The sequence below is a fragment of the Chiloscyllium plagiosum genome, unplaced genomic scaffold, assembly GCF_037043375.1.
Source record: "Chiloscyllium plagiosum isolate Xiang-an unplaced genomic scaffold, Cpla_swu_hap1 HiC_scaffold_22, whole genome shotgun sequence".
In the NCBI taxonomy this organism is placed as follows: Eukaryota; Metazoa; Chordata; class Chondrichthyes; order Orectolobiformes; family Hemiscylliidae; genus Chiloscyllium; species Chiloscyllium plagiosum.
The window spans coordinates 27,707,482-27,768,429 of NW_028270160.1; the positions used below are offsets into that span (position 1 = coordinate 27,707,482).

The 60,948-nt window shown below is 39.5% G+C and overlaps 1 protein-coding gene across 4 annotated transcripts; it reads right to left on the bottom strand.

The window, feature by feature from the left end:
* Positions 1–17,611: 17,611 nt before the first annotated feature.
* On the bottom strand, positions 17,612–60,439 carry tial1 (TIA1 cytotoxic granule-associated RNA binding protein-like 1). 4 transcript variants are annotated; one of them, XM_043712712.2, is made up of 12 exons: positions 60,323–60,439; positions 58,577–58,673; positions 48,777–48,875; positions 43,661–43,715; positions 40,511–40,598; positions 32,137–32,212; positions 26,782–26,890; positions 24,289–24,384; positions 24,096–24,180; positions 20,691–20,814; positions 20,432–20,574; positions 17,612–19,269 (listed from the first exon to the last, which is right to left on the bottom strand). In XM_043712712.2, the coding sequence occupies exons 1-12, from the start codon at positions 60,349–60,351 to the stop codon at positions 19,149–19,151; spliced, it is 1,122 nt and encodes a 373-aa protein (XP_043568647.2). In that variant the 5' UTR covers positions 60,352–60,439; the 3' UTR covers positions 17,612–19,148. The 4 variants fall into 4 exon arrangements, with proteins under 4 accessions (XP_043568647.2, XP_043568646.2, XP_087855023.1 ...); XM_043712711.2 differs by having other exon boundaries at positions 48,777–48,926; XM_087998897.1 differs by lacking the exon at positions 60,323–60,439 and adding an exon at positions 59,495–59,646 and having other exon boundaries at positions 48,777–48,926.
* Positions 60,440–60,948: the final 509 nt, after the last annotated feature.

The window sequence follows — 60,948 nt, forward strand, 5'->3', positions numbered from 1 at the left end:
AACTCTATTTGCCAAAGCTAGCTCATGTCCCCTTTTTGCCCTCCTGATTTCTCTCTTATGTATATTCCTAGTGCCTTTATACTCAATCTACTTTGTCTATACCTGACATATGCTTCCTTCTTTTTCTTAACCAAACCCTCAATTTCTTTGGTCATCCAGCATTCCTTACACCTACCAGCCTTTCCTTTCACCTTAACGGGAATATACTCTCTCTGGACTCTTGCTATCTCATTTCTAAAGGCTTCCATTGTCCAGCCATCCCTTTACCTGCAAACATCTGCCCCCAATCAGCTTTTGAAAGTTCTTGCCCAATACCGCCAAAATTAGCCTCCCTCCAATTTAGAACTTCAACTTTTAGATCTGGTCTACTCTTTTCCAACACTATTTTAAAACTAACAGAATTATGGTCGCTGGCCCCAAAGTACTTTCCCACTGACATCTCAATCGCCTGCCCTACCTTATTTTAAATTAAGATTTCTTTAGAAATGTTAGCATCATACGTGTCTCCTGTTCCTCTATACTGGTTTCAGTGTTTAATTTGGTCTTTTTCACAACTTAACTAGCTCTTGCAGCTGTGCACTTCACCAAACTTACCCCAAGCCAGTTAACCTTTAGCTAAAGGTCAAGCTGACTAGAAAACATTGTCTGAGGAAAACATCTTCATTTATTAATCCCACAGGATGCTACCAATGACTTGTGTTTCTCTCATTTGTGAAGAACTTACAATGGTTATAACAGGTGTTTAGACTTTTGCTATGACAAACATATTCTGTTATGATCCCCAGGGAAACTGTAAACCAAAGTAATGAAATTCACTGAATGAACTCCAATTGAAAAAATTAGCAACAAGATTTATTCTACTTTTTGTGATTTTAGTTTTGCATGAATCAGACCCCACAAGTGACTCAGCAACACAGGTGAGGCAAAAGAAGACTCGATGGGCAAAAGTTGTAAGCAATTTGATGGTTAGGAGAACAGATGGTCACAGATATGATGCCAGGATTGAGGGACAGTGAAGAGGCAGAGATTGTGGTCCACATTAGCACCAACAACATTGGTAGAATGAGGGATGAGGTTCTGAAAATAGAGTTGAGAGACCTTGGAAAGAGATTGAAAAGCAAGACCTTAAAGATAGTAATCTTAGCACATGCTACTGAAATAGTAAAAGAGTAAATGAACATGTGACTGGAAAAGGTTTGCAGGAAACTTTCTGAGGCATTAGGACTGTTTCTGCAGCAGAAGGGATGAGTACAAGAATAATAGGTTTCACCTTTATAGACCCAAGGCTGTTATCCTCATGGATCGTGTTCTTGAGGAGACGTAAAACTAGCATGTGAGGAGTTGGGAACCCGAGGTGGAATTCAGATAAAACAAAAAAACAGCTGATGATGGAAGAAGAGAGGCTGTAAATGAAAGTGGAAAGTAGCAGAAAATAGTGTGAGGACAAAACACATCAAATTAAATAATGTTAAAAAGACTGAATAAAAATTACACTATCTGAACGTTTGCAACATTTACAACAAGGTAAGTGAATTGATGATACTGGTAGAAATAAAAGGCTGCGATTTAATTACCATTAAAGAAATGCAGTTCCTAGGTGACCAAGATTGGGAACTGAATGTGGTTATTGTAATGAGGTCAGCAAGCTGGACCGCATAGAATATGAGTTCCCTGTTTGGGGCTGTTCACCTGGTCCAATCAGGGACCCCTGGCTAACAGGTAAAATGAAGAGTGTCAGAGATGCTGACAATCTGACAGCCAACTCTGAAGAGGCAGTACTAAAGGACTGTTCATGTGTAAATGAAGGGTGACTTGGTGATGGGATGCCAGCCTCTATGTAGGTACTTCACTGGCAATGAAAGTAAAGCACGATCCTGAAGAAACTCACTCACAACACATCTTTGAATTGGGGTAAGCATTTCTTACATCATACCTTTGTTCGTGAAACTTTTCTCGTTTAATCCTGCCTTCAAGGATTGGGCCCAGTATGTGGAAATAATACATTTTTTTTCTGGGCAAATGATGTTATGGCAAATGAAAAGCAATGAGTAATTCTCCTAACAGCCTGTGCAGCCACAGTGTTTTCTGTTATGAGGAGCTTAATTTCCCCTGAGACACCAGATACTAAAGCTTTTCAAGAATTAACAAACATAGTTTAGGAATATTATGACTTTAAGCCTCCTCTAATTCTGAGACGATATCGGTTTTAGTCAGCAATTCAAGAACCAGGGGAATTCATATCTGGATTTTTGACTAAGTTAAAATGACTGAAGCTTGTTAGTTTGGTTTAATCAGATGCTGAGAGACCGTTTGGTATGTGAGATTAATGATGTAACCATACTAGCTGAAACCTGACTAGACTTCAAACAGGAGAAAGTGAGGACTGCAGATGCTGGAGATCAGGTCAGGCAGCATCCAAGGAGCAGGAGAATCGACGTTTCGGACATAAGCCCTTCTTCAGGAATGAGGAAAGTGTGTCCAGCAGGCTAAGATGGACCTGCTGCGTTTTTCCAGCAACACATTTTCAGCTCGAGACTTCAAACAGGCACGACAACTGGCTTAATTAGAAATTGTGGCAAATGGAGCACATGAGTTGCAGGTTATTCTGATGAAAGTGGACACCCTCACAAATCTGACTGAGTTTGGGAAACATCACTTGAGTGAAGGCAATTGCATAGCCTCAATCAGGGCTTATCCTGAACAGAGGGACTCTAGGTTGCCCAACAGCAAACTTCCAAAACAAAGCTAATTCTTGGCCAAACAGTTAAAAATCTCTTCAGGATCCAGGCCGGCAATCCATTGTAGTTACTGCAGGTATGTGGACTCATACAGTTGAAGAGTCCCACTAGACCTAAATTGAATAAGAGAACTCATACCTTGGTATCCAGGAGAGTTCATGCCCTGGAATTTCTACCCACGTCTGGATTGGAACTGTTGAAAATTGCTTCACCACATCCAAATCATAATCAATCAAAATAAGGATCTGCTTAAATTGTCATCTAGTTCTAATGGAGGTTGACACAGGCCTGGTCATATCAATGATCGCAGAACCTGTTTTTAACAAATATCGCTCTGGATTCCAGGCCTTAAGTTTGCGCAAGGCCTCGGATTGGCTGAGAATCTATATTGGTGAACCTTGACAGATTAAGGGCACAACTTCAGTTCTGATCTCTTATGAGAAACAGCTGGTTCAGTTACCAATGATTGTAGTAAAAGGCTTGGGCCCAAGCTTGATGGGGTGAAATTAGTTGTCAGAGATTCACCTAGATTGGCTCAACATCTTCTGATCAGAAAATGGCTGTCCGAGTGAAATCCTAATTAAAAAGCTTGAAGTCTTCTTGGAACGTTCAGGACTATTGGAGGAGCCAAGGCCACCTTGCATGTTGAACAGAAAGCAATTCCCTGATTCTGCAAGGTCCACCCAGTGACATTTGCCTTATGGTCAAAAGTAGAGTCAGAAATCAGAAGGCTGGAAAACAAAGGAATCATCAAGCCCCTCCAATTTGCAAAATGGGCAGCTCAGGCCTTACGCATTTTGAAGCTCGACAGGTCAGTTTGCCTTTGTGAGGATGTTAAACAAATGATGAACTGTTTTTTGCAACAACATGAATACCCAATCGCTCACTTAGAAGATTTATATACAAAACTGGCAGATGGGCTGTCCTTCGTGAAGCTGGTCATGAGCCACGCTTACTTACAGTTGCTTCTAGATGAGGATTCATAGAAACAAGCCACAATTAATACTTGAAAGGGCTTGTACTGATATAGGAGACTGCTATCTGGGATATAGTTAGCCTGTGCAATTTTTCAGCGGATGATGGAGAACATTTTGCATGTTCTCCATTTCACTTATGTTGCGGCTGTACAGGACATCGGTTAGGCCACTGTTGGAATATCGCGTGCAATTCTGGTCTCCTTCCTATCAGAAAGATGTTGTGAAACTTGAAAGGGTTCAGAAAAGATTTACAAGGATGTTGCCAGGGTTGGAGGATTTGAGCTATAGAGAGAGGCTGAACAAGCTGGGGCTGTTTTACCTGGAGCGACAGAGGCTGAGGGGTGACCTTATAGAGGGTTACAAAATTATGAGGGGCATGGATAGGATAAATAGGCAAAGTCTTTTCCCTGGGATCGGGGAGTCCAGAACTAGAGGGCATAGGTTTAGGGTAAGAGGGGAAAGATATAAAAGAGACCTAAGGGGCAACTTTTTCACGCAGAGGGTGGTACATGTATGGAATGAGTTGTCGGAGGATGTGGTGGAGGCTGGTACAACTGCAACATTTAAGAGGTATTTGGATGGGTATATGAATAGGAAGGGTTTGGAGGGATATGGGCCGGGTGCTGGCAGGTGGGACTAGATTGGGTTGGGATATCTGGTAGGTGTGGATAGGTTGGACCGAAGAGTCTGTTTCCATGCTGTACATCTCTATGACTCTATGACTTAGATGATGTGCTAATAACAAGTAAAACTAAAAAGGAACATTTAGAGAACTTGGATATAGGCCTAAGGCATTTTTCCATGGTGGACATTTGCCTAAGAAGGGAAACATGTGTGCTCCAGGTACCCCAAGTGACCTACTGGGCTGCGGAGTCAACAATACTGGGTTACACCCATTGGAAGATAAAGTGGGGGCGATCAAAGGTAGCCTAGCTCCCACTTTTGTATTGGAGCTTCGGTCATCTCCTGAACTGGTAAATGATTACAGAAATACAAAACTTGGCCTCCATCCCGGCACTTTTGCATCGATTTCCAAAAATGTGTCAGCCTTGAAATGGTCTCATAGCCAAGCCATAGCATTCAGGGAAGTGAAGAAACAGCCATCATCCACTAAGGTGTGATCCAAGAAAGCCCTGTTTTTGATATGTGATGCCTCCCCATATGGATTCAGGGTTGCATTAGCTCATAGATGGCCCAATTGCGAGGAATACCCAATAGCATGTGCATCCAGGACTTTGGCCTGGATGTGTAAATATGCCAAGATAGAGAAATAAGGATTGGTGGTATTATTTGGAGTAGGGAACGTTCCACAAGTCCATTCGTCAAACTCAGGGACAACGATAGAAAAACTGATTGCATCTTTTTCAGCACAGAGTCCCAGAATTGTTAGTCACAGATAACAAGCCATTGTTTACCAGCAGGGAATTTGGGTGTTTCTAAAATGGGAATGGGATTCTACATCTCAGGACAGCACCACAGAACCCATCATCCAATGGTTTGGCAGAAAGAGCAATCTGAACTTCGAAGGCTGGCTTGAAGAAACAGTCTGCAGACTCGCTAGATACCAAGCTGTTATGGTTCTTATTTGATTATAGGACCAGCCCACATACAAGTACAGGGATAGCCAAACGTGACCAGCCCCTCGGAACAGTCGGAAAGGCTGCCAGAACCCATGGGTTCACCTCCTCCATCAAGCATTGACGCATTCTCCGAATCTGAGATGGACCAAGTGGATGTAGCTGCCTCAATGCATTTACCACTGGAAGAGGAGAGTGAAATTCTACTGAGGTGCTCCTGACACAAGAGATGAGCTCCCATACATTACACACTGCCCATATTGGACGCCGAGCTGGAGGAACCTAACCTGAGTACGGTGTAAAACAGGAAAATAGAAGTGATATTTGCAGTAATATTTATGCGTGACTTCAATATATATAGAGACTGAATAAAATCTAATGAGCTGAAAATGTGTTGCTGGAAAAGCGCAGCAGGTCAGGCAGCATCCAAGGAACAGGAGAATCGACGTTTCGGGCATAAGCCCTTCTTCAGGAAATTCCTGAAGAAGGGCTTATGCCCGAAACGTCGATTCTCCTGTTCCTTGGATGCTGCCTGACCTGCTGTGCTTTTCCAGCAACACATTTTCAGCTCTGATCTCCAGCATCTGCAGTCCTCACTTTCTCCTAAAATCTAATGAGCACCATTCCAAAGATTCTTGGCATGTTCACAAGCAAAATGTGGAGAAACCAAATCAGGTATGGGCTAGTTTAGATCTCATACTATACAAGAAGAAATGTAAAAGACCCTTAGGGAACAGTGAATTGAATTACATTTTATTCAAACTTAATGAAAAATACTCACTGAAACAAAATTCTTAAAACTTAAGCAAAGACAATTTTGAAGGCATGAGAAAGAAGTTGGCTGTGGTGAATTGGAAAAATGCATTCAAAGTTTTGACAGTAGATAGGCAATCACTAAGCTTTCAAAAGCAAAATAGGCTTGAATCTTCCCAGCCCCTAAATGATGTGGGCTGTGGTGAGGGGTGAGATATCCAGTGAGGTCCGACAAAATGTCAAGACTGAAAAGTCACATTTTGCAACCAGGTCCCAGATGTAAAGTTGAGATTTTCACTCGTGAGTAGTGAGAGACCTATTACTGGGGGTTATCACTCCTTAGCACCCTCAGTATTACATCATCTTGCCTCATTAATATGCAATTTCTCATTCTACCTACTATCAGATAGGAACTAGCCTCCAGGTAGGAAATGAGCTCACTCATTTTGAGCTTACTTGGACGCTAGCAGCATCTTTGCTTTGCTTTGCCTTGGTGTTTTATGGAACACCCCTTCATTCATAAGTAACAGCCTCACAATACTTCTGTCTTGCCTTGAGCTTTAGTTCAGACGCAAAGCCAGACAGCTTGTCAATGATCGGTCAAGGGGATGGACATTTTTCTATATGACATCGTGCTAAACCAATCTCGCACTGCACCATGGATCAGCAGCTCACACAGTAAACACATTTTATTCAAACATAATGAAAAATTCTTTCTGAAACGAGATTCTTAAAACTTTGCTTGAAGCATTGTATGTGCTTCAAGCAAATGGCCAAATCTCAAAGTCTGTGGTGTTAGTCCTCAGTCAAATGGAAGGAAACACCGTTCAAGCAGGTGGTCCTGGTATAGGAGGTTAAGAGCTGCCTCCAATGAGTCCAGGAATGGTAAGGATCCTCTCCTTGTTGGGGTGAGGACATGAATGTTGAGAACTTCACCACTGCCCTTCTTACCTCTTTCTGCCCTTTCGTAGACTGTTTTCTCCTGGACTAAGAGAAAGAAGGCTGCAATGAGGATAGAACCCCTCCCCAGTTTTCACCTTCCACCCCACCAATCCCTGGAATGGTGGCATTTACATTGTCGGAACACAAAAGATCATTGACCTTCCTAAACTGCTGGCTGTTTTTCCAGATGACTGAGATTTGACTCACCTGGGTGGCAATTGCTGACAAAGCCGACAGGGTATGGTGTTGTGGTGTCCTCTGCTGGTTCTTGGGGGAAGAGGAAGACCTTTCTCCACTATACGTCATCCACCAGGTCCTCCAAGATCCTGTCTGTTATCCATGGAATCAATTTCCCCTTATCTGCCAATTTTGATTAGGCACACAATGGTCTTTGAAAAAAGGCACTGGTGTCAGGGATTCCAGGATATCCTGGCAGCATGAGTACTTCTGTCTAGGAGGAGAAAGTGAGGACTGCAGATGCTGGAGATCAGAACTGAAAAAGCCCTGAAGAAGGGCTCATGCCCGAAACATCGATTCTCCTGCTCCTTGGATGCTGCCTGACCTGCTGTGCTTTTCCAGCAACACATTTTCAGCTCTTACTTCTGTCTAGGGAGTGGAAGGATTGGATTATCATTGAAGAATGGGGCACTATGGGGGTGTGGAATCTAGTTAATGAGTTGAATTTATAGCCTGAGAAAACTTCCTAGGCCTTTGCGAAATTTGACAAAAATGGCATTTTATCAGCCAATCTCTGGTAAGATTCAGAATCATAGAATCCTCATAATTTGGAAGCAAGTCATTTGGCCCACCATGTCCACACCACTCCCTTCGAGTAGCATCCTACCCAGACCCATCACCCCTACCTCAGCCCTGTAATCTTACATTTCCCATGCCCAAACCACCTAGCCTGCACATGCCTAGGCACTAAGGGCAATTCAGTATCGCCAATCCACCATTCTTTGGACAGTGGGAGGAAACTGAAACACCCAGAGGAAACCCACACAGACATGAGGAGAATGTATAAATTCCACACACTGTGGCATGAGACTGGAATGGAACCTGGGTCCCTGGTGCTGTGATGCAGCAATGCTAACCACTGAGCCACTGTGCCAGGCATTAGTTACATAGATCCGTGAAATGATGTCACCGATCCCAACAGCCTCAGATGCACCTGTACTAATGGTCATCACCCCAGATCTCAGATGGAGTCCCTAGCCATGGCACTCAGATCCTATGCGGATGAGCTGGTGGGAGTATTCGCAGACACCTTTGACCTCTTCTTGTTATGATCTGAAGACGACCATCATAGCAGTGCCAAAGAAAGGTCATGCAGCATGCCTAATGACCTCCATCATTATGAAGTGCTTCAAGAGGTTAGTCATGGCTTACAGCAATTCCAGCCTACTAAGTCACTTACCAACACAGCCGGTCCACAGCTGACGCCATTCCTCTGGCCCAACACTCATCCCTGGAACATTTGGATAACAAGGATATCTACGGCAGGCTCCAAATTATTAACCACAGTTCCACCTTCAGCATCATAATTCCAAACAAACTCATCTCCAAACTCCAAGGCCTAGATCTTGCCTCCCCCTGTCTGTAACTGGATCCTCAACTTCCTGACCCATAGACCACCATCAGTAAGAATAGGCGACAACACTGCCTCCACCATGATCCTTAACACCGATGCCCCACAAGGCTGTGTACTGAGTACCCTACTGTACTCTTTATACACTCACAACCATTTGGCTAAATTCCACCCAATCTCTATTTACTAGTTTGCTGACGACACCACTATTGTAGATCAGATATCAAATAATGAGACAGAATACATGAAAGACATTGAGTACTTAGCAGAATGGTGTAAAGACAACAATCTCTCTCTCAATGTCAGCAATATGAAGGAGCTTGTCATTGACTTTTGGAAGTGGAGTGGAGGGCACATTTGTCTGCATCAAAGGTGCTGAGCTGGAGATGGTTGAGACCATCAAGTTCCTGGGAGTGACGATCACCAGCAATCTACCTTGGTCCACCTATGTTGACGCGATGGTCAAGAAAGCACAATGTTGTCTCTACTTCCTCAGGAGGCTAAGGAAATTCAGCATGTCCATAAGGACTCTTCATTTTCACACAGGCACCATAGAAAGCACCCTACCTGGATGCATCATGGCTTGGTGACTACAAGAAACTGCAGAGAGTTGTGAACACAGCCCAGTCCATCACGCAAAGCAGCCTTCCATCCATTGACTCCATCTATACTTCCCACTGCCTGGGAAAACAACCAACATAATCAAAGACCCCTCCCAACTTGGCTATACTCTCTTCCATCCTCTTCTGTTGGGCAGAAGAAATAAAAATTTGAATACAAAGATGAATTAATTCAAGAACAGCTTCTTCCCCGCTTCCTTGAACGGACCTTTCAAATGGTAATCCTGTTTTCTCTGTCTGTGCACTTTCTCTGCTGCTGTAACACTATTCTGCAAACTGTTCTGCGACCCTGATGCACTTTATACGGTATGATCTGCCTGTATAGCATGGGACACAACACTTTTAACCATCTCAGTGAATATGAAAATAAGATCAACCAATCAATCAATCAATTCAGTCTGTACATTCCCATAAAGCAGAAATACCAAACAGGTAAAGCAAAAGAGCCACGTCTAACAAGAGAAATCAAATGTAGCATTGGATCAAAGGAGAAAGTTCCCACTCCAAAACTTGTTATAAAGTACTGAGTCCTCTGTGAGTCCTACAAGATTCTGTAATTTTGAGGCATTTGTGGTGGGATGGTGGTGCAAAGATTCGCTGGCAAAGTTTCTAGGTTTTATTTAGCTTCACTACAACTGCTCCACCTTACACATTGCCCGAAGTCAGAAATGCTGAACCTCATGTCAACACTATTCCACTTCACCTCTCTGCCTGTCCCCTCAACCAATCCCTTTTTCTCCCTACATGAGGAAGGAAAGAAGGAAAAGGAAGTAAAAATCTAAGCTGTAAACTGTTCATTGTATTTCATTGGAGTCAGGTATAACATTCCTGCCTTTCCTGATTCCACAGATGTTTATTTAATGAAGTCTTCTGAATCTTCAGCAGCCTCTGAGGATCTCTAAATACTACTGTCGAGGTCACTAAAGACCTGACACAGGACAGTTCTTACAAGTTGCAGATTTTACAAATTTTAATGGGGTTATAAAACCAGCATTTAAGTCCTAAGTTGCATATATCATGTCCCCATTCAAACTCCATTGAATCTGATGCTGCGTCTTCCAAGTCACCAGTTTCTATTTGCCAAAGATATATCAAGAATTAAAAATTGGAAACTAAAATTCAGCTTCATGTTTTAGATCTTGTGTAATAGAAAAAAACTAAAATTGAATTACTGTCCTTTCATCCAATTTCATTGGCAGCTTTTTATGGATCATATGAAACATGCAGGTTAGCAGTTTCAATATTGGTTTGTAATTATATTCAACATTTCAGAATTGTTATAATTAATTTCATTGTCACCATTATTTCTGTATCTTGTCCAACACATTGCAATTGCTAGGCTGCCTCAGAATTCATGGTCCTAAGTTTTGTGTCTGCAAAATTGATGTCAATTAAAAACCTCAGTTGTCGTGGAAGCAAAACGTGCTGACTGCCAAAGTGAACAGTCTGCAATAGCTATATGAGTGGAAGAAATGAATTTGCTTCAAAATGGTTAAACACTGTTGATTAACTTATGGAAAATGCTAAAGTTAATTCAGTGTCCCAGAATATCCAACTTTCTCCATTCTTAGTGAAGATATGCTTTTCTCTTCCCTCATGCAAGCACTGCTACATAACAATGACTTGGAGATATTATGTAAACAATAGTTCCCACATCAAAATCAATACATAGTGTGAATAGCTGGGGTCCAAGCACTGATTTTTCCTGTTACCAGTCACTGGTTACCACTTGGAAAAAGACCCCTTTTTTCCTACTGTTGCCTGGCTGAAAACTAGTTCTCTAATCATGACAGTAATCATACACTTTTGTTGTAGCGAGTTTTGAGAAGATTTGTAGCTCAGGTTGAGGTTGTGGATGTAGGTTTGCTCGCTGAGCTGGGAGGATCGTTTCCAGATGTTTCGTTACCTTACTAGGTAACATTTTAAGTGGGCCTCAGGCAAAGCAATGTACATGATTCCTGTTTTCTATTTATATGTTTGAGTTTCTTTGGGATGGTGATGTAATTTCCTGTGGTGATGCATTTCTGGTTCTTTTTCTCAGGGGTGGTAGATGGGGGTCTAACTCAATGTGTTTGTTGATAGAGTTCCGGTTGGAATTCTATGCTTCTAGAAATTCTCATGCATGTCTCGGTTTGACTTGTCCTAGGATGGATGTGTTGTCCCGGTCAAGTGGAGCCCTTCCTCATCCATATGTAATAGTGAGTGGGTCATGTCTTTGTGTGGCTTGTTGATGTTCATGTATCCTGGTGGCTAGTTTTCTGCCTGTTTGTCCAATGTAGTTTTTCTTTGGACAAACAGGCAGAAAACTAGCCACCAGGATACATGAACATCAACTAGCCACAAAGACATGGCCCTCTCTCACTAGTATCCTTACATACGGATAAAGGCAGGCACCACTTCAACTGGGACAAGACATCCATCCAAAGAAAAACCAAACAGAGACACGCACAAGAATTCCTAGAAGCACGGCATCCCAACTGGAACTCTATCAAAAAACACTTGATTTGGACCCCATTTACCCCTGAGAAAAATAACAGGAAATGACATCAACAACCTAAAGGAACCCAAACACATGAATAGAAAGCAGGAATCATCAGCAGGGCTTTGTCTGGAGGCTCACTAAAGATATTACTTAGTATGATGATAAAACATCTGAAAATGAACCTTCCAGCTCAGCGAGCAAACCCACATCCAGAACCTTTGTTGTACATGGTTGCCTTGTGCGAGCCTATCAAAAGCCTTCTAGAAGTTCAAGTAAATCACATCCACTAACTTCTCCTTATCAACCCTCCTAGTTACAGCTTCAAAACCATCCAGTAGATTTGTCAAAGATAACTTCCCTTTCACAAATCCATGCTGACTTTGATTGGGTCACTGTTTTCCCAAGTGCCCTGCTATTAAATCTTCCCCAATACTGATGTCAACCTAATTGTTTTATAGTTCAGTTTTGTCTCTACCTACTTTTTTAAATACTGGGGTTCCATTAATTATCCTTCAATGTATAGGAACTGTCCCAGTCTATATTGGATTCTGAAAGATGACCACAATTGCATCCACTATTTCTAGGGCCACTTCCTTAAGTGCTCTTGGGATGTAGGTGTTTGGGTCCTTGGGTTTAATCAGAGCTCCATCCCATCAATTCCATTTCCTTACTCTTGATAATTTCCTTTAGTTCCTCCCTTTCACTAAGCCAAGTCTTACCCCAACATTTTTAGGACATTATTTGCAATCTCTTTTGAAATGGTAGAACCATGTATTTAATTGATCTTCCAGCTCTTTGTTCCTCATTATAACTTTCCCTATTTCTTCTGGTTGAGGGCCTTTGGATATTAAAAGTGGCTATGTGTAGAGATTGCTGCTGATCAGCACTTAAATTTTGTTCTGCTGTGATGACGATATATCCACTGTACCTCATGATGGATGGAATCCAAATAACTCTGGTAGGAGCTTGTCAGCCATTGGGAGGTGTCGATAGAGGAAAACGTTTGCAATGAACCTCACTGCAATGGACAACAGAGCCCTCTATGGCGAATGCAATCAGTCTAATTTCTTTTTTTGAAGGTAGTTACAATATCTTGGAGATCATGGCACGCTTTCCTCCTTCCAGATAAGGTTGTGTACAGGAGCCAGGAGTGTTTCTCTGCCATATGCTAGTATGCCATCAAGGAATCTGTCTGTGCTAGTACCCTCATTGGTTGTCAGCTGTTAAATGGCATTAAATCTCATGTTAGGATGGGGTTGTGTTGGGACAGTGATGGATATCACACTGTGGTCAAGGACACTAACATGGAGTATGGAGTCTTGGTTGACAGGGTCCTTGAAGAGCTCCTTCCTTCGAGTGCTGCTGTGTCTCAGTAGTGTCTCTTTGAGCCACTAATAGTCCTGATTTCAAAAAATTCACACATCATAGCATTAGATTAGATTCCCCACAGAGCGGAAACAGGCCCTTCAGCCCCACAAGTCTACACGGACCCTCCGAAGAGTAACCCACCCAGACCCATTCACCACTAATGCACCTATCACTATGGGCAATTTAGTATGGCCAATTCACCTGAGCTGCACATCTTTGGATTGTGGGAGGAAACTGGAGCATCCGGAGGAAACTCACACGGACATTCAGTCACCCGAGGCTGGAATTGAACCCGGGTCCCTAGCACTGCGAGGCAGTAGTGCTAACCACTGAGCCATCATGCCACCCTATGTCAGCGAATTCCTGTATTTTCTGTAGGCTATCAACTATGTTCCTAAAGTTTTGAGGTTTTTGTTGGACCTTAGCTTTCATTTGTCAGTCAACCCACTTTATTTCCTTTAGGTTTTGGTGGTGTTTCCAGTTCAAGAACACCTTGGGCTTGAGAATTGGTGGCTCCTGGATCTCCAGATTGTCTCATCAAACCTGTCTTAACATTTCTTAGTTGAGAAACTCAAAATTTTCTCACTGGTGCTGTTTATGACACATTTAAGGGTGGTCCAAATACTCCGGACTTTGTGGCTGCTTATTGAGTACCGTTCAGATTGACTGAGGGTTCATAAGAGATTTATCAGGATGTTGCCAAGTTTGGAAGGTTTAAATTATAAAGAAAGGCTGGATAGGCTGGGATTTTTTTCACAGGAGCGTAAGAGGTTGGGAGGCAATCTGATGTAAAATACTTTATAAAATAATGAGAGGTATAGATAGAGTTAATGGTAGTCACCTTTTTGCTCGGATGGAGAATTGAGACAAGGGGGTATATTTTTAAAATCTCTCATTTCACTTAAAAAAATAAAGATACGGGACAAATTCTTTTACACAGGGTGGTTCATTTGTAGAACAAACTTCCTAAGAAAGTGGTGGATGCAGGTACAATTACAACATTTAAAAGATATTTGGATAAATACAGGAATAGGAAAGGTTTGGAGGAATATAAGCCAGGAGCAGGCAGGTGGGAGTAGTTTAGTTTGGCATAGACTGTTTGAACTGAAGGGTTAGTTTCCATGCCGCATGACTCTTAGTTCATAGTCCTGCTTGGTTATAAATTGGTCTGAAGCAGGTGCTTCATAATCGATCAGCCCCTGAAATATCAGAATTACTGTTGTCACAGTTTGGGCATCCCTTCCTCCGCTCACAGTCTATAATGGCTCCCTCTCATCTCACTGATTTTCAATACCAAAGGACCTATTTCCTCTGATGTCACACCTTAGTTACCTGATAGCAGTAATAGCACATGCTGATTCCTCACCGTCCCACCACTTGCCGCTAGTCTAATTCTTTAATACTGCTCTCCCACTGTGCTCACAATGTCCCTCTGCAGCCTTCATTGACAATGTGAGTCTCACTCTTTCCCACTGCCTTCATCCTCACTCTGATCTTCCTCTTTCCCACCGTGTTCTCACACCTGTCTTACCTTTAACCCTGTTCTTTCTTTCCCATAGTGTTCTATCGTCTTTACTGGTCACTTTCCCACTGCATGCTCTTGCTGCCTTTATTTACCCCCCTGGTCTTGCTGTACCCACTACCTCTATGCCACTCACTCCCCCCTCTCCCCTGCTGAATAGCATCCCAGTCAAAAGTAACCCCTATGCAACATGCCCCCAAACTCCATGGCACCCACACATTTGCCCACTTATGAACAAATTAGCAAACAGCAGCTAGCGCCATAAAGGCATGAATCATGCCGTGGTGTGTATTTTCTTGATTTTAGGTTGGTTTTAAAGTTTGTTTAAAATACGGGCTTTGACAGGAATAATAGGAACTATTTCTGAAAATGGAAGAACACAGAACAAGGAGTGCAATCTTCAAATTGGAAAGGGAGGCTATGCACAAGTGAAATAGTGAAGTACATTTTTCCATAAAGGATAATAGATAGCTGAACTTTAGCGCTGCCCCTCTTCCCTACTCACCCAAGGCTACGGTTGAGATAAAGTGAAATTTAAGATGAAAACAATTAGTCAAGGGTATCAAAGGATGCGAATTAAAAACATGAAAGGTGCAAAATCAACCATGATATAACTCAATGACAAAACAGGTTTAGGGGATTGAAGTGTACATTCATTGCCATGATCTTTGCATGCTTGATTTTACAATAACTACAGCATTTCCGTCTGCATGGAATCTAGGCAATACAGAAATGCACAATGCAATACTAAGTACTACTACATCCTGGAATAAATTCTGGAGTCCATATTAATACACATAATAGTACTTTTTAACTCCACAAGCAAAGTTAAAAATGAATTTCAGTGCACAAGATACTGGCTAAACTAAAAAGTGCACCTAATCAGGAACTCCATCAATAACAACAATTCATAATAGTATAAGGTTGCCCCTGTTCAGTTATGTGGCAACCCTAGAATACTCCATACTCCAACATGAATATTCATGTCCGACATAACTTCAAACATTTGCTATATCCACAAAGAATTTGGCGTTTCAGATTGTCTTTTTGCTCACGGAGCTGGTGGGTTTATCAGATGTTTCGTCACCATGCTAGGTAATTACAGATCCTCCAGTAAAGTGTTTGCGTTCTGTCCTGCTTGCTGTGTGTGTCTTGGTTTGTTGTGGCGGGTGATATCATTTCCGGTTGAGGTTGGTAAATGGGACCTGAATCTGTGTTTGTTAATGGTGTTCCAGTTTGAATGCCAGGTCTCTAGGAATTCACGTGCTTGTCTTTGTTTGGCCTGTCCCAGTCAAATCCTTTGTCACTCTTAATCTATGTATGGATACTAGTTACAGCTGGTCAGGAAGAACTGCAGACCAGCACATACAGGATAGCCACATACACAGACCAGATACTCAACTACAGAAGCAACCTTCCCAACATCCACAGAATTGCATATGACACTCTTCATAGAGATGTACTGCACAGAAACAGACCCTGTGGTCGAACTTGTTCATGCCAACCAGATATCCCAAACCAATCTAGTCCCACCTGCCAGCACCTGGCCCATATCCCTCCAAACCAATTTACATACCCATCCAGATGCCTTTTAAATGTTGCAATTGTACTAGCTTCCACCAGTTCCTCTGGCAGCTCCATCCACATATGCACCACCCTCTACATGAAAAGGTAGCCCCTCAGGTCTCTTTTATATCTTTCCCCTCTCACCCTAAACCTATGCCCTCTAGTTCTGGACTCCCCACCCCAGGGAAAAAATATTTGTCCATTTATCCTCTCCATGCTCCTCAAACTTTGTAAATCTCTATAAAGGGCACCCCCCATCTCCGACACTCCAGGGAAAACAGCCCCACCTATTCAACCTCTCCCTTTAGCTCAAGTCCTCCAATCTTGTCAACATCCTTGTAAATCTTTTCTGAACCCTTTCAAGTTTCACAACATCTTTCTGATAGGAAGACCAGAATTGCACGCAATATTGCAACAGTACCCTAACTAATACCCTCTACAGCTACAACATGACCTCCCAACTCCTGTACTTAATACTCTGACCAATAAAGGAAAGCATACCAAATGCCTTCTTCACTATCCTATTACCTACCTGTGACTACAACATATTGCAGCACCTCAGAACTATGAGAAGCCAAGAACAAACACCAATTGAACGTATTCAGAACAGTGACCGATAAGCACAGTCCACCGATGCCTGCACAACAGACCAAGACAGAAAGATAACCCGCATGGAGACTAATCACCCTACCATACAGACATTTCAAAGATGACCACCAGACTACTCTGGCCCCTATGCATCATGGTAGCCCACAAACCTACTACCACACTAAAATTACTGATCAATTTAAAGGACCACAAACCCATAGCCAATAGAACAGACATAATATACAAAATATCCTGCAAGGACTGCAACAAACATGTTGGTAAATATTTCACAGTGGAGAAACTGGCAGGAAACTAGCCACCAGGATGCAGGGGCACTAACTAGCCAAAACACTTGACCAACCATTACAAGTATCCATACACACAGACTAAGGAGGGACATAAGTTCGATTGGGACAATGCATCCATCCATCCTGTGACAGGCCAAACAAAGACACACTGGAATTCCTAGAGGCCTGCATTCAAACCAGAATTCCATTACTAACCAGATTTGGACCCTATTTACCAATCTCTCAAAAAGAAACAAACGATATCATCTACCACAATAAACCAAGATACATAACTGGCAAGCAGGACAGAACACCAGAGGCCCACTGATCATGTTCCCGAGCATGGTAACAAAACAACTGAGAACAAACCCACCAAGCTCAGTGAGCAGTCAATCTGATCCACAACCTGAGCTACAAATCTTCTCCAAAACCTCAAATTTGGTGTTTCATTTTAAAATCAAAATCTGAGGTTTCTTCCAAGGTTTTAAATAATTAGCAGAAACAACTTAAATCCCCATAAGCTTCCTATGCTATTTTTGTCATTGAAACAAGCTGGTTTTCATAATAAGTTTTGACCAAATAAATGGACAGCATAAGAAAAGGTTTATTTTTTTAAAATCACTTTTATTTTAGATACAGAAGAAATAATCCAGACATACCTATTGTCAATTACTTTTCAACATCTTTATAATCCACCCATTCCACTCTCAAATGAACGAGCATTGTTTTACAAATGTGAAACGCACCAACATGCAAACCACTCAAAAATATCTTTAAAATGAAGTTTCATTAATGGTACAGATTTTTGCACTGCACCTGCAATTAACAAATGGCACACATTACTGTTAAAGTTAAAACAGTTGGTTTGACATGATTGTTGTATTTTTACATTTTAATTTTAGACTTGAAAGCACTCCATTTTCTGATGACCTGAAGAAATTATGTAACTACTCAACCTTGCATTAATTTTATATGGTTTAATAAATCTGCATGATATTGATTAACTACAACAGAATTAGGCAGAAAAGTAGAGGAAGTGACGCTATGCCTAAAGCAGCCTGAAGAAATAAAATTTAAGGCTTCAGTTTGAAATTTACTTTGTAGATTTTTACATACAACATAAATGTAGTAGGAAAGATATATTAACATACTCTTGTGAAACACAGCCATACATTGCAAATTCTGGGTACCCTACTACTTCAGTACTGTACAATTGAACAGTTTTTAAAAAAATTCTTAACTACTGGCACAAAGTAGGAATTGTGATACTTTACACTAGAGCATGCTTTAATAATCATACTGGTGTATTAAATGCTATCTATAGATATTTACACTTGTAATCTTCTCAATAATCCATATGTCCATGTGTATGCAAGAAGGTAGAGCACATTTTTAATATAGCCAAAACAGTGCAAGGGACTCCAGCAGTCCAAGTCGAGCCAATATTCCCTTCTCAGTTTCCTAATGTGTGTAGTGCAACACTTTTTAAAAAAAGAAACTGTTGCTATCATTGGGCTTGGTGTTCTCTCCGTTGGGTAGTAACAAAAGATGAAAGCTGAAGTACAATGTTAAATTTGATTCATCTCAATCTATGGTTGTGCCATGGCATTTCAGGATGGCCATAAACTAGAACTTCCCTGAAAACAGCAGCCAGTTGGTCCATCGCAATATGAAATTCAATCATTTTGTGTATATTGAACATTAAATCTGGCTTCAAAACTCCCTTTATGAATTTAACGCTGTGGAATGCTCAACTAAATGAAAAGATTGTCAAAAGTCTGGTTGACATTTTCCCACTAACACTGTATTTATTTTTTTGAATTCATACACAATAGCACTTCATTTTCAAAATAAATTCATCATTCTCGATTACTTCACTCTTTGAAAACAAGTTAACAGATTATATGATACCCCCCACCCCCCAAACAAAACCTTCCCCATCTCAAAACAAAGAAAAAGAGCAGAACTGGGAAACATTTCACATCCTTCACCATGAGCTCAGCTGTGATAGAATTTTTAAAATATTCAGCTTTAAAATAAATAGTCTATATTTTACTCATGGTGTCAGCGAATATTCTGATATTTCATCAATAGAAAACTCTGGGCTCCTCATTTGTAGGTAAACAGAACAAGTCCCTGTTCATTGTGTCTGGTAACCTGCCATCCCAAAGCCAGCCTGGTTAGGTATAACAGCTGTACCTTGTCCCTGTGCTGGCTGAGCACTAAATCCACCTACCCAGGCAGGTGCAGATTGAGGTTGACTGCAAAGAAAACAAAATCATAATAAATTTAATTATAAAACTTCTTGACGATTACAGCACATGAATTGGACATGAACTAAATTACAATAGCTTAATTTCCCAATAATAAAATATTAAATATTACAGATAAAATAGCTCAAGATTGAGTCTTGGGGAGAAGGCACAATTACAAAACTGCTCTTGTTCACAGGTTGAATTATAGGAAAACAATTTTTCATGGGGAAATTGGGTCTGCAAGTGTTTGACCTCAGTTGCAAGCTCTAATTGTTTAATACAGTTAATGGATATAGTTTTGCTCACTGAGCTGGAAGGTTCATTTTCAGACATTTCATCACCATACTAGGTAACATCTTCAGTGAGCCTCCGGACGAAGCGCTGCTAATGATTTCTGCTTTCTATTTATATGTTTGGGTTGGTGATGTCATTTCTTATTTTTTTTCCCTCTTCGGGGGTGGTGAATGGGGTCCAAGTCAATGTGTTGTTGATGGCATCCCAACCGGAACTCTATGCTTCTAGGAATTCTCATGCATGTCTCGGTTTGGCTTGTCCTAGGATGGATGTGTTGTCCCAGTCAAGTGGAGCCCTTCCTCATCCATATGTAAGGATACTAGTGAGTGGGTCATGTCTTTGTGTGGCTTGTTGATGTTCATGTATCCTGGTGGCTAGTTTTCTGCCTGTTTGTCCAAAGAAACACTACATTTGACAAACAGGCAGAAAACTAGCCACCAGGATACATGAACATCAACTAGCCTCACAAAGACATGGCCCTCTCTCACTAGTATCCTTACATACGGATAAGGGTGGGCACCACTGCGACTGGGACAAGACATCCATCCAAAGAAAAACCAAACAGAGACACGCACAAGAATTCCTAGAAGCAGGGCATCCCAACTGGAACTATCAAAAAACACTTGATTTGGACCCCATTTACCACCCGAGAAAAATAACAGGAAATGACATCACCAACCCAAACGAACCCAAACACATGAATAGAAAGCAGGAATCATCAGCAGCGCTTCGTCCGGAGGCTCACTGAAGGTGTTACTTAGTATGACAAAACATCTGAAAATGAACCTTCCAGCTCAGTGAGCAAACCTATATCCAGAACCTCAACCTGAGCTAAAAGTCTTCTCAAAACTCACTAATACAGTTAATTACTTACTCTACTCCAAATCCTTGCTGATTCCATGCTTGACCATACATGCCATAAGGAGGCACCTGCCAACCATTGGCCACATACTGACCATATTGTTGTGTATTGCCATACCACTGACCCCACTGACCCCAGGGTTGAGTAAATTCCATCTGAATAAAAGAAGAGGTGATGAAATTACTACAAATTAGCGGTTCATAATACTCTGGAATGAAATCAAAGGTCTGATATTCTGTTGTAAGCGCAAGTTATTTAGTAACCAACTCACCTGCTGATACTTGTTGGTAGAATCAGTAGTTTCTTTGCCCCAGTAGCATTTAACTATATGGCCCTCAATGGTGGTTCCATTCACCGATACTATAGCATGAGCAGCACTATCATGAGTGGCAAACCTGCAAACATAATGTAAGCTAACTCAAGCTTGTGTAGCTCATCAACATTCATCCAAAATGTGTCATCACCCTAAAGATCCATGTTTGCACACTTCAACATCAAAAAAAATGTACACCAACATTGTACTCCACAAATATTGTAAGGTTTTCTTTTGAGGAAGTACTGGCTTGTGGAGTAACAATATGCCAATATTTAGGCAACTCATTGCTGTTCATCTGTAAATCCAGACAGTGCCTGTGATGACGCCAGGTTGATTAATGGCCACAACTATTGGTGCCTACTACTGACTGTCATAGAGATGCACAGCATGGAAACAGGCCCTTCGGTCCAACCCGCCCATGCTGACAGATATCCCAACTCAATCTAGTCTCACCTGCCAGCACCCAGCCCACATCCCTCCAAACCCTTCCTATTCATATACCCATCCAGATGCCTCTTAAATTTTGCAATTGTACCAGCCTCCACCACTTCCTCTGGCAGCTCATTCCGTACCCATACTACCCTGTGTGAAAAAGTAGAATTTTCCCAGACACACTCCGATGTCCAGCGATACACTAATTCAAAACAGCAAAAGCAGTAATTGTGCAGGTTCTCTCTCCCCCTCTCTCCTGCACTGTCCTCACCATGTGCTTCCTTTGTCTGTTCTTCTCCCTTTTAAAACTGCTGTTGTTTTGACTTTTTCTTCCCCCAGTTCCAAAACAATGCAACAGCATTTAAACAGTAATTGCTGTTGCGGGAATTCGAGGAAATCACCTCCAGCACCTAAAATACCTCAAAGGAGCAGCTGTTACAGCCAGAAATTTTTCCAGTCCTCCATCTTGGGATTACCCAGAATCCTGCAACTGAGTTAAAGTATCTGCTATAATGTATATAGGTTGGAATGGGAATAGTTCAGAGTAAAAAAAAGGTAGAGATGCAGAACAAAAATCAGGAGAGAAAGGAAATGTAACAGACCTTTCACCCACCCCAGGTTTCCATAAATTATGGGAAAATAAACACAGATGACCTATTCAGGTGTATAATAAGCATTAGGTGCATTGCCTGATATGTTAGATATTTTGCTTTCCAGAGAAGGCGGTCATTTTGTCATCTTGACATCAGCTGGCAACTTCTTGATAAATTAGCATACACAAAGACACTACATGCAAGTCATCAACTCCAGTAATTGAATACATGTCAAAAATGCCTCTTCTACCATCCATTACAATACTTCCATGCTCGAGGAGATGTAAAATACTAGGAATATCAGCTACATTGTTTGAAGTCTTTATGAATGGCAATGAACCATGACAGTGCTCAAAACTGTTGGCCACTTCAAGAAAGATAAGGTAATATTCATAGAGCAGGTATCAATCCACTAAACAGGGAGACTAAACTATGGGATGCATGCATCATATAAACAGCCGTCATCACTGACCCTACAATAAGATCTCTGGCTTCAATTTTATCTCAAAGGCAATGGCGAACACAATCAAATCCATGCAAGGCATGAACAGTGTGGCAACTTCCTCCAGAAGTGAAAGGTAATGCATGACAAAGTGATTCTGACCAGAACGTCTCAGACAATTGAAAACATCACTCTGCCCATTAGGTGCCCAACCAGCATCTCAGTAGGCCATTGAATGGATAGTCCAACTTGAAATCAGATTATAAAATGTTATCACACAAATGTAAGAGATACTACATTAATATTTTTGCAACTAACCATAATTTTTAAGAAGTAATCCACCATTTCCAACTGACTGGAATATTTAGATTTTAATAAAATAAGGAGTTTAATTCAGATAAATGTGTGGTGCTGCATTTTGGGAAAGCAAATCTTAGCAGGACTTATACACTTAATGGTAAGGTCCTAGGGAGTATTGTTGAACAAAGAGACCTTGGAGTGCAGGTTCATAGCTCCTTGAAAGTGGAGTCGCAGGTAGATAGGATAGTGATGGCGGCATTTGATATGCTTTCCTTTATGAGTATGGAGTACAGGAGTTGGGACATCATGTTGCAGCTGTACAGGACATTAGTTAGGCCACTGTTGGAATATTGTGCGCAATTCCGGTGTTCTTCCTATCAGAAAGATAGGGTCATAGAGATGTACAGCATGGAAACAGATCCTTCGGTCCACGCGGACTAGGTATCCCATCCCAATCTAGTTCCACCTGCCAGTACCCAGCCCATATCCCTCCAAACCCTTCCTATTCATATACCCATCCATATGCCTCTTAAATGTTGCAATTGTACTAGCTTCCACCACTTCCTCTGGCAGCTCATTCCATACATGTACCACCCTCTGCGTGAAAACATTGCCCCTTAGGTCTCTTTTATATCTTCCCCCTCTCACCCTAAACCTATGCCTTCTAGTTCTGGATTCCCCGGTCCCAGGGAAAAGACTTGGTCTATTTATCCTATCCATGCCCCTCATTATGTTGTCAAACGTGAAGGAGTTCAGAAAAGATTTACAAGGATGTTGCCAGGATTGGAGGATTTGAATTATAGGGGGAGGCTGAACAGGCTGGGGCTGTTTTCACTGGAGCGTCGGAGACTGTGGGGTGATCTTACAGAGGTTTACAAAATTATTAAGGGTGTGGATAGGGTAAATAGACAAAGTCTTTTCCCTGAGGTCGGGAAGTCCAGAACTAGAGTACATAGGTTTAGGGTGAGGAGGAAAAAGACATGAGACCCCTACAGGGCAATGTTTTCACACAGAGGGTGGTACGTGTATAGAATGAACTGCCAGAGAAAGTGGTGGAGGCTGGTACAATTGCAACATTTAAGAGGCATTTGGATGGGAATATGAATAGGAAGGGTTTGGGGGGATATGGGCTGGGTGATGGCAGGTGGGACTAGATTGGGTTGGGATATCTGGTCAGCATGGACAGGTTGGACCGAAGAGTCTGTTTCCATGTTGTATATCTCTATGACTCTAATTGAAGAGGAGGTCCAACGTACTATCCAATGGATGAGACATAGCATCTTTTAGTGTTACATAAAATATCAAAACGGAGCTCTCCAAAATAAAGGCAGTGATAATAATTTCACTGATCTCAGAGTAATCATCTTAAAATGAACACCTGCAGTAACATGAATTCAATTATTACACCAGGATACAGTGCTGGGTAGATGGAGACTAATTCATGTTTTTACGAAGTAGTTTTAGTGAACAGTTTCACTGGACTGCAGCTCATGAAAACCAGCAAAGCTACTGATCCACCTTGAATCTTAAGAATTGGTTATCACTAAGTAGATATATTTAATGTTAAACAAGTAGTGTTACAGTTGGACTTACCTAACAAATGAGTACCCCTTTTCTGGGAAAACTCTGATTTCCATAATTTGTCCAAATGGTGAGAAAGTCTGACGCATAAGCTGTTCTATAAGAGTTTAAGAATTATAAAATATAAGAATGTTGGTCCTACAATATCCAAATATTGTTTTGATAAACATTGATACGTTATACATTAACATGAATTTGACCATACCTGTCAAGCCTGACGCAATACCTCCACAGTAGACAGTACAATTTGTAGAACTAGACTGATTTACTACTTCTTCAAATTTTAGATGTTTAGAACTACCTGCAAAGTAAAAAAGGAAAAAAAGAAACATGTCTCCTCAACCTTCACCATTAGCATTGGTGATGCAATACAAAGGCCCAGACTAATGAAACTGCAAAGTGAGCCCAACATGGCAACAGGATCATTTTAAATTCACGAAATAAAATAAAGCTGGAATAAAACGTTTAGTAACAAGAACCATGAAACTACCAGTTTATTGTAAAAACTCATGTATTTTACCAAAGTTTTTGAGGGAAGGAAATCTGCCTCCCTTACCCAGTATGGACATGTGCTTTCAAAGTCAACAACATAGATGAATTTTAACTAGCTTCTAAAATATCACAAACCCTACACCAACATTCAAAAAGCCTAAGAATAAAATCAGATTGATGACCCTGACCAACTTAAATGACCATGTTTATTCTTCAAAGTCCCCCCCATTATTATCTGCAATATTGAGACTTATCAGCTTGAAGAACAAGCACAGCAGGTGAATGGAAACAATATCAAAATCCCTTCCAAGTCACACTACTCTGATTTAAATGTTAGTGATATCAAAATGCTGGAACTCTAAACACTGCTGTTGATGCAACTGTACCACATGTATTGTAGCAGTTCAAGGTGACAGCTTTGACACTCATTACCTCAAGGACAATGAATACCAAAGTTCACATCCCAGTTATGATTTAATTAAAAGAAAATTATGTATTCAAACAAATTTATACATGAACTGCCATATTGAATTGGAAGATGGGAAAATAAATTGGTATCCTCATTGCATGCAGGCTATAAGTAGTGCAAAAAACAGCCCATTGTCCTATTTTGATATTGTGTTATTCATAGATATAGTGTGGCCTATGATTGATGCTGTGTCTTTCAAAAAGAGATGCAAGAGCACAATGAGCATAAAGACAACTTTATGGCCGGCAAGTTGAGTTTGGACAGAAAATTAATGAGAAAGACATCAGAAAAATTATAAAGCAGAAATGGACTCAAATAGCTCAAGTTGATGTTTATTGGTACATGAGCAAAAGTCCCAATTCCACATTTCTACTTCTACAACTTAATTATTTAATATTTTGGAGACATGACAAGCCTTTAAACTTAAGAGTCTCATCGCCTTTGTTTGAAAAAAAACCTGTTCTGCCTAAATTCTTTTACATTTAACCTTCAATTCATGCTGCCTTCCATTCAAAAGCCACTATCCACTCCATGCATTTTTAACAAAATCAGCTATGAATTCTAATATATGAAGCTTCATTTTACACTCCACTTTTGTTTCCTAACAGCACGCAATACCCTCGTTAATTAATGCTGCCAACCCTTTACTACATCAAAGTCCTTCGTGTGAAGCCCAAATTTCCAATAGTAGTCTAACTGCAAGTCTTTCAGGTTCATCCTTACTTCCATCCTGCCCATACAGTGTCCTTCTTGCCTGAAAAACTCAATATTCCAATAGCTTTCAAAAGAGAGACAAAGTGCTGTTCTTAACAGCAAGCAGTTTTAATCCTTAGCAAATCACACCCTCGATTCAGCTGCTTTTCCAATTTTCCCATAAAACTATTTTCTCAGAATCCTACTTGACGGCACCGATTTATTCTCCATTGCATTGATGTGCTACCAGCATTCAAATTACATACCAACTCCAATTTTAAGTCGTCAAGTTTGGATATCATTTCCTCTGGCCTATACGAAAATCATCAGCATGCACAAGAACAGAAATATCTTCTGAACTGAATCCTTGTAAATTGGTTTATGTGGGCAGAACTATTAAAATATTGTCCATAACCTTCTAGTTATAAAATCCAATTTTGTACTTCATCCTTCAATATATTCTACATTTACCCCACAAACCATCGCCATTAAAAGATTGACATTCAACTTGTCAAGGACAATCTTTGTTGCTATAATGTGTGTTGGTTGTTCCTATTTATCTTCTCATCAGAAAGAAAAAACTAATTGCGCTTCAAAATTCTTCTTACCATTAAATGGCCGAGAATGATGTGGTTTGATGCCTTAGAAAATGAGCACTGAAATGGCCACTCTGCAATCCTCCTGCATATTCACTCAACAGAACTCAAACTTAATTTCTAGGTCCTGGTACTTCATAAGGAATGTGGTGCACTAACAGAAGCCAAGACTATTTTGCAAGGAAGTTCTGCTAATGATTAATAAACCCTTTAACATTGATCAAATTTGCAAAAAGATTAAATGGTTGTGAATTTATTACAAAATAATTTTTAAAAAAATATAGGGATATCCAAGTCAGCAAAGTTCATACACCAGTTATAAACAACTGGTTGACATTTTTACCTCAAGGTGAACAAATTCTCAATTCAATGAAAAATGTAGGTGATAGTTTAATGTCATGGATATATCAAAAACATTTAGTAACAAAAATGTTGATTTGTGACTTACTTTCTGGTGCACTCTTCGGAGCTGGTGGTTTGCGAGTTGCCCAGTTTGTTCGAATTTGCCGGCCTCCCAGCCACTGACCACTCATATGCACAATTGCATTTTCTGCATCCTATGGACACAGGTAAACGAGTGGTATAAATTCTGCTTTTCACAATAATTATCCAACTCTGGGTTCACAAAGTTTACCAATAATGAAAATTCAATTACAAATTTAATTGTGCAGACAGAGTTACATGCAAACCTTACACTGCGCAGATAAACATAGATAAAGGAGACAAAAATGCACTACACTTTCTCGGTTGTATGCTACTCAACTATTCCAATTCTACTGCATCAATGGATCAGTTCATGTATCAATGTTTATAAATTTAGCAACCGATGCCTACAAAAGGAAAAACATCGGTAAAAACTTGGTTGCGAAATACATTTATTGACAAGATTTTCTTCTTAAATCTACAGGTCAAAACAAATCTCCACCACAAGAAGCATCAATTCCTCAAAATTAGTTATTTGCTTTTTTACATAAGACATCAATCAATCTCAGTAAATGTTAACTAATTTTTAATCAGGATTTGAGAGAAAGCAAATATGTTGAGGAAGATTATAGACATAACCTACTCAACAACAGAAGTGTCTCCAGGGTCAACCGGTTCCCTTATTTTACACAAGATACTTAAGACAATAGATTCTAGGCTACACGGAGACATTTCGGGGACTGTCAGAGAATGCAGCAGAATACAGATAGATTGGAGAGTTAGACAGAGAAATGGCATGTAGAGTTCAATCTGGGCAAATGCAAGGTGATGCATTAAAAATGTGGGCGGCACGGTGGTTAGCACTGCTGCCTCACAGCGCCAGAGACCCGGGTTCAATTCCCGCCTCAGGCGACTGACTGTGTGGAGTTTGCACATTCTCCCCGTGTCTGCGTGGGTTTCCTCCGGGTGCTCCGGTTTCCTCCCACAGTCCAAAAAATGTGCAGGTTAGGTGAATTGGCCATGCTAAATTTCCCGTAGTGTTAGGTGCAGGGGTAAATGTAGGGGAATGGGTCTGGGTGGGTTGCGCTTCGGCGGGTCGGTGTGGACTTGTTGGGCCGAAGGGCCTGTTTCCACACTAGGTAATTTAATCTAATCTAATTTACTCCAAAAAACAATAAGTAAGTAATTGAGAGGGTTGACAACCAAGTCAGAAATTTGTGAATACAGAATTTTTGCAATTATCTGGAAGCCCACTTAGAAGTTCATTTAACAGCAAAATGTTAAGTTTTTCGGAGTTCAAATCAAGTAATTTGTACTGATAATGAAATTTCACAGAAATGCAGGTTGTTACTGAGAGAATAGATCAAATTTTCACTGTTTCTAAAATATCCTCTACTACTCTTAACCCAAGAGTCAAAAAGTTATTTTCCATCTGAAATTGTAGTTGTGGTGTACAGTGAAGTGATATTACCAAATTGAAGCTAGACTAAAATTCCATTGCCCTGAACTAGTCCTAGGCCATGAGGATGTGTCAACAACACAAGTATGTCAAAGTTGATCTATAAGCTGCCATAAATTGCACAATAATCCTTAAAATTAGCATGCCTGAAATCTTTTCTCCATTCCATTCTCCCAACCTACCTATTGATCCAATCTTCCCTCAGATGGTATCTAGTTCAGCAACACAGCTGTAAACAAGAATCTGATCATTTTGCACATTTCAGTAATTTTGTTGTAAGTAAACTCAAAATTGCAGTCGACAAAACTAAATAAGCCAATGAGAGCTCAATTTAAACAGATGCACTTCATGCAGTCTTACTTCATTAGATATAAATAACCATACATTAATGAACATACATAAAATTCAATGTTATTACTGATACTTTTCATTGCATTAAGAGTTCTGTATCATTTGAGACAAAACTGTGATACTGTCCTTCATCTATTACTCCTTAAAGAGAATACAATTCTTCCAAAGTTGTGAAATGGGTATAGATTTAAATTATAAATTAACTTTAGCAAATAAATTCAGCACAAATATTACTGATTTCAAACATGTTCTATACCTCAAATATATTAGCTCAAAAAGGTAAACTAGTCAAGCATAGGATATTACTTTTACCTACAGCTTCCTTTAACTTATTTCTACAAGGAGATAAGCCAACGAAAGCACTTTTTTGTTCAAACTAAAATAATTTAATGCAGTTAACATCCAAGTGAAATACTTAAAAGAAATAGAAGAGGTGGAGTTATAATGGAATTATGGGCCCATCGAGTCTGTTCCACTATTCGATGAGCTCATGGCTGGTCTGATCTTCAATTGAAGGAGGGCTCATGCCCGAAACGTCGATTCTTCTGCTCCTTGGATGCTGCCTGACCTGCTGCGCTTTTCCAGCAATACATTTTCAGCATTTTTCTGCCCCTTCCCCACATCCTACAATTAACATACTGATTACTAACCTGTCCATTTCATCCTTGAATACTCAACAACCCAGCCTTGATAGCTTTCTGTGGTAAATCCATCACCCTCAGAAGAAATTTCTTATCTTAAATGGGTGACCCTTTACTGATATTATGCCCTCTGGTCCTAGACTCTCCTACAGGGGAGACAACTTTCCATATTGTCAAACCCTCTAAGAATATAACAGGTTTTGATATGGCTTCCTCATTTTTCAGAACGCCAATGAGGTGTCTAATCTATTCAAGCTCTCCTAAGAAAACCCCTCCATATCCAGAATCAACCTACTGAACTTCTCTGGACTGCCTCCAATATCTGTAATCTTTCCTTAGTTAAGTGAAACAAAATCACTCAATATTCCAGGCACAGTCTGACTACTGCATTATACAGTTGTAGCAAGACCTATTTTTATACTTCATTCCCTTTGGAAGAAAAGCCTCATTTGCCCATCATACCTACTCAACTTTAGTTCTGAGATTCATGCACAAGAACCCCCAAATCCCCGTGCTCCTGCTTTCTACAGTTCTCCACATTAAATGATATTCAACCCTTCCTGCCAGACAGCATGACCTAACGTTTTCCCAGCTTATACACCATCTGCCAAGTTTTGGCCCTCTCACTTAACTGGTCTACACACTTCTGTAGACTCACTGCACCATCCTCATTACTATCCTTACACCTATTTTTGTGTAATTTACGAACATGTCAATAGTATATTCATTCAAGTAATTAAATGTATGACAATGAATCCTGGTTCCAACTCTGAACTAATGCCATTAGTTGCAGGTCGCCTCCTTTATCCCAGCTCTACCTTCTACTAGTTAGCCAATTCATTCAAACATACCACAGCGGCATGGGCCCTTCTCTTAAGAAGCCTTACACGCAGTACCTTATCAAACACCTTTACTCTTTATCTATCCTGCTTGGCATCTGTTCAAAGAATCTAATAACTTTGTCAAGCCTGACTCTGATTATATTATGAGTTTCTAAATACTCCAATGCATCCTTTATAATTGACTAGTTATCAATGACAGGTGTAAGGTGATAACTATATATGATGAATTTAAAATAGTAGAAAAATACTGTTGCTGAAAGAACCATGCCTTTAGTATTTGAGCCATTGAGTACAAGAACAGGGACGTTATGATGGAGCTGTTCAAGATGTTAGTTGAGCTATATCCGTAGTAATGTGTGCAGTTCTGGTCACCAAAATATAGGTGATCACACTAAAGGAGACTCATCAGGTAAAACATTTAAGCCCAGGGAGCATCCTATGAAAAGAAACTACATAGGCTGTAGGCTGAAGCAGAAAAGGTTGAGATATACAAAGTTATGATTATGATTGACACAGATAGGACAGATGGAAAGAAACAATTCCCCTTAGTAGAGTGGTAATTTAAAAGGTAAGGGGCAGGAGGTTTAGAAAGGATATTAAATTGAAGAGCATTCAGAAAAGACTTTTAGGGATGTTGCTGGGACTGGAGGGCTTGAAGTATAATGAGAGACTGGATAGGCAGAGACATTTTTCACTAGAGTGTAGGATATTGAGAACCTTAGAGGTTTATGAAATAATGAGGATCAGAAATAAAGTGAATAGCAATGGTCTTTTCCCTAGGCTGGGGGAGTTCAAAACTAGGTGGCATATTTATAAAGGTGAGGAGAAAATGAGGTCTGCAGATGCTGGAGATCAGAGATGGAAATGTGTTGCTGGAGAAGCGCAGCCGGTCAGGCAGCATCTAGGGAACAGGAGAATCGACGTTTCGGGCATTAGCCCTTCTTCAGGAATGAGGAAAGTTTGTCCAGCAGGCTAAGGTGAGAGGAGAAAGGGATTTGAGGGGCACCTTCTGTGCACAGAGAGTGATTTAACTGCCAGTGAGGAGGTGGTAGATGCAGGTACAGTTACAACTTTTAAAACACATTTAGACAGGTGCATGAATAGGAAAGGTTTAGAGGGATATGGGCCAAATGTAGGCAAATAGGACTAGTTTAGTCTGGGAAACTAAGTCAACATGGACAAGTTGGATCGAAGGGTCTGTTTCCATACTGTATGACTCTATTCTAATGTAAAGAAGAAATAATTTTCCATCCAAAAAGTGGTGGGTGCTTGGGATTCCCTACCTGACAAAGGGTAGTAGAAGCAGTAGCCATTGTAACATTCATAAAATAATTAGAAACACACATGAAATGCCAGGAGTAGACAAAGCTATGGGCCAAGTGTTGGAAAACAGAACTAGAGTAAATAAATGTTTGATTACCACATGGACATAGTGGGTTGAAGGGCATCTTTCCAAGCTATATAGCTCTGACTGCATGAGGCATGTCACCAAAGCTCTTTGTCTTGCACCCATGAGAATAGATGCAGGAATACCAAACGTTAGAGAGACAACAATTGCTTGAGAAAAAGGGCACTGACTGATTGGTCAGGACAGTTCTGTGGGGAATACACTTTGGAACAGCTGCTTCCTAAGCTTTTGTTTACAACTCTCAGAAACCAGTCAGCTCAGCTCTATCTGCAAACAGAAAATAGATGCCCAATTATTGCGCCTGTTCATCTCAACAAAAACTTGCTGCACAACTGGCACCTGGTGCATTTCACATGACAATACCAGAACCAGAGTCAACTGGTCTCTTTTGCATTCTCATCAAAACTTGGGATTACCCAATTCCTGGCCAATTCTCTATGGCAACCACTCATCCAAACAGACTCCATTTCCAGTCAATCAGAACCCAGTTATCCATAAACTATGAATTTTTTGATGCTGATTCTTACATCATCCTCAAATGCAGGATGAAAACTGCCACCGGTATTCCTATTTTTCAGCAAAAGTTAAATTATGTAACATATCAACAAAATACTGAAACTTTTTCATTTTAATGGATAAACTGTTGAGTAAAACTGCATTATATTTTGGAAAACCTCACCAGTTTACTGTAGAAAGATACAAATCCATAGCCTTTAGATTTCCCTGTTGCCAAGTCTTTTACAACACGAGCATCCCTGTGTAAACAGATAGAAATGAATAAGTAAAAATATAACATACTCCTGAATAAAATAAAAAAGGAACCACACACACTGTATTGTCAGCACAAGTCAACTTTCAAAAAAAAAGGGATTTTTATAATCCCACCATAATAACTAATTCTTCTATCCTTTGTTACAACTTAACCTTTAGTGTAGTAGTAAATAGCAAACATGCAAACTGTAGTATCCTGAACTCTGTTTCACTAATTATACTGAACTGGAAACCAAGAACTCTTCAACAGATTTTTTTTAAAAAAAACACTAACCCTCACTAGTTCTAAACTGAGAAATAGTCTGAAATACAAAATACAATTCCAATTCCAATTTTCCTTAACCATGCAATTTCTATATAGAGCCTTTAATAATGTGTGTTCTACCTAGCCACACAAATATTTGAAATATAAAAATTCAGAAAAGAGAAAAAAAATAGGAATTAAAAAAGGCATACATCGCCTGTTAACTGAATTCTTTATTTTTCTTGGTATGGTCAATTCTCTACCCTCTTTTTGGACTGTGGGCAGCTGTAAATTTTGAAAAATTGAGACTTTCAGAAATTTAGAAAATGAATATGAAACTAAAACAATACTAAGCACACCAGTACGAACAACAATTACATAGGATTTGTAAGCACGTCAATAGGATTGGGAATACGAAATTCGCACTATATAGAGCACATTAAAATGTTAACAATCAAGTCTAATAAATTTATTAAAAAAGAGAATAAATAGAAATGAGAAAAAACTACAACTGAGTTAATGAACTTCCAGTGTGCACAGTTCCTTGCAGTTAGCCATGGGGATCCTGTCCATTCTTAACAGCAATTCTGTAAAATAACCAGAATGCTATTACTTTTAATTATGACTCAAACTACAAAAAGCTGCACATTTCGCCATTATTTTCTGTAGCCTCTGTACAAGCAGTCTTACAAGTGCTCTTCTGTTGAAATTTACACTAATTTACTATTTAGATGAGAAGTACGAAAGCAGAAATACATACCAGACCAGTCATTACAACACAGGTAGTTGAAAGTATATAAAATGTTAAATCAACGTGTAGGTTTAAGTGCAAATAAGCGAGAGAATTTAAAAGAAAGGTGTTAATGTATGTATTCAAATCCATTTTACAGTGCAGCATGAACTGAACCTTGCAATTTTAACAGAGGTGTCAAGAAACAGCAAGCACTAATATGGACAATGACCCTGACATGCAGTTTGAACACCAAGTAATTCTAACGTCTGCCAGCAACACCTACTGGTAGAAGACTGATACTACACATTAATCTATTCTGTCCAGTTGCATGTAAATATTTGTCAATTTATACATTGGTCCATAAATTGATGACAAAATGATGAATTCACAGAGCATGCCATCGTTAGCACATTTACAAAGAGCAAATCTGCGTGAAAGTTATAAATCATTAGTTGTGATTCGCTACAAACTGTTGGGCCAATTAGTAAATTAGACTCTCAAAAATAGGATTTCACCATTAACCCCACCATGCACAAGAAATTGCTGGATTGCGTCATAAACGTGAATTGCTTACACCACACAATTAGGGCTACTGTTTTAACACAATGGAGTAATTACTGATCTTAACATCCCACTCTCCTTCACTGAGGCACAGAGAGTGAACAGCTGAAATTCAAGTCTCACATTCGCAGGTCCTTCATGTGTTTAAGTTTAAGAAAAACTTTCATATCGCCTTTATCCTCCCAACCAACCAAAATATATTTAAGCATTTGACTTAATTACCTCCTTTTGTGCCGTTTCCTTCTGCATCCTTAATTTCACTGGTTAAGGAGATGGATTATTGAACCTGCCATTCATGGAGGTCTCAGATGCCTCATTATTAGCTTTCATTTCCAGCAATTTGCAGTGCAAAAATATGGTTTGAAGGGTGATAATAGTAAACAAACCCATAGCACATACCACAGAAGCCTCACTCTAGCTATTTTGGGTCATTATTACAGTTTGAGAGAAACATGCCAGCTAAAGGATAAATTACTTGAGAATTCACTTCAATAAATTATATACATGCAGACTGCCCCAGTATAAGCTATTATATTGCTATGTGGAAAACAATTTTGTGAAGTAATTTAAATTCAGGTAAAGAATCCATAAAGATATTTCTTGAAAAAGAAAGGATTTGCAAACAATAGTGATTTCACCACCTAAATAAACACAATTATCATGGTACTCAGGCTTCGGAGTCAAGTTTTGCTACAGAACCAATTTTTATTGCTAGGTAATCTGCTTCAATTGCAACATTTGTGAAGATTTGTAGCTCAGGTTGTGGTTCAGGTTATAAGTTTGCTCGCTGAGCTGATAAGTTTGTTCTCAGACATTTCATCACCATGCTAGGTAACATCAATGAGCCTCTGTTGAAGTGGTGGTGTACTGCACCGCTTTCGATTTGTGACTTGGTCTGATATCACTTCTGATTCTTTTTCTGAGAGGTTGGTATATGGGGTCCAAATCGATTGGTTTATGATGGAGTTCTGGACCGAACACCAGACCTTGAGGAATTCCCATGTGTGTCTTTTTTTAGCCTGTCCCAGAATGGATGTATTGTCCCAGTCGAAGTGGTGTCCCTCAGTGTCTAAGGATACTAGTGACAGTTGGTCATGTCTTTTGGTGGTTAGTTGGTGCTCCTGTATCCTGGTGGCTAGTTTCCTACCAGTCTGTCCAATGCAATGTTTGTTGTAGTCCTTGCAGGGTATTTTGTACATGGTGTTTGCTCTGCTGTGGTTGGTACAGGGTCCTTTAGATTCCCAAAGAGTTGCTTCAGTGTGTTGATAGATTTGTGGGCTATCATGATGCCATGGGGACAGAGTAGTCTGGTCATCATCTCCAAGATGTCTTTAAATGTATGGGAGTGTGGCTAGAGTCTCTGGGCGTGATGCGTCTTGTTTATGTCTAATGTGTAAGAATCGACAGACTGTGCATATTGGGTACACGTTGTTATTGAATACGTAATATAGGTGTTTTTCTTTGGCATCTTGTAGTTCCTGGATGCTGCAGTGTGTCATGGCTCATTTAAATGTCCTTATGCAGCTCAGTTTGTGGGTGTTGAGATGATAGCTCCTGTAGTTGAGTATCTGGTCTGTGTGTCGCTTTTCTGTTGACACTTGTCTGCAGTCTCCATTGGCTTTTCATTCTACTGTGACATCTCTGAAGAGGAGTTGGTGTTGTAGTTCTCCTCCTTTTGGGTGAACTTTATACCAGTGAGGACGTTGATGTATTTGTGGGTTTCTCCTAATTTATTCCGTTTCATGATGACAAAAGGTGTCATCCAGAGTGGATCCAAAGCTTCGGCTGGATCGTGGGGAGGGGCTGTTCATTCCAATCTTTGCATAACTGCTTCTGCCAAGAATCCTGAGATTGGTGATCCCATGGGTGTCCTTTTGATTTGTTTGCAGGTCTTGTGGTTGAAGGTGAAGAGGGTTGAGGGGCTCAGGTCTACTAGTTTGAGGATGCTGTCCTTGCTGATGAAGTTGGCGGTGTCAGTTGTCGTCTAGTAGTTCAGCCAGTGTTTCTTTGGCCGGGGTGATGTTTATTGATGTGAATACGGCCGTCACGTCAAAGGAGACCATGCCCTCGCCATCTTCTACCTTGGTGTCTTTGATAATGTTCAGGAATATCTGGGTGGAGTGATTAGAGTCTTCTACTAGGTATTTCAGTTTGCATTGAGGTTCCTTTTCTCATACGTATGGCTCTGGGGGGGGGGGGGGGGGGGGGGGGGGGCTGGTTTGTGTACCTTTGGTTATCCATAGAAATGTGGTTTGCTGGATCCTTCAGGTTTCATTGTTTGGAGGTCTCATTAATTTCCTCTGTCTTGGAGTTTCTTCAGTGTTGCAGTAAAATGGTTTTCTTGTTGTGGAGTTGGGTCCATCGCCACCTATGGTAGGTGTCAGTATCTGCAAGTAGAGTGTTGGCTTTTGAGGTAGTGTGTCTTGTTCAGGATGACAGTCATGCGCCTTTTGTCTGTTGGTAGAAATACAATATTTGTCTTTTCTGAGTACTTCCAGGGCTTTCCTGTCTAATGTTTCTTTCTGCTTAATGTTGGTGCTACTGTCGGTCTGATGGCCTGCTGTGTTTCTTCCATAAGTCCGTTGTCTTTCAGTGTGGATTCCAGTGGTGTTAGGAAATCCTTTTTGGTCCGCATTCCTGTGGTTGAAGTTCACCCCTCGTACTAGGACAGCCTTTTCTGTGCAAGAGTGATCGGTCCAACAGGTTCTTTATCCAAGCTTCTGAACTGTCCGTGTTATCGCGCTGTGTGAGCTTGTCCAGTTTTTCTCGTAGGGCTCGTCTTTTCTTTGTCTCGGTCCGCTGTTGTTTAGTGTTGATGATTCATTCTAGCGTACTTATCCATTCGTGGTCAGTCACGTTGGTGTATAGGGCTTTTTGGTGCAAAATTTCCCAATCGTATTTGTGTATTGGTTGTGGGCCCTGTACCAACAGCCAGCAGAACAAATGTCATACACAAAATACCCTGCAAGAACTGCAACAAAAACATTACATCAGATAGACTAGCCACCAGGATACACGAGCACCAACTAGCACTAGTATCCTTACACAGACAAGGGACACCAGTTCGACTGGACAATACATCCATCCTGGACAGGCTAAACAAACACGCACAGGAGTTCCTAGAGGCCTGGCATTCAAATGGGAACTCCATCAACAGACATCAATTTGGACCCCATTTACTAACCTCTCAGAACTGGAAGTGATATCACCCACTACAACAGATCAAGACACGCAAATAGAAAGTTGGACAGTACACCAGTGCTTCAGAGGCTCACTGATGTTACCTAGCATGGTGACAAAATGAAAACAAACCTCCCAGCTCAGTGAGCAAACGTAACCTGGTCTGCTTCAATAGAAGCTGCCATCATGTAAGCTCGAAAAAAAAAAATCACTAAAACTACTGAGAGCTTTGTTTGATTTGAGCACTTTTTTTTGCATGCACCTGGTTGTGCATTACATTTTACAGGTTAAATTTCATTCTTAGCCAGAACACTCCATCCAAGCCCAACCAATTAAATGTATTGCCGTGCAATTCCTCACGCCACTAATGCGCCTGTTCAAATCCATCTACAAAATCCAGAGCATAAAATACAACCATATTCTATTCCACCAATAACTGTACACATTTTAAAATAATGCCTAAAATGAAATGTTATCTTCACAAGTCAATATATTCTCAAGTTGAAAACAAATTCAGATTTAAGTGTTAGTCAACTGACGATATAGCCAAAACAGTCCTCAAATTCCCTAGATCTTCACACTTCAAATGGTCAACAAAATTCTGTACACTTGACCTATCATGAGATTGCTTTCCCTGCAATCATTATTTAGGCACCTGCTTGCTAACCACCTGCCAGCAATCTGATCTCTTTACAGAGGAATACATAATATTCAATGACAATATTCCATGACAGGGTAAAAAGCAATAATCAGTTAAGGCAGAGTAGATAAAGAATATATCTGAAAATAAAATAAGACAGGATATAAAGTAACAACAATCCACTTGAAATGACACCTCAGTGAACAAAGAATCAAAGAATTTGAGCAGCTACAAAGCTTGCAAACAAAATGAATTCTTATTTGTTGGCAATCCACTTGGTCCTACCTTGAGCTGCTTCATCATTATGCACTAAGTGATATTATATGTGGGGCTGGTTATAGGCCCTTGGATGAGCTGTTCATGGTGCCATTAACAAACAAAGCTCAGGTTTTGTGTACATACAATGAAAATGTCATCAAAACTATGTTCAGCAACATCCAGTCATTGAAATAGTCATAAGAACAACCAGCACAATCATTGCATGTGAATAGTGATTACAGTAGAAATGTTCTTGAACTTCAAATTCTAAAGTTTAAAAATAATCTGCAAAACAACTTCGCAGTTATATAACAATTCCAGCTCAATACCTGCAAAAACCATATCAATATACAGATGGAATACAGAGCTCTGAAAATAAGAACCACAGAGGTACAATTGCAAACTAGTTCAAAAACTAATACACAAACATTTTATACCAGCCCATTTCTTACGCACATTTTACACTTGATAAGAGTGTATTTTCTTGGAACCAAATCCAGCTGTAATCTTGATATGATTTAAATTAAATCTGTGTTCATGCACCCACAGCTAATTCTTAAAAATTTACATAAGGAGATCAAATCCATATGCAAACCACTTCTAGTACCGACATTTTTTGATTAGATTCAACAAAATTCCTAAACCGACAAAACTTGAGCAAACTGCAAAATAGAAGATCAGCACTTTTGAAAGACAGATACCAAAATGACAAGTGCTGATACTAATTAATTTACTTAAATATTAAACAAGACTAAACAACATTATCAATGTATACTGATTTATAGTGCAAAAACTACTTCGAAACCTTGGCATTACGTTACTGAAAAATCTTCCATCATTTATATAATAGCATGGAATTAAAAATTTTACATCAAGGGTACAGTGAACACAGTTGTGGCCTAGTTCTGACATCCATTTAGCACAGATTTCTTATCTTTCCAGTAATTTAACTGCTAGCATCTTCCAGTATGAATACAAAAACAGAACACAAACAGGCATTTTCTTCTGGGGAGAGTTTTGAATAAAATAATCTAGCTCAAAACAAAAAACTTTCACATCAATGGGCATCACATTCGTGAAATAACCCTCAGGATCACTGAATCCAGGACAGAAACGTGCATTATTACTTTCTTTTCAGGTATTACTGGAAAGAATTATAGCAAAGAAAAGCCAACAGATAAATTACTGATACAGGTGCTACATAATGCAGGAAACTGCAAAACAGGCCATTGTGAACATGATGCAAACTTAAATACAATCAATCTTCAATGAATTAGCATTAAATTTGTTTGGGAAAATATCAACTAAGTTCAAGAACTGCTACAGGCCGTATCCCATTTTAAATAAATTAATTTAAAAGAACTATTAATTCTTCCAAATATTCATAAGAAATTAAATAGAAAATTTAGCCACGTTAAAAATTACACTGAAAACATGGGAAAGATTGTGAGCAACACAACGAGCAGGAACAAAAAACTGAAGACAAAGACAGCATGAATGAAAACGAACACAATCAAATGAGTGAGTGTGAGAGAGAAAGCAAAAGGAAAGGAAGAGCAAGGAAGAAACAGCACATGAACTATAAACAGCAAGCAACTGGGTGCAAGTGTGAAAACATGCAAACAACAGTAAATGCAGAAAAAGAGAAAACAGACAAACTATAGCTGGGAGGGATAAAACAGTGTACAGCAGGAGGAATTGAATGGGGGAGGTGGCAACTTTCCTTGGAATTTGCACGGCAAACTAGCAGATCCTTTGCAAGTTGCACACAGTTAGAACAAAATATATTTCAAGGGCCGGCAACATTCATGTGATGTGCATTACAAAATAGATCCGGACTTCTTAAAGCAGACATTCCATTTTTGGGATTGGGTGTTCAAACAATGGATACACTCTGTTCTGAAATTTCTGTTCCCATGCAATCCATGCATTCTAAGAAAATCACATAATAGCAGCACCATTTAAACCAATGGGACTGGAATCACGTTATAGCCAATACAGGTAAGAAACGTTTGTGTTCTACAAATAATCGTCTATATTCTTCACGTTACAGCCAATTTGCATTGAAGAAACGCATATATTAGCAGAACCAACTGTACCATGAAGCTCTAACGATATGAACAGTTGCAACGCTGCTTTAAATCCTTGCATTTCTTTGGAACTCCTGGCGTGCCATAAATGATGCAACCATGAGGCCTGGTTCCTGTAACAATGGTAGATATTCCAGTGCCTTCAAAATTCCATGAACCCTCCCTTAATTCTCTCCACCCAAACCCCTGCCGCCAGCCTGACCCTGCTTTTCCAGGTCTGCACCAACACATTCCATGCTATCAGCTCTGGCTGAGAGGGCAGAACACTTTCCCAGTCTTGGAACAAGTCTTAGGAGAGGGTGAACTACTGAAATAGACGATTAGACCACAACAAATCCTACAAGACATATCACCTTACCAGGCATCTATTTTATTCAGTTGCTTTTAAGTAAAAGTGATTTCATTAAATAACTGGAAAAGGAACCACTGCCTTTCTCTTATGGAAATGAATTATATCCTGTTCACTAACAGAACTCGAGGAGGAATATTGGATTGAGTGTTGAACTGATTGAGAATCTGGTAAAATAAACATTCAATTTACAAAGCTTGAATTTTAAAGAACTAGAAAATACTTACGATATTCTACCAAAGGGTGCGAATGCAGATTTCAGATCCTCTGTTGTTATCTCAGGACTTAAGTCTCCAACGAATACATGAAAATGATCTGAGAAGATAATAGTATTGAATGCATACCTTCAGACAAACAATTTCAATTCTACATACTTTCCCTGTAAATTTACATAAGACCATGCACTAAGCAAAAGTATTAAGCTGATTTTGCATAGACATTCATTATTATCAGCCTCTATTTGTGACTCGATTTTAAGGGGGGATTGGGTCTAACAAAAAACCTTAACTGCTTTATCTGGGGAAAAAAATGAGATGCTGGAAGATATTATATCTAATATTGAAAACTAGACAGTGATGCACTGCTTATAGGGACTACTTCAGAAGAATACTCAATAGAAACTTAAAACCAACTGTGATACTTCACGGCTCTGCTGAGGATAACTATCGTGATGCTATACTGCAATGTTCAGAAAGCCTGTGCTAAAGTTTTACATATGAAAGACTGAAGTGTGTTACATTCAAACTAGCTAGGAACTAAAAAAAGAACTCCCAAGTAAGAGTGCTCCCTGCTGCAAGGAATGTCTGTTCAGGATTGTAGAATTCTCTCAGGCACGTTGCTATTAATATCACTACCTTACAACAGATACCTCAATTAGTCATCTGTGCATGGAGAATGATTTTAGCATTAACATAGATCAGATTTAGGGAACAAAAACATGTGATAGGCAGACTTTGCGATTGGTTCTAAATTTAGTACACCAGAAACGTACAAAACAAAATTATACTTTGGAAGGGAAAAATCAGACAATTGTTCCCTTCCAGAAAATAAAGTGGAATAAATAACATTGAAAATACTGTAAGCTTAGAGAAAAGTGCACATAGCAAAGGTCTAATATGCCAGAGAAAATGTGTCCTTTTACTACTGGAGATCACTTTTGCCAGTAAACCAAGTTTGATTCAAGAGTTCCAATATGATTAACAGTTCTGCTCCATTACCTTCATGATTCATCTGTTTACAGGCATAACTCTTATGAAATGTTTTTTGAAAGAACTGACCTGGTTGATTAAATGGCCTTTGCATATTAGATTAGATTAGATTAGATTAGATTACTTTACAGTGTGGAAACAGGCCCTTCGGCCCAACAAGTCCACACCGACCCGCCGAAGCGCACCCACCCAGACCCATTCCCTACATTTACCCCTGCACCTAACACTACGGGAAATTTAGCATAGCCAATTCACCTAACCTGCACATTTTTGGACTGTGGGAGGAAACCGGAGCACCCGGAGGAAACCCACGCAGAATGTGCAAACTCCACACAGTCAGTCGTCTGAGGCGGGAATTGAACCCGGGTCTCAGGCACTGTGAGGCAGCAGTGCTAACCACTGTGCCACCGTGCCGCCCACTAATGTCCTAAATAAAATACGACTACAAAGTGCATAAATTACTTCATGTGTGCACAGAACACTAACATTATCTTCAATACAAAATTATTTTCATCAACTCTTCATCATGTCCAAAATCATAACTTAGTGGCACAGTGAGATTCTGCAATTTTAATATTTCAGCCTAGATTTAATCCAGGTTCATGGTTTTAATTATGTTCTATATGTTCATTATCCAGGCTGTTTTGCTCTAACATGCATTTTGTCAACGCAAATTGACTAACAGCGAATGACGAACAGGTACGCTGTTTCTAAAGAACAAACTTTTAAATTGTGTTGGCTGTAACTGATTATATCACCAACACTAAATGTTATTTGTGTTGTTTGATTTTTGACCATCTGAGTCACACAGGAACGTACGATTGCCCTACAGAAGATATAACTATCTGTCGAAAATCCGTGCTACAAAGGTCAGTCTTAACCTAATTCTTAACCACGCATGGATACATTGTACAAAATTGGCTCGCATTCAAGTAGTGAGAGCTGGTTTTCAAACAGAAGATATTAGTGTTCTGTAAGTGGGTTTGAGTCACAACATGAGAGATAGACAATGCATGACCGGCATTATTGAGACTACAGTTGATTCGAATATGAATTCCTGAAATGGAAAACTTCTTACAATATGATACTTCCATTTAAGTATTAAAAACTTTTTTTTTGAAAAGACTATTCTAATTTCTCATACACTGCAGGTCACCTTGCATTGGATCAATACAGATAAACTTTTGGACTTGAAAACTATGAATGCTGTGGGTTACAAATGCATGTCAACAATAAAAAGCTATTCCACTGAAGTTTGAAGTTTTGTCTCCGAGCATCTGTTAGTCAAGTCAATCCATAAAGTTGGCCCAAAAAGAAAGAGGGGCCTGTGCTTCTAGAAAATATTACAAAGTCATGGAAAACAGCAGGCCATTGCCACTAAATAACTTTGTTGAATACAATGTATGGGAGACAGAAATAGATTAGCCTCTTCAATGAAACATAGCAATACCATATAGCTGATTTACTTAATTCTCGAATCATTAAAAAGAAAAAAAAAAGAACTGTTCTTGTTAATTGATTTCCAGAATTAAATTAGCATGATTCCAATATACGCCATTAAATATCAAATTTAAGAAACAAAAACCTCCAAGGAAAGGAGTAATGAAACAGGAAACCTTGCTTCAATTTAAGTGTTTTGCAATAAGTACATAAGTCATCCAAATTTGCCTTTAACATTTTCATCTTTTTTTTAAAAACACCACAAAAACCAAAAAACAGGAATATGTTCATTTGAAAATTCAGCCAAACTCAGTGTCAGTAATAAAATATTTCAGCTAAAACATGTGTATAGCTTAATGCATTATTGGGTCATCATCTACCTAACGTAGATTCCAGACCTAAAGGTCTCAACTCTTGCACCAAATTACAAATATTATTCCCTCTTCCTCTGCAAGGCCATTTAAAATTGCATCATTCTTCAGTAGATACATTTACTTTAAAACAACAACCTGAATGCAAAGAACATACTAGAATCCTTCAAAGGAGCTTCACTGTCTAAGTTAAGAGTAGTGCATTGCAAAGTTGAGATCGTTTTTTATTTAAAAGGCACAAAATCACCAGAGGATCATACCATGGTCATACACATATCTTTCAAATAAGTAAAATGTTAAGTATTAAACCCAGTTTCAACATGCTAGGAAAAAAAAATCAAGAAAACAAAGCACTTACTAGTTGTATCTTTCTTCTGGCTACTTGGTGTTGTTGCCCAGTTTACTTTGACTTCCTGAAAATTTTAAAATGATGCATTTCATTTAAAGTAAATAGAACATGCTTATTCCAAAATACTGAAGTACAAGCATTTCAAAGTTTTACCAGTATAGTGCATTGTAAGATATTGCATATTTGTGCCAACTAAAAGCTGGAATCAAAAAAGTAATTTTGGATTTGGTGCTAGGCAACAAGCCAGGCATCGGATCGCTAAGTGGGAGGGCATTTCAGTGACAGTGACCACTGCCTCACCTTTACCATAGCCATGAAGAGGGATAGGAGCAGACAGTATGGGAAAGTACTTAATTGGGGGAGGGGAAATTATACTGCTATTAGACAGGAGCTGTGGAGTATAAACTGGCAACAACTGTTCTATGGGAAAGGCACAGAAATGTGGAGGCTGTTTAAGGAGCACTTATTGTGAGTGTTGGATAACTCTATCCCACTGAGACAGGCAAGGAATGGTAAGGTGACAAGAGCAGAGGAGTTTCTCATTAAAAAGGAAGGAGGAAGCTAGGATCTGGCAGTTTTAGAGGATTACAGGGTAGCTGGGAAAGAACTCAAAAATGGACTGAGGAGAGCTGAGCTTGGGGGGCACAAAAAAAAGCCTTGGTGGGAAGGATTAGGGAAAGCCAAATGCGTTCTATGCTTATGAGAGGAATAAGAGAATGATCTGAGAGAGGGTAGGACCGATCAGGGACAGTGGAGGGAACTTGTGCCTGGAATCTGAAGAGGTAGTGAATGCCCTAAATTAGTTTCTTTGCTTCAGTATTCATTAGGGAGAGATCTTGTTGACAGTGAGAACACTGTGGACCAGGTTAATAGGCTTTAACAGACAGACATTAAAGGAAGTGAAATTCTGGGAAGCATCAAGATTGGTAAGTGCCTAGGGCTGGAAGCGAGGAATGAGATGCTGCCTCTCTGATGATCATCTTTGCATCCTCACTCTCCAATGGGAGTGGTACCGGACAATGGCAGGGAGGCAAATGCCGTTCCTCTGTTCAAGAAAGGAAACAGGGAAATCCCTGGGCATTCCGTACCAGTCAGTCTTACCTCTGTGGTAAGCAAAAAACTGGAAAGAATTCTGAGAGGTAGGATTTAGGACTATTTGGAAAAACATATTTTGATTAAAGATAGTCAGCAAGGCTTTGTGAAGGGTAGATCATACCTCACAAGCCTTGAGTTCTTTGAGGTTGTGAGAAGACAAGTTGACAACAGTCAAGCAGTGGATGTGGTGTATGTGGATTTCAGTAAGGCATCTGATAAAGTTCCCCACAGTACGTTTATTTAGAGAGTTGGGAGGCATCAGATACAGGGAAATTTGGCTGTCTGGATCCTGAATTGGCAGGCCAAAAGAAGACAGCGAATGGTAGCAGACAGAAAGTATTCCACCTGGAGGTCGGAGACCAGTGGTGTCCCGCAGGGATCTATTCTTGGGCATCTGTTCTTTGTAATTTTTATAAATGACTTGGATGAAGAAGTGGAAGGATGGGTTAGTAAATTTGCAGATGACACAAAAGTTGGCGGTGCTGTAGATACTGTTGAGTGCTCATGCAGGCTCTACAACATAACACTGACAGGATACAAAGCTGGACTGAGAAGTGGCAGATGTTGTTCAACCTGGATAAATGCAAGGTGGTTCATCTTTGAAGGTCAAATTTGAATGCTGAATATAGGGTGATTCTTGGCAGTGTGGAGGAATAGCAGGATCTTACGATCCATACACATATAGCTTTCAAAGTTGCCACCCAAGTTGATAGGGTTGCTAAGACGAATGGTGTTTTGACTTTCATTAATGGGGGATTGAGTTTAAGAGCCATGGTTTAGCTGCAGCTCTATAAAACCCTGGTTAGACCACACGTGGAATATTGTGTCCAGTTCTGGTCAGCTCATTACAGAAAGGACGTAGATGCTTTAAAGAAGGTGCAGAGGAGATTTACCAGGATGCTGCCTGGATCAGAAGACTTGTCTTATGAAGACAGGTTGAGAGAGCTCAGGCTTTTCACACAGGAGAGAAGGATGAGAGGTTACTTCATAGAGGTTTACAAGGTAATGAGAGGCAATAGATAAAGTAGATAGCCAGAGGCTTTTCCCCAGGGCAGAAATAGCTGTCACGAGGGGTCATAATTTAAAGGTAATTGGAAGAAGGTGCAGGGGATATGTCAGAGGTAGGTTCTTTATGCAGAGATTGGTGGGTGCATGGAATGCACTGCCAGTGGTGGTAGAGTCAGAGACATTAGGGACATTTAAGCAACTGCTGGACAAGCACATGGATGACAGTAAATTCAGGGTTGGTTAGGTTGATCTTAGATGAGCCAAAAGGCCTGTACTGCACTGTAATGTACTACGTTCTAGATGCTGCATGGATCTGTAATGGTCATGCCTGAAAAATCCAATTGATTCTTCTTTGAAATAGGAGCTTGAGTAGTAATCAGAGGAATACCTATTGATATTATTTATATCAAGTAACATCAGCAAGTCCATAAAATCCCTCAAGAGACTGTTAGCTGTGTTGAAGGTCCTGGAGTAGGAATATTAGGTGAGTATTCCAATTCACACGCTGTCGGGATTTCAACTATGCACTATATTTATTAATAACAGTGGGATAGAAAGCCACAGATTCAAATTTTCCGATAACAATGATAGGCAGTAATGTAAGCAGCGCAGTTGAAGTCTAATCTTTCAATATCGCTTGCAGCTTTAAATAAGTAGACAAAGCTATGTCATCACATGGATTTTAAGCAGTTCCCAGAGTGTGAATAGGTTCAGTTCTTCAATCAGTTTCCAAGTTGACTGTGCGCAAGCTAGAACACAATGCAAGACAATACAAAAAAGCTAATCACAGGAAACATTCCTATTTTAAATCAGGACCACCTCCACAGGCAAATGGGAAGTATTCCAATTTAAACGTTACAAAGCATATCACAAGGCAATTTTCAAACTGGTGGAAAGAAAAAAAAAGGGGAGGTCCAAAGAAACTTTGAAACAAGCTAACACTTAAATCAAATGGCATCAACAGAACAAAAAATAAACCAAAATGAAATGCTAGCTTTTATAACTGGAGAAAAAGAATAAAGAGGAGGTAGAAGTCACGCTTTTACTGTACAACATCTTGAATAATGAGCAGTTCGGGCACCACACCTTGGTAAGGCAATGGAAGTAATACAGTCTAGTATACCAGAAAACGAAATGAGTGCAAAAGTTTGCATTGAGAAGATAGATTGCACAAACTAGAGACGTATTGCTGAAACAGGTAGTTAAGAGAAGTTGAGGAGATTTAAGCTGTTTCCAAACCATTATGAGGAAATGATAGGGTAGATGGGAGAAGCAATTTCTCCCGGTTGGTTGAGCCTTGGACACTTTAAAAATTAGGGGTCAGACATTACACAATGAAGCAGTTTTACACAAAAGGTGTTGTAAATTTGGAATGCATTTCAGTCAATGGCTATCCGTTCAAGATGAACTTTAATCAAGAGTGTGTTGCTAGAAAAGCACAGCAGGTCAGACAGCATCCGAGCAGGAGAATCAACGTTTCAGGCATAAGCCCTTCATCAGGATGCTGCCTGACCCGCTGTGATCTCCAGCACCTGCAGTCCTCACTTTCTCCAAGATAGATTTTAAATCTGACATGGATACTTTTTCTATCCAAATGTATTAAGGGATTGCAGATTAAAGTAGGTATAGTGTGTTAGTGCAGAAAAGCTCTAAAGTGTTAAATGGTCTATTCTTGTTCCCATTTGTCAACTATATTTTATTCCTATTAGTTATGAACAAATAGGTACATTTGGGTATCGACAGTATTGCTAGAATTCACATTTTAGGAATAGGCCAGCCAACCCAATAGAGCTATGCCTTTATTTGCATTCTATATAAGACTCCATTACCATATTTGTCTTCATAGCCCTCATTTTCCCTCACGTGTCGATGCTCTATAATTCAATTACTGTCAGCAGATTCCAGACGGTGACTTTTCAAATTCCTATTTTTAATTAATCTGATAATGGGGTACAGTATATTTACAATACATTATAGTCCTGAAAGGTCACTTGACCCAAAGTTTAACTCTGTTCTCTCTCCACAAATGCTGCTAACCCAGTTGAGCTTTTCCAGCAATTTCTCTTTTGGTTTCAGAATACTTAAGAGTTCCTTGATATTGAAGTTGAAAATGTTTCCTCACATGCACCGTCAACAAATCATTTTATGATTTTTAAGGTTGTTACCATGTCATTAGGGTTTCTTTTTAAGCCAAGTGTTGGTCATTTCTTGTTGCTAGTTGCATACTGTAAATAGTGACTGCGTTTTCTTAAGAGCTCAACTACGTGCCAATATGGGGACCAGAACTGCATATTACACAGTCTAAATACTATAACGCTCTATAAAATTTAACTTGATCTACCAAGCTAGTGTATTGCTGCTCCTGAAACATATCCCAGAACTTAGTACTCCTTGTAGCTTGAAGAACATATGGGATCAATAGTTCAATGTGATTTGGTTAACTCATTTTTAATTTATTACTGAATGTTAATTCTCCAAGTCTAAATGAGCCAGATCAAATGTGATCACAATTTGTAATTAGTAAAGCTGGAAAATTTCTTATCCATACCAAGCCAGAAAGTCTACATAAATATATAAAGAATTGTTGAACAAACAACTTTGGTTTTAGAATGATTCAATAGAAACAGCTATACAATAAAGGCCTTCCCTTTCTAATAACATTCCCAAATTTTTATTAAGAGTAGACTCGTAAGTGTTCTAAGCATTTTTGTTACTCAAATACAGAGTTTATAATAAAATTTGGTATTTTTATGACCACATTTTAGATAGCTGGGAATCATTATCACCTATTGAATTGTTAACTATTGATGGATTCCATCAAATTACATCACGTTGAGAAAATCTTACTTTGCAGATAATGTTTTACTAAGTATTATTTGTTAAGTATCTTATTGAGCCTGTAATAGCCCAAAGCAAGCAATTGCATTATGAAGAATTAAACACAAGCACTATTCAAAGTATTATATCTTAATTCTTCCAGCTAAATTCTCTCCTCACTCACCCTTTAGACACGATAGCTTACCTTACCCATTATTTTACGGCCATTCATTGCAGCTAATGCAGCTGCCGCATCCCTATGCTCGTAGAATTCCACAAAGCAATATGGGTCATTGCTTGAATGCTGCAAAACAGAAAATCCAACAGAAGAGTTCACCCTTCTGCTTGCGGTTTGCTGAGAAGAAAAATTCATGAAAACTTAGTACAAAGAAGCCAAATGAAATACTTACAGATCTATATTAAAGCCTTTTACTTTTATAGCCAATCTGTCCATAAACACAAACAATTTAAAAGGAAATTACAGATCATTTAACATTTCTGAACATTTTATAATGTAATACAGGGCTTCCCCAGGCTTCTATGTATATTTAAGAATTACCTTACCACCTAAATATAAAACAATATGTAGAAATTGCTATTTTTAAAAAATGCTGGAAATCTCAATGAAAACAAATTTCTGGAGGAACTCAGCAGGTTAACAGCATCTGCTTTCTGCCCAGAGATGCTGCCAGACCTGGAGATTCACCAGCACTTTCTGGTTTTGTGTAAAAATTTCTAACTTGTTGCCTAATTTCCACAAGTTTTGTGCTGCAAAGAACTGCAAATATCGAGAGGGTTAAACTTTTACAAAGTATTGCAATTGCAGTTACACTGATCTTTCCCCACCTGCATTCTGTAATTTAAATACAGCTTACATGATGCTGGAAATACAGGACTACTGCCAAATGAGCACTGAGTAAAATTAATTTACAGGTAAATATTAAATACAATATCAAACAGGCAGATGAAGCATTTTGAGTTAATTAAGTGTCATTAAATTAATGCTCAAATTTGACGCAGTTCTACTAGACAATTAAGGTAACCTTATGGATACTAGTTTGTTCGTTGAGCTGGAAGGTTCGTTTCGTTTCACCGGATGATGTTACCTAGTACGGTGGTGAAACATCTGAACGTCCAGCTCAGCGAGAAAACTTTATATCCAGAACCTCAGCCTGAGCTACAAATCTTCTCAAAACTCGCTTAAGATAATTTTATGATTAGAACTCTGACAATGAATTTGCAAAAATGTAACAAAATAAATGAGAAATAATAAATCCTTCAAAAGGTGCTATTTTAGGAAAGTCGCTGATTGTAACAAGTTGCATCCTGATTCAAAACGTTACTTTAATCTTGAGGTCTAAAATTAATACAAGAAGTTACTTTACCCATTCAATAATACCAAGCATGTCCTTGATTTGGTATTTAGTTGGTAACTGGAAATCAGCACACTACCAAGATGAAACATGCTCAAACTCAGGTATTCAAAATAATGAAACCCTCAATTGTTAAAGTCAACCACTCACCAAATTACTCGAAATCTCCAACAGTTCAAGATTCAGTCAGTAATGATCCCAGGTTTTGAATCCATGTTTTCTAAGCATGTGCACTATTATTTTGAAAGCATAAGTACACATACACGCACCAAGTAATTTTCAAAAAGAACACATGAATGTGTCAAACCCAGCATAACGAACTGCATGATCAGCACAGCAATGTTTTTTTCCCTTATTTGTTCACTTGTCGCGCATCTCTGGCCAGGCTAATTAGCCAAAATTCAATCATGAGTCAACCATATTGCTGCAGATCTGAAGTCAGACAATGATTCCATGTTAATTTTAAGTTAACATTTAATTCCAGATTTGTTTTCTTGAATTTCACTGTCTACTGTGGGATTCAATATCATGTCTTCAGATCATTAGCCTGGGTTTCTTGATGATTTGGCATGTGACATTACCATCAATGCATTGTTTCCCCGAAAGTGTGGCATTAAAATAAAACTACTTCTGCATTGTTGTACTGATATAGTATTATTTCTGGGGGTGAAAACATGAGTGTCCTGGCATCTCTATTCTTTAAAAATCAACAACATAAATGAAAATCAAATTATACTGAAAATCTGCATGGGACTTTTGTAAAAAATATATTCACTTGTTTATGTAGCCATCACTGGCAGGCCAGCATTTACTACACATCCCTAGTTGCCCTTGAGGTGGTGATGGCGAGCTGTCTTCTTGAACCACTACAGTCCAGTAGACCCACATTACATTAAAGTTTCCAGGATTTTGTCCAAATTACACACACCTGAAGGAAATCTACAAACTCTTTTCCTTATTTGATAGCATTCTTTTCAAAATACAAAGATCCCCTTCATTGAAGTGTTATTGTAAACAAAACTTAGGCCCAATGCAATGATCAATCAATGTTGCCAAAGAAATTATCAAAAACAAAACATGGAAAACATATATAGGTGAACCAGCTAAGTGCAGACATCTTCAAGAAACAGCAACTCACCCCAAAACGCAGTATACTTCCTACTTGCAAGGTCTATGCAACTGAGCGTGTACAACATTTAACACAATGTACTAATACGCAAGTTAAATGGCACAATGCAACATTAATCAATATCTACCCTTTGTTCAAAACTGGTGACAGGCAGCTACATTACCTAAATAGAAATCTCATTCCTAGTTGGGGATGTGGAATAAATCATCTTCTACGCCGAAGTATTTAATTACAGTTTTCATCTAAAGCATTGTATTGTCTAGCTTATTTGCCTAGAAATAGAATTTAAACCATCATCTCCTATATTGGGTGCAATATCAAAACAATAGTTGCTTTCAGAGCATTTAAAATATATGTTGACAAAAGAATATCACAATCATAAAATTTAGTATGGTAATGATATCAACTTTTCCTGGTTCCTCTCTTAGCAGCCAACTATTCAATCTTCAGCATACCCAAACCCCACAAAAACATACAATGATAAGGAATTGCAGAAAGAAGCATTTTGCCCTAATCACTAAACCAAGGTTACATGAACTTAAGTGAACAAATTTCTTTTCAAAGTTTGAAAAAAATGCACTGAAGAATCTTCAAAAAAATTTACATTAGAGAATAATAGCTCAATAAAGCTAACTTTCAGGTGGTTCTAGATTTAAAGTGCAGTATTCTAGTGAAACCACAGGGGACTCCAGATTCTAGTTATGCATGGAAACATAACCCTTCAGCAATTTTACATCATTTCATGCACAGTATATCTCACCATCTAACGGGTGGACCGAGCTGAGCAAAGACTGCCCAGACCACACAGTAAGTTATTTTACTGCACTAATTAAAATTCATACATGGAACTTTTTTTTTAAGAAAAGGGACATTTTTGGACCATTCCAGAAGGGCAGAAAGTCTCACTAGCAACCTGGCCAATACTTATTCATTAACTAACACCAAAATTAATAATAGTCACCTGTTTCCTGAACTTCACACTACACAACCACCATGCTGCCTTATTACAAGATTGAAAACACTTCAATAGAACTCCACTGACCATGAAATCTTAAGATCACTAAAAAAGCTATCCAAATGCATTCACACTTCAGTGGAGAAAGTTAGCAATTGAAAGCTAAAACAAATGAAATAAGTCAAAGCTGCATACACCATACAATCAACCACAGACAAATAATTATTTTAACACTTAAAATAAATAGACAATCTTATGCAAATAACCAAGGCAGTAAACAGTGCAGATGAACAAGTAGAACTTTTGACGGATGCACTATTTTTGAATTCTATTCACATACCCATCCAGATGCCTTTTAAATGCTGTAGTTGTACCAGCCTCCTCCACTTCCCTGGCCGTTCATTCCATACACGCACCAATCTCTGCATGAAAAAGTTGCTCCTTTTAAATCTTTCCCTTCTTACCCTCTAGTTTTGGACTCCCCTACCCAAGGGAAAAGACCTCTGTGTGTCCCTTACATTCATGTTTGGTTAACAAATCTACCAAATTCAAAATTTACAAGTTCGCATGTCAATAAAATAGTTCCAAAATACTACCAGTTTTCCAACCTGACACTTAAAAGGGCTGGCTCTAACTTTCAAACTACACCACCAGGCTGTAGATTCAACAACCAGAAATAGAAATACATATCTATTTATCTTTTTGGAATTTAACTCATGAGACCGGTTATCATTCTGACAAGCCTACACCACACTCCCACCAGAGCCAAATTTATTTTCCTGAGGTGCTGTGTCCAAAATGCCTTAAACTAGTCCAGATATAATCTAAATTGGGTTTTACAAAGCCAAAAACATAGCTTCTACACACGTGTATCATTCTGCTGGAATGAAAACATTACATTAGCCTTTTTGATTACTTTCTACGCCTGTGAAATTTTCATGATCTGAATCCCAAAGTCTGTCTGGACCATACTGTTCTGGTTTCTCACCATTTAGAAAATATGTAATTCTATCCTTTTTAAAAAGGGTCCTAAGTGAATGGTCTGCTTTTATATGTACAGAAATCTTTCTGCCACAATTTAGCACACATTGTACTCAATATCACCTACACTACTTATTTTTGTCATATCAGCAAATTTGGTAGCGTGGCTTTCTATCCATTACCAAATTCAATAACATAATCCGAAGGGACACATTACCTCCTACTAATTAGAATACCTGCTCATGGTCTGAACATTTGTTTCCTGCTGCTCAGCCAATTTCCTAACTTAGTCAGTGAATTACCTTAGAATTTCAAAAGTTTCAGTTTACAACCAGCGATGTTAAATCGAATTACTTCTGGTAGGCCAGGATGTTAAATCGAATTACTTCTGGTAGGCCATTCAAATTACCACAAATATGTATTACATTGTTAGCTTTTTAAAAAGGTTTTAGCAATTGTCAAGTACGACCCATTCCCTACAAATTCATGAAAGATCTCTTTGGTCAGTGGATATTTAAAAGGTGCTCAGTCACTAGCTTTAACTCAGACATTCTAGTAACTTCCCGATGTCTGCTCTGTAAACAAGTCAATAATCCCCGTTTTCTACGCTTGCTTTTTTGGCGGAATGACAAGCACAACATTTTCTTAATCTGGATTGAAATAATTTTGGCAGATAAATTAAACCATCTGCAATGCTCTCACCTATGAAAACATTAGGACGGAGACCACCTAGTTTTGGTGATTTGTTACTATGCCATTACATCGGCAAATCCCTGTCCTTGATTTTCTGCAACATTCAACAAGCAAAGATCAATCTCTACTGCAACTACTGACCCCAGGTAATTACTCAACATATCTATCATTTCCTTATCTTCATGAACAATATCAATTATCAAGTGTCCTAAGGCTCTTGATTGCTTCTGATCTCCCTCTTTCCTAAAATGATACCCTCAAGTATGGTCATGGATTACAAGCCTTTTTTTAAAAAAGAAATTGCACCTTTACTTAACAAGATCGTGGCCATTTTAAAAAATGCTTTCAGTTTAATGCTGTCTCTTACCTTTGCAGCTAGCCTAACTTTAACCTAAACTGATGTTTTGAGAGTCTGACACAGGGTTTGAAAAAAGTGATCAGATCAATATCTTCAGCAGATAAATGCTCACGCATATTATAACGTTAGCAAATGAAACAAGTAGTATCATGGTCAATGATGTTTGCAGATATCATGGAGCTATGTGGTGCAGGTGACAACATGACTGAGTATCTGGAAAACGTACAAAAAAATGGTATCAACACTGGGTTTGGTAATAAAAGAGCATTTTAGTATGGTAAAGTTTTAGAAGTACAACCCAGGTAGGAATAGCAAGAGTGCAGTGGAGGGTTCTAACAGAAAAGCAATGCTTAAATCGAAAGTAAAAACCTAAACGACAGGTGCAAGACAAAAAATTGTCAGTGCAGAAAAAAGGAAAACATTAAAAACAAAACAACAACTGGATATTACTGAGGTATGGATGCTGAAATCACTGTCAAATATTCAGAAAGAACAAATTTGGGAACTAGCATATCAAGAGGATGGAAAGTATTGCAGCAGCAAACAAAGTAACCAAGTAGAGATTAAAATCATATGGTGATCCATTACAGAGAAGAAACATGGTGATGTGAGTAATGGGGTGGGACTTTAACGAAGAAAAGGAAGACCCAAGACCAGACGGACAGTTAATCTGTGTGTGTGAAGACCCCAAAAAGCACATCAGGATGTTAGCTAAATCTGACTTATTATGAATATGATATATCCTTCGAAGTCATCCAAGAAACACTACCTTTCTGACATATGCTAGTTTGTTTACCCAACAAAAATAATTAAAACTCCTCATTAAAAGCCCATACTCTCTGGCAAATGCTGGTTTATATTTGTATTCAAAAGCACCTCTGCCACAGCTGCTGCCAGGGATCCGAAGCACAACTCCAAGTAGACTTCAATTCTGTTCTATCCTTGATGCAATCAAAGTCAGGACTCCATTACCCCTCATTATTGCCTCCCTTATCACTGAAGCTACAGTCAAGAAAGCACACCAACACCTCTATTCCCTCAGGAGTAAGAAAATTCAACAATTCCACAATAACTCTTACCAATTTTTATAGACGCACCATAAAAAGCACCCTATCTGAATGCATCAGTTTGGTATGTCAAGAGCTCCGTTCAAGATCGCTGGAAATTACAAAGCTATGAACACAGCCCATTCCTTCCAGTGACTCCATCTATACTTCACACTGCCTTGGGAAAGCATCCAATAGAATCAAAAGACCCCTCTGAACCCAAGTTGTACTCTCTTCCATTAGAGAAAAGATACATAAGTTTGAAAACAAATACCAACAGATTCAAGAACAGCTTCTTCCCCACTGTTGTCAGACTAATGATCAGATCTCATTCCAGTTGATCTTTGTCTGCACTCTCTCAGTAGTTGTAACACTATTCTTTATTCTATATTACCTTAATGTAACACTTTGTCTAGATATCATGCAAAACAATACTTTTCACTATATTTCAGTACATGTAACAAACATCAAATCAAATTCTTCTTTAATCATTAAGTTTACGCTGCTCCCTCAAGCATTTTTCCAATCTTCTCTTTAAAATTTGCAATATGGTATATTTAACTTCCAATAATGGCTCAAATAATCATACCTTCCTGGTAGAATTTGCACTTTTATTCCATTTGATTTACTTTTAATACAAAATAGAAACAGAACACTTACTTGTTCTGCTCAACTACTTAAAATCACATTTCTTAATTTCTCTCTTCTGGTTCAGTTACATTACATCTTTCAGTTTCTTTCACTTGTATTGTTCAAAGCATTATTTCTGAGTGCTCCTCCACTCAATTCCCTTCTGTTTTTGAATTAATATCGATACTAACTTTTTCACTCGAGCCTACCCCTCAACTTCCCAATCAACTCATGTTAAATCTCCGTTTTTGCCAACATATCTGGTCCCACACCAATTCAGGTGGAGTCAACCTCAATGGTACAGCTTCTTCATCCACTAAAAATGGAAAGCCCACTCTTTTCCACACTCATCCAATAGCTATTTGGTCGCCTTGTCTATCAAAACCCCAATTTACACCTGATTCTAGGAATAATCAAGATATTATAACTCTTCAAGTCCTGTACTTGAATTTAGCTCCTAGCCCTCTGTATTCACCAACAAATCAACACTTGCTTAAGTTCCTATTCAAACGTGGGTCACAACAATCACTTTCGCTGCCTTCAATATCAAGCTAATTAAAGATCGCAGTCTACTTCAACACAGACACCACGTCACGTGGAAGTTCTGATCCTGCTTCCCAAGAAGGTTAACAGTCTCCCGAATCATCGAATCCCTTTCTACTATACATTTTCATTCTTCTTCCTCTCCCATTTTGTACAGTCTCCTGTACGCAGGAACTTAGATTGCATTCTGGCTACCCTGCTAACTGCCTTTATACTTATACTCTCAGGTACTAAGTATATTGAACCTTTTGAATAGAGTCAATTTACACAGATTCTCATTTTCTTACATCCTGTATTTTGTACATCATGGGCAACGATAATCCCATTTTGAACCTGCACCTCTAAAATGTAGCCAAAGTCTCCAGTAAATGATGCATGTACTGCACCAATGTGCCCAAGTCACCAACTTGACACTCAACTGAGCTGGTAAAACTGCACAGCATGGTGGCTCAGTGACATTACCCCTCAGCACCACGGATCCAGGTTTGATTGCAGCCTCAACTGACTGTTTATGTTGAGTTTGCACGTTCTCCTCACATTTATGTGGGTTTCCTCGCACAGTCCAAAGATGTGTGGGTTAGGTAGATTGGCCACGCTAAACTGCCCAAAGTAGGTGGATTAGGCATGCAGGGTTACAGGGATAGGGTAGGAGAAAGGGTCTGGTTGGAACACTCTTCAGAGGATCAGTGTGGGCAAAACAGCCTGTTTTGATACTGTAGGGATCCTATGATTCTAAGCAGAGAAATGTAGAGATTTATTTACGACAGCCTTGCCATCCACAATCTCTCAGAATTCTGTCCAAACAGAACTACTGTTATCCATTTAGATCCACGATTAAATCTATTGTCAATATTACAGGAACCATAAGCACTGGAGACAAAAATTAAGTAGTACCTACTTCTCCAAATTCCTAGGTTTTGCACTCTGTTTATAATATCATGTGTCCAATACAATCTCATCTCTATGTGAAACTGTAACCACATTAGACTTACTTTTGCACATTGAAGTGTGCTTTGTTTGTTTATTTTGGACAGGTTAACGCTAAGGGTTCAATCCAAAATTTCAACTATTCACTTCAAAAATCATTTACTAGGCAGTAGATTACGAATACAATGCTCTTAGAGCAAGTTTAAAAAGACTTCTCCATATTTATATTAGATTGTTATTTTTGAACTCATTGGTACACATATCTTCAGAGCTTCATGAAGAAAACCTCAGCAATAGATTCACTCAAGGATACAAATAACAAGTGAGACGCAAGAAGGTTCTTGATTGCTTGTCACTCCATATCAAGGTACATCTCAATTTTTAACTACATAACCATCATAATTTTATACGGTCAAATTCAGTCAACCGATGGTAAGAATTATTAATAAAGATTTAATTTCTTGCAATTTATCTGGAAATAGTACCAATTTTAGATAAGACTAATGTAGTCAGACAGGTGGAAATCAATGGAAATATTTTCTGAATATATTTGGTTGACAATGTTTTATGCCATTACCACTGAAAGACGGTGATCGGAGTGGGAAAAGAATTGGGATTATATAAACTGCTACACTGCCAAGGCACTGACCTAAATCGTGCTGCTCTGGTGAACAGTCAAATTAGGAAAAGGCACGTATGCAGAGGGAGTAGTGGGAGAAAGGCTGTCCCTCAGGTGTTTTAAAAATAATGCCACTAGTCAGGTCAGAGTAGCACAAAACCCAGATCCTCTTATCAATAGGTAGCACGTTGCTCTCCGGAAAAACGAGAATGTATATAGCATGGCCCAGAAAGATTAGTGTTTATCCTCAATTAAAAGATTACAGTATAGCGGTACGTTTTTCTCCACCCTTTTCGCACCCTAAAGGGATTTAAAACGTTCCCACTACAGAAGATCCCCATTTATTTTAATTTGTGCAACTGAATATGAAATTTACTCAGAAACCAGTTGCATAAGCAATAACTATTTCCACAAAGCGACAGTTCTCAGAAAACTTTGTAGCTTTAACCATATGTAACTAAATTCTAGGAATACATAAATTCAAAACTGTGTACTATCATAGTTGCGAATTATGCCATTTATCGGTACCTACTTGAAGCCACTCAAAAGAATGAAAGGTGGATTAGCATTGGGATCATTTCATTTCACCAAACGAAATCAATACCATTTATGATAATAGGTGGCTCTTTAAATGAGTGCAGTAGAAATTGTTTAAGTACAAAACAAGCTTTAAAAGTGGAAGATAACTCATTAATTTTTATAGTGAGGTTATACAACCTTTCACAGGAATGTAATCATGCTGTGTTCTTACCTCAGTAATCATTTTACAACTTTTGCAAGGACCAATCTGACTAAAAAGTTGAAGTATAAGGGCTTCTGTCACATCTCTAGAGAGGTTACCTACGTAGCTGAAACAAAAACATTTGAATGTCAGTTACAACGGTTGCAATTATCAAATTAGCTTTACTTCTGTACCCTTAAAAATAATTTAACAAGTTGTTCTGCATGCTATGATCATGCCTAATTAAAGGCAAGATCACATGTTACAACCACCAACAGTACTTAGGACACTGGAAATAAAGGCAGAAACTGAGCAGTTCTGGCAACAGCGGTGGAGAGCGAGAGACAGAATTAATGTTCTGTTCAAAAGGAATCCCCTTCTGTGTTGAAGCGGCATCTTATTGGACTTGAAACATTAATTCAATTTCTCTTTCAACAGATGCTGCTAGACCCCAGTTTCTCCAGCAGCTGTTTTTTAATTATGTGGTGCAGACATTCCAGTCCATTTCACTTAGTTTTCTCTAACAGTGGTACAGTATATAAACAGTTAGATTTCAGACAGCATGAAATAGTAGTTCTTCTGTTCAAAGTCCACTAAAATGTTGTTGCACATTTCTTCCTAAAAATGTTTTTTCCAGGAGTTGCAAACTTGGGAATGTCTGGAATGTACCCTGGAAAGAAATCTAAAAGCATGAAGTCTCCAAAAGGCAGTACTAAAAGAAGTGCCATAAAACATATGGACATATACAAAAAAAAAGTTATTGATTCATCAGGGAGAAAAGGTATTTGGCATTTGAATTGTTTAAACCTTATTTTCAAATCAAGCAGCAATTTTGGCAGTTGTCATCTTTGTAAAACAAAAAACAAATATACCATATTAAATCATGATCAAAACTAAATACATTCTCCAAAATGTCTGTACAAGCACTGAAATCAGTAACATACTCACAGTTAATGTCTAGCCCAAAATTCCTGAGAGAACCATTATCCATCAAAGTCATTGCCGTGTTGGATCTGAGCAATCTTCCCTGATCTTTAATACGAAGAATTACTACTAACTAGACATGTACCACTAAGTGCGCAATGCCAGTGCAGAGTTTTGGAACAAACGCTCTTACAGAAACGGGCAGTGGTAGAATAAACATTTACACTCCCTGGCCACTTGTTGACCAGGCGACGTGGATAAATCTACCGACATCAGACCCAAAAATAGAGCCGAGTTTCTTTTTAAAACAAACTATAAGTGGAACAAATATCTTTGTAAAGCAGAACATGTGCTCAGGCCGAATTTTTTTAAAACCAGAAGCGTTGCACCTATTTAGCCGAAGGAAGGAAGTTTGTACCCCGCTCCCATCCCCCTCCCTCCCCCCCCCGGGACCCAGGGCCTCCTTCCCCGGGGGAGGAGAGCAGGAGGTGGGCGCCAGCTGCCGCCTTCATTCGGGGTTTGATTCGCTGAGGCGGCTCGTTACCAACAAGAAAATGGATTCCCCTCAGCCCCGGCTGGCCCCGAATGACGGGTTCGGCCGCCAGCCCTCGGAGAGGAAGGTGGGGAAGGGAGTTGAGGGTTTCCCCGGTGTGTCCCCCACCCCGCTCCGGGAGCTAGGCCTTGGCTCACCGCCTGGAAAGGGAGCGAGTGTGAGGGAGGATTTACACGACACCCATTCTCCCCACCCCCCCCCCCCTTCCCCGCGCGAAAACAACTTTTCTTTTTAATATAATAAAAGACCTTCCGCACTTTCCCCCCCCCCCAAAAGAAGACGGCCCTCGTGTCACTCACAGGGTGCGCGGGTACGAATCGTCGTCCATGTCGGGAGCCGCCTCCGCCGCCTCAGTCTGTCCCTCTCTCTGTCTCCGCGCCCGATCCTGCAAATGGCGGAGGAGCCGGTGAGTCAGCTCAGGCCCCCAGCGCATGCGCAGACACCTCCCCCCGCTGACTCTCTGGGAGGATTCCCAAACTTATCCTCATATCATCCCCAAGACAACAATAACTCCTCAAATCAATCCCCTCCCTCACTGCTGACTCTCTGGGAGGAATCCCAAACTTATCCTCATATCATCCCCAAGACAACAACAACTCCTCAAATCAATCCCCTCCCTCACTGCTGACTCTCTGGGAGGATTCCCAAACTTATCCTCATATCATCCCCAAGACAACAATAACTCCTCAAATCAATCCCCTCCCTCACTGCTGACTCTCTGGGAGGAATCCCAAACTTATCCTCATATCATCCCCAAGACAACAACAACTCCTCAAATCAATCCCCTCCCTCACTGCTGACTCTCTGGGAGGAATCCCAAACTTATCCTCATATCATCCCCAAGACAACAACAACTCCTCAAATCAATCCCCTCCCTCACTGCTGACTCTCTGGGAGGATTCCCAAACTTATCCTCATATCATCC

What these genes read in the sequence shown, in the direction of transcription:
- tial1 (XM_043712711.2), bottom strand. Translation starts at nt 60,351, where the DNA reads ATGGACGACGATTCGTACCCGCGCACCCT. An exon ending in GCACCCTTTGGTAGAATATC is followed by an intron (nt 32,213 to 40,510) that starts GTAAGTATTTTC and finishes CTGTTTACACAG; the next exon opens with GGATGCTCGTGTTGTAAAAG. An exon ending in TCCGAAGAGTGCACCAGAAA is followed by an intron (nt 24,385 to 26,781) that starts GTAAGTCACAAA and finishes TTTACTTTGCAG; the next exon opens with GTAGTTCTAAACATCTAAAA.